This window comes from Arachis stenosperma, chromosome 5, assembly GCF_014773155.1.
Source record: "Arachis stenosperma cultivar V10309 chromosome 5, arast.V10309.gnm1.PFL2, whole genome shotgun sequence".
Lineage (NCBI taxonomy): Eukaryota > Viridiplantae > Streptophyta > Magnoliopsida > Fabales > Fabaceae > Arachis > Arachis stenosperma.
The window spans coordinates 27,015,302-27,086,908 of NC_080381.1; the positions used below are offsets into that span (position 1 = coordinate 27,015,302).

The following is a 71,607-nucleotide window of genomic DNA, read 5'->3' on the forward strand; positions in this document are numbered from 1 at the left end:
TAAGTCACGTGACTTCTAAAAAAAATCATATTCGCAAATCGGCGCGCACGCGCAAGGTACGCGTACGCGCCGTCGAGGCGTCTTGTAAAGTGCGCGGAGGCGTGATGTACGCGTGCGCGTCCATGAAAGTCCTGGCTTAGCCGCTACTCAAGCCGGCTCGTGGCTTGGCTCTCAGTCTCGGCTTCACGTTGCTCTGTCCGCGCGGACGCGCCAGGTGCGCGCACGCGCCCATGCAGAAATTCCCAAGGCTCAACTCTCATGCTTCTTTCCTTTGCACCCGTCTTCCTTCTCTCTTCCGGTCCATTCTTACTCTATATCCTGAAACCACTTAACACACAAGTCACGGCATCGAATGGCATCAAGAGAAGATTAGAGATGTATCTATTTTAGTGCAAAATAAGCATGTTTTCATTCATGAGGCAAAACTAGGAAAGGAATGCAAAATCTTGTATTTTCATATAGAAAGTGTGTGGAATCATTGATAAAACCCCTGAAATCAGCACAAGATAAACCCTCAAAATGGGGTTTGTCACTTGGCCAGTGGCAGGTTTAGCAAAGAGAGAAAAAGGTACGAGAGTCTCTATTTTTCTAACAATATGGACTATATCAAGAACAAGAAATAGCATTATTTTTCAAAATAAGATTTTAAACTTTGATGAGATGAAGAATGAGTTGTTATATTGGCGAGATACATGGGAAAAGGAAAGAGAAATCCGAGAAAATGGGGTGGAAGAGATAGGTGGAATCCTATAATATAGCTGATTTGTTATTGATTTTATTGTTACTTATGTTGTTGTTTTTGTTTGTTTTGAATTCGATAGTTTTATTTTAAAAAGTGGTTAGAGATTATACTATAATGCAGAACATAGAATTTGTATTCTGTTTGAGAACTTGATGATTTTAATTATATAAAAAAAATCATCTCAAAAAAAAAAAAAAAAACACACAGATACTAAGGGTTGAAATACATTAGAATTCATTAAATTTGTCTTGGAAGCTGGGAGATCCCATGAGAGAAGATGATTCTTGAAATATTAAGTCTCAAACTTTGAAGCCTTGATGTTGTAACAGATGAAGTTTTAAATTCTGTATTCATTGCATCATATATTAGATTGCTGTAGAGTAATATGATATAATCATATCGTCATTATGTTGTAAAATGAAAAAAGTATCATTCTTATGAGTTTGACCAATGCTTCACGTCTTATTTTAATTTTTCCTTACAAATTGCAATGAGAAATTTCCAATAATTTCATTGTAAACAATTAAACATTCATTCAAATCCGTTGACATTATCAAGTTAGTTTGTCCAAATGTTGAGTGCCTCAAATAAGAAAAATAGATAAAAAAATAAAATGAAAAAAAAAACAAATGTATGATACACTTTTCATCCATTTTAATACTCAATTTTACTTACAAGCTATTTTGAATCGAAACATAACTATCATAGTGCAAAAGAAAATTGTAGCTCATCCTGTAAAAAAATTAATCTGTTGTTATTTGATTTTGCGCAGTGTAAACACAAAAAGTGCATCCAGTATTGGTGTAATGAAAAAAGAGACATAATTTGTGAGATATAACATCAGGGATATTTCGGTGTTTTATTTGTGTGTGTAATTATATTCCTAATTTTATATTCAATCAATTTTATTGTTTTGTTTTCAAGTTACTATCTTACAAGAAAAATAAGTATGTTGAACAAAAATGTTTTGAAAGAATGGGGTTAACTTTATCTTGAATTTCTTAAAGTGAAGAGATCTGTTTGGTCCATAAGTGGAGAGGCTTTTAGGCAAATGGGTATTATTCTTTAATTCTTGGAACCATATGAAAAATTGATATCCTCACTTTTTGCTTTTAGCATGAAAATTCTTGAGTTTTTATCTTGAAAGATGTTTGCCATCCATTTAGGATAATGTAAGCTCTTTAGTTCTTCAACTTACATTTACACATTTATTTGCTGCAAAAATTAGAGAGAAAATTTTGTTAGATTATGGGACTGGCATGATTATTGGTAAATCTTCTGCTGTTATTTGAAAGACTTTCATTAATGTAAGTGAGTTTGTTTTACTTCTAATTATTTTAAGTGAATTTTAACTAGTTAAATGTTTCTCAGTTTGTTTTCAGATCAAATCATTGGGTATACTAATTAAAACAAATCTTTTCATGTGTATTATTTATGTTGTGTAACTATATTAATGTTATTTAATTTTTTTTCTTGAAAAAAATACAGGATTCTATTTGTAGTTCAAGAATTCATACTACATGTATAAAAGATGAGTTCAATGTGATCTATATAAAATTGTGTAATCAATAAAGATATTATATTAATTTATATTTAGAATCTTGCTTAGGTCCGTTGTATGGATGTTAGTTTCATTGTATTGAATATATATTTTTTTTCATGTTATGCAGGATGTTATTTATATGAATATCAAGTGTTCATATAGCTTAAGCCTGTTACACAATATATTAGCCCATTGACAATTAGACGGGAGCTACAGCCATAGTTGTCAGAATCAAACCAGTAATTGAACCGATCAAGTTACTGGATCACTGGATTATTGGTTCAACCGGTAGGTCACTGATTGAACCCGTTGACTCGGTACTATGCAAATAAAAAATAAAAATAGTCAAAAATTTAAAATTATAATTTAAAATACATATTTTTACTAATATTTTAAAAATATCAAGTTATTCTAAAATAATATGGACAAGAAACAATAAGTATTTTGTTATTTTTACTCTTTAATAAATATTTTATTTTATTTTTATATTAAAATAATTATTATTTTTTAATTTTAATAATTTATTAATTAGTTTATATCTATTATATTATTATATACTACAAGTATTTATTAAAAAATAATACTAATAGATATTATATAATTATAAAAAAATAAATGAATTTATAATTATTGTTAAATAAAAATATAATTAATTTAAAATAAATTAGATAGAAAAAAATTATTTGATAGAAGATATGTATATATATATATATTATAATTTGCATTAGTAATAACGAAAATTATTACAGCCTGGTGGATGTGACTAATGTTACGTTTCCAAGAGGGGAGGAGTTTGAATTCTAACTTTAACATTTTGTTAAAATTTAACCCCTAACCGGTTTGGTTGGACCGAGCATTACCAAGTTTGACCAGATTTGACCGGTTCGTACCGGTTTCTAATCTTACGCGGTCCAAATATCAGACTAGACCGGTAAAAAGTCCAATTCATCAATTTTTTAGTTGAACCGGTCGGTCCGGTTCGATTTTTACAACACTGGCTACAGCTTGCTTCATATGGATAAATGTAGTGTGGTTAATATCTAACTTTTATTAACGGTATCATGTTTAAAGTAAGGTTGCGAGAACTGGACCGGTCAATAAACCGGTGAGGTCACTGGTTCAATGGTTCACTGGTTCGACCGGTTTAATTAAATATTAAATAAAATTATTAAAAAACCTAAAAATAATTTTAAATATATAAATTCAATAATTTCTAACTTAATAAAATTTAAAATTTCACATAATAAATTATCCATAACTTAATATTAGAGGTTCACAAACAACTTCAAATATCAAAGTTTATAATTAAAAAAAAAAACGCACATAATGACAAACTCATAATATTCTACATTCAAAAGAAACAATTAGTACCCCACTCTCCTCACTAACACCCCTCATTCCTCATCACCTCTCTTCTTCGGTTCTTCCACTAACACTAACTTTAGATGCAAGCTCGCAATCGTTACCATAATTACATACATTCATAGGAGAAGATCTTTTATTCAAATTGTCATAAATAGAAATTTTACACAGACATAGATCACAGTTTGAACTATTTTAGAGGTAGCATGCCCTAAACGATTGTGCGCAGATTAGTTTGAAAAATTGTTAAAGAAAAGATACAAGAATTTTGACTAGAAGGGATTTTAGGAGAACCAACCACGTAGAATATGTAGATCCCACCATTACAAATTTCTTGCAAGAGAACCTTCTTAGTATGCTAGCATTTCACAAAACAAACATAAGCATAGAATTCAAAAATGACTTTGTTACCTTCGGTAAATATAGAAACAATAATTAGATTTTTTTACTATATCAGGAGTATGAATTAATTTCTGTAAGTTTTGAATCTTTGCCATAAAAAAAAGAGTTACCAATTTCTTTAATAGTCAAACCTATTCCATTTTCTACAAGTACTTGATCTGGACCTGAATATTTAGAACAAGAGATCAAACTTGTAGGATTTAGAGTAACATCATGCGATATTTCTGTGTCTGGGTATCAATTTGGGTATGCCAGAGATTAAAGAACTACTATGTAAGCTGAGGGATTATGAAAGATGGAGTTGGTAGAGGTGGAGTTGATGATGAACTAGATATTTGAGATGCAGTTGTTGAAAAAAGACCAGAAAATAACTTCAGAAAACCATGTAATCCAGATAAACATGAAGCAGCAACCAAAATCATGAAGCAGCAACCAAAATCATGTAATCCAGCATGAACAAATAATGTTAGAATTACTTTCAATAGAAGGGTATGTGCCAAATATTCGGCACAACATGGAGACAGAAGTAATGTTCTGAAAAAACGGTTTTGAAATTCTATTCGGTATTCAGTATTACAGCAATTCTGTAGCAAAATTAACAGAATAAAAAAATTAATTGAAAAACTAAAGAACTCTGCAGCAACTCCAGCAAGCCAGTGATTCATATAATTAATAGAATAAAAAATATTAATTGAAAATCTGAAGAACTCTGTAGCAACTCCAGCAAGCCAGCAATTCATATCATTATGAGTTTATCAAAAAAATAATTAAAACACTAAGAAACTCACAGGCAGAGAAAGCAGAGACAGCCTAAAGTGGCATAGAGATGCTCGGCAGGACAGAGGCGGCTGACGACAGAAGCTATGCCCCGACCTTCCGACGACGAGGGCGACAGAAGCTTCAAACGGACCACCCGACGACGACGATGGCGACAGAAGCTTCGAGTGGTGATGGTGACAACGACTGGTGGCCACTGCCGGTGCCGATAGTGGTAAGGACGGTGGAGTGGAGGCGTTCCTGCTGGCTTCAGCCTTCAGCACATTGAGGAAATTAGGGTTGGAAGGGGAGAGAGAGGCGTTAGGCGACGAGGAGGCAGGCTCGGCCGGTGGTGGTCGCAGCTGCTGTGGATGGCTGTGGGTGGCAATCGTGGCCTTCGTGGGTGAATGGAGGCTGGCGCCGAATGCAGTTGGAGAGGGGAATAAAGGGGAGAATGGGAAACTCAGATTAGGGTTAGTGCTGTGGCATAGTGGGTTAGGTTTTGGGACTTTCGCGTACGCCTTTCTTTTTTTTTGTTATAAGCCAAAACGACATCGTTTGGCTGTGAAGTTGTAAACCACTAAACCGCCAAAAAACTAGACGGTTCTTTCGGTTCGTCGGTTAACCGCCGGTTTGACCGGTTTTTCTACCGATTTTTTGCTAGACGGATTTCTACGTTACCCGGACCGACTAGGTAACCGGTTCCCGATTTTTTCGGTTGAATCAGCCGGTCCGGTCCGATTTTCAGAACCATGGTTTAAAGTATATGAAAGACAATTATTATAATTTAATTTAGTTAAAAACAACTTACAATTGTAATAGTTAAAGATAATATGTAAACAATTATGTATGTTTTTAGAAACAATCAAATTATTGTGTAAAGATATTAAAAAATTTATTCTCCCGTTTCAAAACTTCTATGTTTTTTTTCAATCTCTTTACATACTTTGAAATAGTAAAAAAGATTAAAATTATCTTAAAAAAAGTACAATAATTTAAATAATTTTAATTATATTGTTACTTTTATTACGTGAGAAATATTTTACTCAAATATAATAGTATATATGCAAAAGATGGATTCCTCCTCCCCTTAAATTTATAAAGGTTAATTATCTCCAATTTGATTTAACTAATTTTTACAAAAAAAAGGTGAATTGAAACAATGCTATTTGCACATTAATTAGATTTGTTACATACAAAGTATAAATGGATTACAATCATATTATAGTTATTCTTTAAATTGAAAAAAGAGATATGTTTTGAAGCCGTGCAAGTGCACGGGTTTACTACTAGTATTAATATATGAGGAAGTATGTAGTTGATTGACAAGTGTTAATTTTGTTTAGTTGTTTATTACTAGTATTAATATATGAGGAAGTATGTAGTTGATTGACAAGTGTTAATTTTGTTTAGTTGACAAATGGCACAAATAAAACAAGAATTTAAAAACCATCTCAGTCATAGTTGTAAAAATCAGACCGGACTGGCCGGTTCGATCGAAAAATTGGTGAACCGGATTCTATACCGGTCCGGTATTTGAACTGCACAAGAAATTGAACCGGTCAAATTCGGTGTGAACCGGTCAAAACCGGTGAGGTGGTCTGACCGAACCGCTTGGAAGAAAATATTTCCAAAATGCTTGAGGTAGGGTTCGAACCCTACCCTCAAGGAAACCAAAAGGCTCCACAACCACCAGACCACTATGTTTTCTATTAAAATTTATGCAAATTATAATACATATAGATATCTTCTATCAAATAGTTTACTCTTTTTTTTATGAACATCGGGGCAGAAACGCCCAAAAAACAAGAAAACTAAATACAGACTACTCTAGGGAGAGCAATACCTATAGAATTAGCATGAAAAGCTAAGGAAATACAAGAAGGCAAATTGAAAAAAATATGACAACCAGATGGAAGACTATGACCAAAGTGAGCCAACCTATCAGCACAAGTATTTGCTTTCTGAAATTGGTGATGAATATTCCAGCTAGTAAGCATGCTGCATCTGTTTCTGATAGCCAAGACTAAAGATCTAGTAGCATGTAAGTCAATTTCCTCCTGGAGACAAAGCTTCACTGCAACAAGGGAGTCTGCTTCAATAATCAGATGAGAGCAACCAATATTCAAGGCTAGCTCCAGGCCTAGTAAAATTCCCAAAAGCTCTGTTGTCGTCACTGTTCTACTGTCCAAATTCGCACTAAAGCAAGCTATAAATCTTCCATCAGATTCCCTTAGGATCCCACCACAAGCTGCTCTTCCTCCATCTAACACAGAGCCATCCGAGTTGAGCTTAATAAACGGGTGATCTGGTGGCTTCCATTTGATCTGTCTTTCAATGAAATTGCAAACCTTTTTCCTGCTCTGAGCAAGCTCGAGCTGTGCCAAAGAGTAGTCCTTCGCTAAGCGGAAGGCCAAAAAATGAATGATATTCTCTGCTACGGCCTCATCGCTATCAAAGATCAACTTATTTCGACGAAGACAGAGTGCATTCATTGTGCATACAAAAAGGAGGGGCCAGTGAACCCCTTTGAAGAGGGATTGAGATGATAAATTCTCCAACAACCAAGGGAGGAGGGGGTTGTTGAAAAAGTTACCAAATCTCAATCTGGCATCAATGCTCATCCATGTTTGTCTCGCGACTCTGCAGTCTCGGATCACATGGAGCATCGATTCGATTGCCTCACCACAACTAACACAAGATCCATCCTGGGTCATATTTCTTTTGACTCTAATCTCATTTGTTAATAGCACTTCATTTGCAACAAGCCAGCAAAAAGTACGCAGCCTTTGGGGAGCTTCAAGCTTCCAGATCTTCGAAAATAGCTTAGCTTTAGAATTATTTGAAGGGCTTAGGTAGAGAGAGCAAGCTGACTTGATAGAAAACTCACCGTCTGATGTCAATAGCCAGGCTAGAATATCTTCTCCCATCTCTGGTTCAGGTGTTTTCGTCGACCTGAAAACGGGAATCTAATCGTCGCCTAGGACTACTGCAATTCGATTGAGATCCCACCTCTGGTCTGATACATAGTCACACACCCATTCCTCCAACATATTAGGAAACACCTCGGGCTGAGCAAAATCAATCAGGTTGTGTACCCCTGGCATCCAATTATCATTCCAGAAGTTAATATTTTCACCGGACCTAAGTCTCCAAACAAGATTGTCAGCAAACTTTTTCCAAACATGAAAGATACATTTTCAAGCATTAGACGAAGATAGATGTTTTGTGATAAGTGGCAGGGAGTCATCTTCACATCCATACTTGCTGCGGACTATCTTTACCCATAGCGCATCCTTATTATGGATTAGCTTCCAGGCCAGCTTCATAAGATTTGCATTATTCAACACTCTAGCCGGTCTGAGGCCCAAACCGCCTTGGCTTTTGGGAAGGCAAACTTTCTCCCAACTCATGAGATGAGATTTCCTCCCTGAGCTAACACTTCCCCACAAAAAAATTATGCAGATTTTATCAATGCTATCACAAATGCTTAGAGGAAGTTTCATGGTCTGCATGACATAGGAAGGAATAGACGCCAGTGCTGATTGAGTGAGAGTAACTCTGCTCGCAAGAGAAAGATTTGTAGCCTTCCACGAACTAAGTCTATTAGCCATTCTATCTAATATGAATTAAAAGTCCTCCTTCTTGGAACGACCATGAAGGAGAGGGACTCCAAGGTACTTACCCATATTGTTTGTTAGCCTCATTCCCAAAGCATCACTCATTTCTTTTTTCCTAGCGAAGCACATATTATCAGAGAAGTAAACACAAGATTTAAAATAATTTATCTTTTGACCCGAACATTTACAAAACAAATCCAGAATGCCCCGTACAACTTCAACCTGCTCCATGGAAGCTTTCCCGAATAGAACAATATCGTTAGCAAAGCAAAGATGGGCGAGTTTCGGCCCACCTCTATTCAAAACCATTGCCTCCCAAAAATTCTGATTAACAGCAAAGGAGATAATCTGCGACAGTCTTTCTATACATAAAACAAAGACATATGGTGACATAGGATCACCCTGTCGAATACCTCTGGAAGGAGTGAAAGAATTGGACGGGATACCATTCCACAGGACTTTCATCTCCGCAGACGAATAGCAATGAGAGATCAGGTCAACTAGATTCTCTGGCAGTCTAGCTTCAATTAAAGTATCCCTGATAAACTCCCAGTTCAAAAGATCATAGGCTTTCACCAAATCTATCTTAATAACCATATAACCGCAAGCACCTTTCTTGATCCTCATGGAATGGATGGCCTCTTGGGCTATGATAATATTATCTGCACTCTGCCTGCCAGGGACAAAACTTGACTGGGAGGGGCCAATTAATTTGGGCATGACCTGCTTCAGCCGATGAGAGATAATCTTTGTAATGAGCTTATACGAAACATTACAAAGCCCAATAGGCCGAAAGTGGCTAAAAGTTTTTGGAGCGTCAATCTTCGAGATAAGCGAGATATAAGTGCTATTTGCCACTTTAATTTCTTTATGATTGTTGAAAATCCGAAAAACCCAATTTACCACCGAGGTTTTAACAGATTCCCAGTTGCTTTGATAAAACATCGGAGGCAAGCCGTCAGGCCCCGGTGCCTTCCAGGCTCCCATAGAGAATATAGCAGATTAGATTTCTTCAACAGTCACCATTCTTCCTAGCTGATTTTGCTCCTCATATAATAGAGTCGAAAACAAGTCTGGAGCATTTAGTTTCTCACAATTCCCATCATCAGTATACAGAGTTAGAAAGTGTTGTGCTCCAATATTTTGAATTTATTGCACATCATCGATCCACTGTCCTTCTGCATTTTTAATCATGGTTACTTTATTTCTTCTCCTCTTGGCAGATGCTGTGTTATGGAAATAAGCAGTATTCTTATCACCATAATTAATCCATTTGCACCTAGAACATTGTTTCCAGTAGACTTCTTCCTGAATAAGCAAAGTTTCCAATTCCTTCCACAATTGGATTTGAAGATTATCAAGAAAAGGATTCGGCGTGAAACTGAGATTAGCAGAAATACCATTTAATCTCGCCAATAGCCGATTTTTCCTTTTAATTAGATCACCAAACACCTCTCGATTCCAAATTTTAGCAGCCTCCATGAAAGTGGAGATATTTACCTCCAGCTGATTATCAACATCCCAACTACTCCTTAGCAAGTTATTAAAATCATTGTGAGTCATCCATGCCGCAATAAACCGAAATGGGCGAGTAGAGGAGCCAGGATATTCGGAAGATCTCAAATCAAGTAATAACGGGGCATGATCAGATTTCAGTTTTGGAAGGTGCTTTACTACTGCATGATTAAATCTTTGAACCCAAGAAGTGTTCGCAACGTACTTGTCTAATCTCCTTCGAATACTACCTCTCTGCCAAGTAAATGGTTGTCCTTGGAAGCCAGTGTCTTGGAGACCACATTCAAAGAGACAATTTGAGAAGCGAACATGATCCCTGGAGAGAGTTGAGGTACCCCCTGTATCTGCCAATGAGAGAACACAATTGAAATCACCCCCCACACACCAATCACTGTAAGACCCAAGACTTTTGAGAAGTCCTATTTTGAACTAATTTCAAATCATATATTTATTTATATTTTTAATTTCATAAATTATCTTATTGAAGGTAATTAAAGGTAGTTTTGATTAATTGGATTTGAAATAAATTAAGGTTTTTATCCAAACTCTATACTTATGGAGTATTTTTCTATTTACAACTTAAAGTTCTAGAAATCTAAAAATAATGAGTTTGGGCTATTTAAATTAAGATTTTATCTAATTTTATAATTATTGAGTTATTTTATATATTTAAATTGTAAAATTGGTAGTTGTGAAATAATAAGGATTTTTATATGATTTGGACTAAATAATTAATATTTTAAAATATTGATACTACTATTTTCGGAAAATAAAGGATTTAATTATATTATGTCTAATTATCTGATTTGGACTTTTTATTGAAAATAATTTGTGAAATTGATGAGTAAATAGTATTTTCTATATACAATTAGTATTGAATTTAATTTGGGTTTCGATTATTATATCATTCCCAATTTTATGTGAAATTACCAAATTACCCCTAACCTTAATTTTCAAAATAAAGAAACCCTAACCCAGTAACCCGTTACCCGACCCGGTTCTCTTTCAACCCCACTCAGCCCCCCCAAACCCAGCTGCAACACACAGCAGCAATAGCTGCCAAGAAAGAAAGAAACAAAGAAAGAAAGAGAGTTCTGAGAGGGAGTAGAGGAGAACAGAAGAAGGAAGGTAGGGGAAGCCTCGCCGCCGTCGATCCGCCGCCCTGGAGCTCGCCGTCGAGCTGTTTTGCGGCGCCATCCATGGAGCCACGAGCTCGCGCCTCGCCATTGACCCACACCTCGTCGCTGCCGCCGCCACTGTTGGCAAGGGATGGAGGAGATCCGAGAGGGAAGGAGAGCGCCGGTGAAGGGAGGAGCCCGCACCATCGAGAGCCGCGAGGAGAGGAAGGCGTCACCGTTCCGTGTGGCCGCGCCAACGTCGCCGTCAGGGTCTTCTTCGCCGCCGTCCTTGCTCGTCGTTCCCCTTGAAGTCGTTGCCGTTGATCCTTGCCCCTGTCGCCGCCGCGAGTTGCTAACAGGGATCGGAGCTGAGGGAGAGGGCCGTGTAAGGAGGGGGAGTTGTTGCTGCCGGAGACGCGAGCTGGAGGAGCTGCCTTCAGTCGCCGCCGTTGCGCCAGTCACCGCCGTGTGCCGTCATTGCTGCGTGTGCCACCGCCGCCACCTCTGGTCTGTCACCGTTGAGCAGATCCGCGAAGAGAGAAAGAGAACCTGGGAAGAGGCCGCTGTCGGAGGAGAAACCAATCTCGCCGCCGTGCCTGGCCGCCAAAAAACCTCGCCGCCGTCGCCGGAAAATTCTGCCGGTAAGGATTTAAGTTAATCTTCATTTCCTTTGGATTTCCGGAAGCTTCATTGTCGTTGTATGATTGGTTTCAGTTACCGTTGCCGGAGATCTGGTCGCCGCCGCCACTCGAGGTGGTTGCTGGGGCTGCCGGCAAACCGGCTCAGCTATCGCCGCTGTTTTGTTTTCTTAGTTTGGTAAGTAATTGTGTTTTGAAAACCCCCGCTTTAGTGTTTGGTTATGTTTGGTTAAAGACCTTGAGGTTTGGTAACGTAGGTTGGGTCCTGATGATTGCGTGTCGCATAAGTGTTGCTGTGACTGCTGTGCCGTTCCTTTTATTTCTGTAAGTGTCTCTATCTCGGAACCTTCGCCTTTAGCTTTCAGTTATGAGTTTTGATATTTTTCGCGGTATTGATGTGTTAGGAATTAGTATCCGAGCTTATATACGTGGCGTTGAGGCTGTTTCTGCTATTGAGAAAAATAAGCAGAGCTGGGATGTTGGTTGTTGGTTTCGGGCCGAGACGAAAGGCTTTCCTGTGACGCGTTTGGTTTATGTATTCGACGAGCCAAGGTAGGGGCTTTTTATACAAACTGATTCATTTTAAAGTGGAAGTTGTTATAAATAGATATGCTGTACAAAATGTATTTCTGGTGGTTATGTGAGTCTTATGAATTGTCTGGTTTTATCTTGAATGAATATGGGTGCTTGTTTGATTGTAACAATGTCTGATTTTGATAAATTGGAGATTTCTGGATTGGTTGATTTGAATGATTTTTGATAATTTGAAAGTTGAGTTTTGTTTTATTGGAAACTGATTTAGTCTTGGACCTGTCAGAAAGGATTGATGATTGGTTTTGTTGGGACCCGAAAAGGGTGGCAAAGTCCAAGTTTTAGGGGAGATGCTGCCGAAATTTCTAGAAAATCTGAGATTTTGATTGAAATTGTTATTTTGGAAAAGAATGAATTATGCTTTGACTTAAATGTTTGAGAAATAAATTATGTTTGAACTTGCCTTAGTAAGAAAATCTCTATATTTTGGATGTAATTATTAAGAAAGGAATTATGCCTTAAAAATCAATTTAAATATGAAATTTTTATGTTTTGCAATTTGATTTACGTAAACAGATTTTGGAGGGGATTTTAATGGGTTTAAAATAAACGTGGTTTTCAATTAATCTATTTCACTTTACGACATTTAGGAAGAGCTTGAAGTATTTTCTGGAACTTTGATTTATTAAAATTGAAACACTTTCCGAGCCCTTGGAAACAGATTTAAGAATGAAACTGAAATTGGTTTTCGGTTTAAAAATGATTTGGTTTTGGCTTAAGTTTGGTTGGTTTTGAAATTGGTTCAGAATAATTGGAAACACGATTTGGTTTTGGGTTTAAACCCTATTCTATTTATTCAACTCAAGAAGTTAAAGTTTCGGAGGTTTTCAAGGAATTTAAGAAATGAGTTAGGTTATTCTCCCCTGAAGTCTTGAGACTCCGCTGAGGAATCTTATGACCAAATCTTGATTTAGAAATGAATGATTTTGAGTCTTTCAAAGAGATTTTGAACTTGGCATGGTTTTGAGATCTTTGAAAGTGTTGGAAAGATGTGGAAAGTGGCTCCGTTTTGAAAAGTGATTCTTGACTAGCTGTGATTTGACTACATTTGTTACTTAAAAGTAAATGGGCCAAGAATGATTTTGAATTAAGATTTTGAGCTTGATTGATCGTAGATATCATCAAGATTGATGAGTTATTATTTGGTAGGCGTAAGGGCCGAGTTCGTCCCGCTTATGCTGAGAGATTTGATAATTGACGAGATTGTTGATAAGTCGTTTGCGCCTGGCAAGGACGGTGGTAAATCCCGCTTGTCGAGGTTGCGGCGCCCGCGTAAGGACGGTGGTTAATCCCGCTTACGTGTAGATGTGAGGTCGAAGGCAAAGTATCCGCTCACATCCTTTCGGATCATAGGAGTGTGCAGGCACTGACATCCTGGACCGTGTGGCGGGCACGTTATCCCAGAGGGTTCCCATTTATACGTGACCGAAAGGCAATATTCCCATGGGAATGTGTCGGGTTGGCAATTGAACCGACAATGTGATATCACAGCCAGTAGGACAGGCATTCATCATTTGCATCTATGTGATATTGTTTGGGTGTGCATATTGTTTTTGGTTTGCCTATGTGAATACTTATGTTAACTGCTAATTGTTATACTTGTTGTAATTGCTCTTGATTGTGCTTGAACCACATTAATTGTGATTGTGTTTGAATTGATTGGTTTGTGAAGAGTTGGTTGCTGATCTAGCTGTTTGGGCCGGGGGCCGTGTTGGATTGGATGGGCTTGAGGCCGTGATTGGTATATTGAGTCCTAGTTCTATATAAAGTATCTGATCGGTTCAGCATAGACTTAATGAACCTATGCTTGGAACGGGATGATCATTTATACCGCGTAGGTAACTGCTTTCATGGTTGTGGTCTAGGAAAAACTTTTCAGACATTTTCTTTAAGGAAAAAGGTTTTGTTTTAGAATATTTGAGAAATTTAGCAAGTCTTCAAAAAGGAATTTTCTGGATTTCGAATGTGAACCTATGGTTTTTGGAAAGACTCATAAGACGAGCAATGATCACTGAACTCTAAGAATGATCTTATCTTTACGTATCTTGTTATAGCAAATTCTGTAATCCTATAGTGAGAACAAGCGAGGACGACGTTCTCACTCCCCTACAGGTTATTCCTTTTCAGGATATAGAAGACGAAGCTTCAGGAGAGTTATGTTTATTTTTTTTTATTTATTCGGTCTTTTTGTATCACCGTAGCTATTATTTCTTTCCTCACCTTTATCTTTATGAAGTTTGTAAGAGAGATAGGAAATTATGATATGTATAATAGTAAACTAGTGTTATGTATATGTATGTATATATCTTAAGGTTGTATCTGAATTGTATGTACATGTATGTTTAGATTTTCACGAAAAAGAGTTATCGAAGTGTTATGCGGTTTTAAGTTTTAAACAGGCTCATATTTTAGTCTTAAATATTATAAGAGTCGTGGTAATACTCGAGCTATCAGAGTGGCGCAGCTGGAAGCATGACATTTTGATAGTTAGGGTGTTACATTTGTGGTATCAGAGCGGTCTTTCCTGTAGAGCCTGAGGAATGGACCGACTATGCTTCAATTGCATACTCTGAGCGTTTGTCATGTAATAGGTCTTGTTGAATGACGAGAATTAGAGCTTTATGCACATGAGTGTCTATTGATTAATGCCATTAGTCTTGCGTTGCATAATTCCTGATATTAAGTTTGGCCGGCTTAATACTAGTGAATTATGTATATGAAAGCACTGATGGGTTATCATAGATGATATACGAGTTTTGAGTAAAGTAAATCGCGGGTTTTGGAAATGTTAGAAACTATTTCTCGAGGTTACTCAGTTATGTGCTTTGGATTCTGTTGGATGTCATGTGACTTATTGTTTCTTAGCTTATTTTGATGTTCTTGTCAATTCTTTTGGGAAGCATTTTGATGTTTTCAATCCTATTTTTCTGTTCATATGCATTCTTCTTGATTCTAAATTGCATATGCCGGTTTGAATTTCTTGGTGTATCTGTCTTTCTCTGTTTGAGCTCTTTTCTTGATTTATGTAATTTTTTCGACATGATTTTGAACTTCTCTTGATGCAACGTGTTTATGTCCTTACTTCTAGTCTTAAAAAAAAATGGTGATTCAGTTTTTCTCTTAATTGACTATATTTATAACCAATTTTCAAACTTTTATAAAATCGCTTTTGATTTGATATACACCTATCTATATAAAACTTTGAAAATTCCTTATGCAATTTAAAAACTATTTATTTCTAATACCTCGCATGTTCTTTTACTGGTTTATGGAACTACACTTACTTTAAATACAATTTGACTTTTCAAAATAATTTTATTACGGTCCCTATACGTAACTCTATTTGATTACGTACTTAGGTATTTTTTAAATTCTTAAAGGAAAGGCTTTTCACTTTATTTCCAGTTAGTTTTCGTTTGACAAATTGACTTTAATTTAGCATGATACATTATTTACGTATTTGTTGTTCTTTTGAAAATATTAGGTTCATACCTTTCCTCTCAAGTATGGGCTAATTCTTTAAGCTTGTATTTCTATGGTCATGATACTTGATTTTGTTTTTAACTACTCTTTTTCTTTTATGAACACCACCAGTAGTCTCAGTTTTCCTTCTCTTGTGAATTTCATGCTCCTCTAAGTCAACTTAAATTGTTTCTATCTAGTGTGTTGTTTGTCCTCCCAATTGTCCTTCTTTAGTCAAATGTTCTTTCTTGAAAATTCACTGTTGATTGAGTTGTTTTTCCTGACGAGTGTTGCATCCTTTTGAATCAATGGAAAGCTTGTTTGGTGTCCCATGCTTCGTGGATCTTGTTTGAACTCCCTTGACTTGAGATCCTTTCTTGTTTGGTCTAATTCCCTTTTAAGTACATCTTAATACTCTTAAATATTCTTATGTGATGGCAATTTCAAGTGTATTCTTAGAGTTTTGATGTGAACTTTTGAAGCAAGTTTTGGATTCTCTTAAGAAACTTAAATCAATTCTTCTCGCTTAAAAATTGCATCCATAACTATCCTTTAAATTGAAAAAGTTATTTTGGAGTTGACATGCATTATTTTGAATAAAGTTTTGAAACCGACTGATAAGTAAATTTTTACTTTAGGGTTTCCTTTTCTAAATAGAGTTTAACTTGTTCCATATTTGCTATAAAATTTTATACACACTTGTTTGAATTTAGACTTTGAGAGTTATTGAACAAACGTTTGATTTTCTTACAACCCTGCCACAATATCAGTGTATACTTTTAGTTGATTGAGTACCTAAATGTCTTTCAGGATTTTCGAAAGATTGTTTTGGCCTTAACCTAATTGACTTTCAATTTTCAATCCTCACCTATTCTATCTTTTACTTGGAAACTATTTGGATAAAACACAATTTAGTTTTCTTTTAACCATATTGCAGTTTTGATATATGTTTATGTTACCCTTTTGTGAACTGCGAATTACATACTTTTCTTTTAACACAGGAGGTGATCTTCTTTCAGTCTTTCATTCTTTATATTAAAATGTATTATGTGAACTTGATCAAAAATTTTAAATCTTGAGAGTGTCATTACTAGCTTTAGTTGACCTTCTTCTATGATTTTATACTTGTTAACTCAGCTTGATTTAGTTCCAAATCACTGTCTTGCTTATCCTTTTGTGTTCCTATCAGTTGTCTCTGATTCAGGAGTCATCTTTGAGGTTGTTAAACTGAATTTCTTTCCAATACTCTTCATTGATTGTACATCCTTGTTTACTTGTAAATTCAACAATTCTTTCAGAACTCTTGCGTAGATTATCCTTGTTGTTTGTCCTTCTATTTTAAAGTCTTTTACCTTTCTGAGTAAACTCGAGAATTGTTGTGATGTCACGTGCGATCTTTAGGTATAGTAATGCGATGCGTAGTTCTTTAAGGCCTGTTCGTGGATACGAAAGGTGAAGTGGTAAGAGTGCAACGTTATGAGAAGTTGTGGGAGTTTTGTTTCTCGTGGAAGAGTCTGCGGATGTTAGGTTTGTGACCGGATATGGAGTTGTGAAGTGATAGATGGAGTTGGGAAGTGGAAGTTTCGAAGGGGTAAGAGATCTGTGAAGAAATGCTATATCCGTTGTTTTAATACTAACTTGTCTTGTAGCCTTTTGCCACATTAACTATAGCTCTGCTTTGTGAACGCCTATCTTGACTTGCACCTTATATTGTTTCTCCAAGCTTTTGTAAGATTTTGAAACCATATAACCTTTTGTATTGAGCCTATCTTGTATCCTTCACCTTACACTATACCTTACCTTTACATTTAAATCTTATGGATATCAGGTATTTGAACTTGTGTATATATATGTGTTAAGATCTCTTACTTTTCTAAAAGGTATTTAAGGCTATGTACTATATTATGTATTACTTTAATTTTCGAGGACGAAAATTTTTATAAGGTGGGTGGAATGTAAGACCCAAGACTTTTGAGAAGTCCTATTTTGAACTAATTTCAAATCATATATTTATTTATATTTTTAATTTCATAAATTATCTTATTAAAGGTAATTAAAGGTAGTTTTGATTAATTGGATTTGAAATAAATTAAGGTTTTTATCCAAACTCTATACTTATGGAGTATTTTTCTATTTACAACTTAAAGTTCTAGAAATCTAAAAATAATGAGTTTGGGCTATTTAAATTAAGATTTTATCTAATTTTATAATTATTGAGTTATTTTATATATTTAAATTGTAAAATTAGTAGTTTTGAAATAATAAGGATTTTTATATGATTTGGACTAAATAATTAATATTTTAAAATATTGATACTACTATTTTCGGAAAATAAAGGATTTAATTATATTATGTCTAATTATCTGATTTGGACTTTTTATTGAAAATAATTTGTGAAATTGATGAGTAAATAGTATTTTCTATATACAATTAGTGTTGAATTTAATTTGGGTTTCGATTATTATATTATTCCCAATTTTATGTGAAATTACCAAATTACCCCTAACCTTAATTTTCAAAATAAAGAAACCCTAACCCAGTAACCCGTTACCCGACCCGGTTCTCTTTCAACCCCACTCAGCCCCCCCAAACCCAGCTGCAACACATAGCAGCAATAGCTGCCAAGAAAGAAAGAGAGTTCTGAGAGGGAGTAGAGGAGAACAGAAGAAGGAAGGTAGGGGAGGCCTCGCCGCCGTCGATCTGCCGCCCTGGAGCTCGCCGTCGAGCTGCTTTGCGGCGCCATCCATGGAGCCACGAGCTCGCGCCTCGCCATTGACCCACACCTCGTCGCTGCCGCCGCCATTGTTGGCAAGGGATGGAGGAGATCCGAGAGGGAAGGAGAGCGCCGGTGAAGGGAGGAGCCCGCACCATCGAGAGCCGCGAGGAGAGGAAGGTGTCACCGTTCCGTGTGGCCGCGCCAACGTTGCCGTCAGGGTTTTCTTCGCCGCCGTCCTTGCTCGTCGTTCCCCTTGAAGTCGTTGCCGTTGATCCTTGCCCCTGTCGCCGCCGCGAGTTGCTAACAGGGATCGGAGCTGAGGGAGAGGGTCGTGTAAGGAGGGGGAGTTGTTGCTGCCGGAGACGCAAGCTGGAGGAGCTACCTTCAGCCGCCGCCGTTGCGCCAGTCGCCGCCGTGTGCCGTCATTGCTGGGTGTGCCACCGCCGCCACCTCTGGTCTGTCACCGTTGAACAGATCCGCGAAGAGAGAGAGAGAACCTGGGAAGAGGCCGCTGCCGGAGGAGAAACCAATCTCGCCGCCGTGCCTGGCCGCCAAAAAACCTCGTCGCCGCCGCCGGAAAATTCTGCCGGTAAGGATTTAAGTTGATCTTCATTTCCTTTGGATTTCCGGAAGCTTCATTGTCATTGTATGATTGGTTTCAGTTACCGTTGCCAGAGATCTGGTCGCCGCCGCCACTCGAGGTGGTTGCTGGGGCTGCCGGCAAACCGGCTCAGCTATCGCCGCTGTTTCGTTTTCTTAGTTTGGTAAGTAATTGTGTTTTGAAAACCCCCGCTTTAGTGTTTGGTTATGTTTGGTTAAAGACCTTGAGGTTTGGTAACGTAGGTTGGGTCCTGATGATTGCGTGTCGCATAAGTGTTGCTGTGACTGCTGTGCCGTTCCTTTTATTTCTGTAAGTGTCTCTATCTCGGAACCTTCGCCTTTAGCTTTCAGTTATGAGTTTTGATATTTTTCGCGGTATTGATGTGTTAGGAATTAGTATCCGAGCTTATATACGTGGCGTTGAGGCTGTTTCTGCTATTGAGAAAAATAAGCAGAGCTGGGATGTTGGTTGTTGGTTTCGGGCCGAGACGAAAGGCTTTCCTGTGACGCGTTTGGTTTATGTATTCGACGAGCCAAGGTAGGGGCTTTTTATACAAACTGATTCATTTTAAAGTGGAAGTTGTTATAAATAGATATGCTGTACAAATGTATTTCTGGTGGTTATGTGAGTCTTATGAATTGTCTGGTTTATCTTGAATGAATATGGGTGCTTGTTTGATTGTAACAATGTCTGATTTTGATAAATTGGAGATTTCTGGATTGGTTGATTTGAATGATTTTTGATAATTTGAAAGTTGAGTTTTGTTTTATTGGAAACTGATTTAGTCTTGAACCTGTCAGAAAGGATTGATGATTGGTTTTGTTGGGACCCGAAAAGGGTGGCAAAGTCCAAGTTTTAGGGGAGATGCTGCCGAAATTTCTAGAAAATCTGAGATTTTGATTGGAATTGTTATTTTGGAAAAGAATGAATTATGCTTTGACTTAAATGTTTGAGAAATAAATTATGTTTGAACTTGCCTTAGTAGGAAAATCTCTATATTTTGGATGTAATTATTAAGAAAGGAATTATGCCTTAAAAATCAATTTAAATATGAAATTTTTATGTTTTGCAATTTGATTTACGTAAACAGATTTTGGAGGGGATTTTAATGGGTTTAAAATAAACGTGGTTTTCAATTAATCTATTTCACTTTACGACATTTAGGAAGAGCTTGAAGTATTTTCTGGAACTTTGATTTATTAAAATTGAAACACTTCCCGAGCCCTTGGAAACAGATTTAAGAATGAAACTGAAATTGGTTTTCGGTTTAAAAATGATTTGGTTTTGGCTTAAGTTTGGTTGGTTTTGAAATTGGTTCGGAATAATTGGAAACACGATTTGGTTTTGGGTTTAAACCCTATTCTATTTATTCAACTCAAGAAGTTAAAGTTTCGGAGGTTTTCAAGGAATTTAAGAAATGAGTTAGGTTATTCTCCCCTGAAGTCTTGAGACTCCGCTGAGGAATCTTACGACCAAATCTTGATTTAGAAATGAATTATTTTGAGTCTTTCAAAGAGATTTTGAACTTGGCATGGTTTTGAGATCTTTGGAAGTGTTGGAAAGATGTGGAAAGTGGCTCCGTTTTGAAAAGTGATTCTTGACTAGCTGTGATTTGACTACATTTGTTACTTAAAAGTAAATGGGCCAAGAATGATTTTGAATTAAGATTTTGAGCTTGATTGATCGTAGATATCATCAAGATTGATGAGTTATTATTTGGTAGGCGTAAGGGCCGGGTTCGTCCCGCTTATGCTGAGAGATTTGATAATTGACGAGATTGTTGATAAGTCGTTTGCGCCTGGCAAGGACGGTGGTTAATCCCGCTTGTCGAGGTTGCGGCACCCGCGTAAGGACGGTGGTTAATCCCGCTTACGTGTAGATGTGAGGTCGAAGGCAAAGTATCCGCTCACATCCTTTCGGATCATAGGAGTGTGCAGGCACTGACATCCTGGACCGTGTGGCGGGCACGTTATCCCAGAGGGTTCCCATTTATACGTGACCGAAAGGCAACATTCCCATGGGAATGTGTCGGGTTGGCAATTGAACCGACAATGTGATATCACAGCCAGTAGGACAGGCATTCATCATTTGCATCTATGTGATATTGTTTGGGTGTGCATATTGTTTTTGGTTTGCCTATGTGAATACTTATGTTAACTGCTAATTGTTATACTTGTTGTAATTGCTCTTGATTGTGCTTGAACCACATTAATTGTGATTGTGTTTGAATTGATTGGTTTGTGAAGAGTTGGTTGCTGATCTAGCTGTTTGGGCCGGGGGCCGTGTTGGATTGGATGGGCTTGAGGCTGTGATTGGTATATTGAGTCCTAGTTCTCTATAAAGTATCTGATCGGTTCAGCATAGACTTAATGAACATATGCTTGGAACGGGATGATCATTTATACCGCGTAGGTAACTGCTTTCATGGTTGTGGTCTAGGAAAAACTTTTCAGACATTTTCTTTAAGGAAAAAGGTTTTGTTTTAGAATATTTGAGAAATTTAGCAAGTCTTCAAAAAGGAATTTTCTGGATTTCGAATGTGAACCTATGGTTTTTGGAAAGACTCATAAGACGAGCAATGATCACTGAACTCTAAGAATGATCTTATCTTTACGTATCTTGTTATAGCAAATTCTGTAATCCTATAGTGAGAACAAGCGAGGACGACGTTCTCACTCCCCTACAGGTTATTCCTTTTCAGGATATGGAAGACGAAGCTTCAGGAGAGTTATGTTTATTTTTTTTTGTTTATTCGGTCTTTTTGTATCACCGTAGCTATTATTTCTTTCCTCACCTTTATCTTTATGAAGTTTGTAAGAGGGATAGGAAATTATGATATGTATAATAGTAAACTAGTGTTATGTATATGTATGTATATATCTTAAGGTTGTATCTGAATTGTATGTACATGTATGTTTAGATTTTCACGAAAAAGAGTTATCAAAGTGTTATGCGGTTTTAAGTTTTAAACAGGCTCATATTTTAGTCTTAAATATTATAAGAGTCGTGGTAATACTCGAGCTATCAGAGTGGCGCAGCCGGAAGCGTGACATTTTGATAGTTAGGGTGTTACAATCACCATGCACCAGATCCCCTAATCTTTGCAGATTTTCCCATAATTCAGATCTTGGTCCAATATGAGGTGAACCATAGACTACCGTCAGATACCAGTATTGTTCATTACAAAAAGAAACTCTAAGATGAATAAATTGCCTATGTGACTCAATAACATGAACATCCCAGAGACTGCCATTCCACAGAAGCCAGATCCCGCCTGAGAAACCACATCCTTCCACTAGATGCCAATTCAAAAAACCAAATTTTTGAGCCACCTTCTCCGCTTTCGCCCCCGAGATATGTGTTTCAAGTAAACAAAGAAAACCAGAATGAAATCTATTGCACATATCCTTCACCAATCTGGAGAAACCTTTACCACCCACACCTCTACAGTTCCAATTTATTATATTCATGATAAGCAGCAATAAAAAGGAGACGAGGGGCCAAACGGCCAGAAATCACTGCGCATTTGGCGTAGCACCTGTGGCGATATCTGCCACCATGTTATCTGAAAGCACCCCAATATGGGATATAGCTGAAACTGACTTACCAGCATTTACGTTCTGATTTGCTCCTGGATCAGGGGGATTTGCTGCCGAATTCCTCACTCCAGGTTTAAGGCGAAGCTGCTCCACCATCGCAGAAGCTTCCATGGAGGGTAAGTGAATTTGAACCCCAGGAAACATCCCATTCTCCCAACTGTCACTACCTCCCATGCTTTGAGCTTGTTTAATTAAATTAATAGAATCCTAATAATTCTCCTTTCTCCGATTGTCGATCTCTGCAGAGCTAGAACCTTCTATCTCCTTCCCCTTCCAAGTAGACACACTCGTATTAACTACTATCCCCTTACTCTGATTAGTATGAGGCTTTTGAGATCGTTTCTTATTTTCTTTTCCTACTGTGGCAGGTTTTGCAAACATAGCAGCTTTATTGTGCTGAGGTTTTTTGACCCTGGACTCCAGATGAGCTTCATTCTGCCTACCCACCAAGTCCATTTGTGTCGACTCCTGGTTCTCTATTTGGTCTAGAACTTGGTACCTTGAGCCCAGTGCAACATTAACTCCCTTATTTAGATCAAGCCCAGAGACTTTTTTCTTCATATTTTTTCTTTGGGGCCTCTTAACTATCATCCAAGGCCCAAAAGAATTCAAGGTGTTCCCATTTTCCATATCTTCATTCAGATCTGACACCCCTATATTCCTTCCCACATTATTTGTAACTTGATTAACTGAATTCGAAAGTTCTGACACCAAATTAGTGGATTTCACAACCAAGTTCTTTGGAACATTTTCCGAGTGACCACCACCATCAGTGCTTAGTGGTTGAACATTCTCCTTCCTTGCCCCTCCTTCCGAACATAGCTCAACTCTATGACCATAACGGCCACAACCGAAGCAAATTAAATGTAGTCCTTCGTATTTCACTTTGAAATCGCGACCCAGTACTTTGATTACTAGAACCAGTTTGTGCCTCAGGTCAATTTCCACGCACAAACGTGCAAATTTTCCTCTAAAATGAATGGGAGTATTCTGGTCAATCTTTAACATTGTTCCTATCTTTTTTCCAGCTCTCCATAGAAATTATCAGTATACAACTTCACAGACAGTTCGGAAATATGCACCCAAACCGCAATTTTTTGGACAAAATCATTTGAAGGCTGGAACAGGGGCCTCCATCTCTGCACCAACAGATAGTGGTCTGCAACTTTCCAAGGACCTTCAAATAAGGCATGTCGATAGTCACCTTCATCCATGAATCTCACTAAAAAGAAATCACCTGTTAAGTCAATTACTTTGAGATCTCCATTCCGTGACCAAGCCCTCCGAATCCAAGCCTCCATCGCTCGAAATCCCAGACTCTTGCCAAGCAGCTTCACGATGAGAGAAAATTTTCATGGCTTACACCACTGATCATATTCCTCCAAGGAGACTTCCACTACCGATTTTGGATTGAAGGGAGCCTCCTCTTCCAGATTCACATCCTCCATCTCCTCCAAACCATAATCCTCAGCCACTAACTGCACAATTTCTGTTGGAGACAACACAATTTCCGTATCATCCGACATCAACCTGTCCTTGTATGTACTTACTTGTTCCGGATCTTTCATCTTCGGTCCACACCCATCAAGCGGGGTGCTCTTGTTCTCACTCGATTGAATCTCCTGGCTGGAATTGGGATTTTCTATGATCATACTTTCTCCGTCTCTAACAAATTCCACGTTGTCATCCGCATCCGGCAGTGATTCATCCCCATTCAGCTTTGCTTTCTTAACGCTGCGAAGCCTCAAGTCTTCTTCTTGGAGAGATTCCCCTTATGGCGGCTGTGCATTCTCCAATACCATTCGGTTTCGTGACCTAATCCCTTAGCTTCAGACTTTTTGTTCAAATAGTTTACTCTTATTTAATTTATTTTAATTTTAATTATAAACTCACTTATTCTTAAATTAATTATATTTTTATTTAACAATAATTATAAACTCACTTATTTTTTTATAATTATATAATATCTATTAATATTATTTTTTAATAAATACTTGTAGTATATAATAGTATAAAAGATATAAACTAATTAATAAATTATTAAAATTTAAAAATAATAGTTATTTTAATATAAAAACAAAATAAAAATATTTATGATAGAGTAAAAATAATAAAATATTTATTGTTCATGTTCCATATTGTTTTAAAATAACTTGATATTTTAAAATGTTAGTAAAAATATGTATTTTAAATTTTCATTTTAAATTTTTGACTATTTTTTATTTTTTATTTACATAAGACCGAGTTAACCGGTTCAACCAGTAACTTAGCGGTTGAATCAGTGACCCAATGACCCAATAACATGACCGATTCAATCACCGGTTCGGTTCTGACAACTATGATCTCAGTTATTCTTATTATTTTAATATTAATTCAAAATTAAGGCAACGGATTCCTTGCTCCATATTTTATGTCGGAGTATCATTAACCCACTTCAAAATAATTATAAATTGAACCCCGTTTTTTTTTTTTGAAAAAACTAAAAATTAGAAATTGACCTCTGTATTTATTAAGTTTTACACTCTTCCCTTTTTAATTTTGATCACAAATTCAACGTTGTAAACCATTTGCTCTGATAGGGTTTTGCCCTCTTTCAATAGTGATTGACATGGTCTCTTCCTCTTCCTCTGCCGTCTCTCTCATCCGCTCATCTTCGCCATGTAACCCGCTTCTGCAGCTGCCTCGCAACTTGCTTCCGCTTCTACTGCGCCGCGCAACCCACTTCCCCGCCGTCGCGCAACCCGCTTCCCCGCCGCCGCACAACCCGCTTCCCCAGCTTTCTATCAGGTAACATTTTCACCCTATCTCTTGTATATATATTTTTTACTTCTTTCCAAACTCAGATTCTATTTAGTTTATTTGTTTTATTGCTTTTTCTATGGTAAGTTTTTGGTAAATTTAAATGAAGTTTAATTTCAATTTGTGTTTGATATATGTTAAAGGAAACTTTGTTTCAATTGTTTATCAGTGATTCTATTTTTCTGGTTCATATGTGTTGTTTCTTCTTATTATTGGTAACAACCTTAATTTGATTGATTCTATATGTGCATATTAAATTTGATTTCTTACTAGCTAGCTAGCTTGCTATAGTGATATGACATTATTATTATGCACAGCTTCGTATTTAGGGCTTAAAGAGTTTTTACCACCATATTTGGATCCAAATCTCACAAATCAAGAACTCATCACAGGAGTCAACTTTGCCTCTGATGGTTCTGGTTATGACACACTTACACCAACTCTCAGTGTATCTATAACACTACTCTCTTTCTTTATCTACATCTTATTTATCACATGCCTGAAATGGTTATAATTTCTTTTTTTTTTCCTCAAATATATGTTTCATGCCTAGCTTTAATTTGTCAATTTGGTTAAAAATATTTTTGTACAAAATTACTTACCTAAATCCTTTTTATGTATAGATATAGATGGATAGAAGTATTAAGTATACATAGATTGGTTAATTTTTCTGAATTTGCATTGGTCTCTCTATTAATTGCAGAATGTAATTTCAATTCGAAAACAGTTGGAACATTTAAAAGAATACAAAAATAGGTTGGAGAGGATTCTTGGTAAACAGAAGATCATATGAAGAACGCTATATTTTTCAGAAGTGCAGGGACAAATGACTTTGTTATTAATTATTTTACATTGCCAATACGAAGAAAGAAAGAGGATAAGTTATTGTTTGGAACGGTGTAGAATTGAAGGAAGTAATTGGTATCCAGAGGAAGAGAAAGAAGAGGACAGAGGGTAAGTTATTGTTTTGCAGCATGAAGCAGCAGCTACCTGGCGTTGATGCTAAATTGCAGAAGATTGCAGATTCTACGAAGTTAGTTATTGTCATCAGATGATTGATGGTTATCTGATATGCAATGTAACAGTCATACGAGGTGAATTCAAGGGGCATTGAAATATTCTGTAAGAGTTGGCTTCCTGAGGCATCCAAGCCAAAAGCAACAGTGTTTTTCTGTGATGGATATGGAGACATCTGCACTTTTTTCTTTGAAGGCATGTTCCTGGTATTAGTAACATGTATCTGCAATTAACTAGAGCAGTAATGTTGTGAATTAGCAACTCAAACGTGTCATGGGATTATTTTCAGGCATAGCTAGGAAGATAGCATTAGCTGGATACGGGGTCTTTGCTATGGATTATCCTGGATTTGGCCTTTCACAAGGCCTCCATGGCTATATCCCTAGTTTTGATGGTCTTGTTGATGATGTCATTGAACATTACTCAAAAATCAAAGGTAATTAAATTCTCACCATCTGCTCTGTCTCGAATTTCAGTCTGTGTTAATTTTGCTGTCATAATAAATCTGTTGAGATGGCATTAGTTTCTTCTCAGAAAGTAGATCAAATATGATATCATTGTCTCCTGGTTGGTGGTTTTTGTACTTTAGATAGAGTAAAGTGATTAGAATGGCATAATGCTTACTTCTGTTCTATTATTATAAATTAGTCTGTATGAAGTAATGCTTAATAGTAGAAAGTTCAAAGATGATATCAAAAGGAATGAGTGTCAACTAATGGTTCATTTCATGCAGCTGTCTTAGGCAATTGCATAACTAGAATTAAAGCATCAAACGTATGATGTGCATTAGGAAACTATGATGTGCAGCAACCCCAAGGGTAACATTAACATTGCAGAGTTGAGAAAGGCCGCAGAAACTCACAAGGACAACTTATCAGCACTTATGATAAAATTTGCTTCCTATATATTGATACTTGTATATTCCAGTTATATAAGCAAATTGACATTATTGTCAAACTTTGAGCCTTTTTATACTAAGTTTGGTTATGATTTGATTGTAGGTAACGTATCCCTCAACCTATGAATGTACCTACGGGCTTAGATTATTCCTGCGAGGCTGCGACCACTTTGAGCCTTTTCTTACTTTTCATGAGATATACTTTTCTTTGAGTCTTTTCTATTATTCTTACTTTTCTTACTTTTCATGAGATATACTTCAGTTCTATGAATGTACCTACGGGCTAGATTATACTTCAGTTCTATTTTCTTTTAAAGGAAAATGGATGATTGTAGGCTCAATGTCAACAATGATGAATTCTGTCTTAAATATTACAACCAGAGTGCATATAAGCTGTTATCCAAAGACTTTGCGAATCCTTGCAGCATAGACCAATATGCTATGATATGTGCACGACAGTGATGCAATATTAGAATATTTCTAAAAAAGTCTTGCCTCTTCCTCCTCCCTCAAGTGAATAATAATTGTGTTACTTTATTTTATGATTGATGTTGTATTTTGTAGTTTTATATGATTATTTGTATGAAGTATATTGTATTATATAACTTAAGATAGATCAATTATTTGTATGATTATTTTTTATCTCTCTCATTGTGTATCACTTTTACATTATCCTATTAAAAACTTACTTATAATTCTGGATAAAACTAAAAATCATCAGTTTTATTTACCTTATTTTTTAAAATTTTTTTTATGATGAACTCGTCTTTTTTAAAGTAAAAAAATAAACTGTATAATATATATTTTACAACTATAAGTACAAAATTATTTGAAATTTAGATAATAATGATCTATTCACTAATTACACTATGTCCCGTAAATGGTTAAAGACCGAAGTAAAATTTTACTCTTAAAATTTTAAATTTATCTTCTTCATTTTTAAATAAAATTTTAAATTTTAATATTTTTAAAACTAATATATTTACATTTTTGCAATCGAGAAACAATCTTTCTTGATAGACACCGAATCAAAGAGAGAAACAAAAATTATTGAAAACCAAAAAAGAGAGATGAGCTCGTGTTTAGCTCTTATCACGCAGTAAAATGGCTCTTGCTATACATATTTGGATTAGAAAAAGTTAAAAGAAAAGAAGCAAAAGAAGGAATATAAAAAATGCTTCCATGTCACTTCCACGTCGGATCCTCCTCCCTCCATACAAAAATGGGATATTATAAAGGAAAAATAATTAAATGATAGACAGAAGAGTGCGATTCACGGGAGCATTATCAACCTTTATAAGAAACAAAAGTGTGATTCAAACTAACACTATAAAATAAAACCAATATTTTTTATAGTTTGCTCTTAAACAGAATCCTTGTGCGGTGTCCCTCAATAAAACCAGCACCTTCTGTCCTATGCGGTGCCCCTGCTTGGTTGGAAGACTTGACTGCACTACTATGAACATTGTACCTTTTGTATACCTTATCCCGGTTCCCTGACCATCAAGTCTCTGCTTGACGCAGTCCGAATCTTTCCTTGCTGAAAGTCAATTTAATTCACCACCACATCGATTACATATAGAATATGATGAATTAAAACAGCACTGATAATAATCAGGGAGATGCAAACACCACTCAATACTAGAAACTGATAAGCACTCCATGTCTAGGATCTGTATTATATTTATTTTAGTGTTCTAAAAGTAACAATAGTACTCACCTAAAAAATATTTTTTAGAAATTCCATACAAAAAAAGTTAGGAAAGAGACGTTGAAAATGTGAGTGTAGATGGTTTCAGAAGGAATGCCGGTTTCCTTTTTTAATGGTAAAAAGTTAAAACCAACTCCAAATGACATGAACATGAAAGATGAATGTTAGTAAGGGCAACTGGGAGAATTAAAAATGTTGGTAAGAGTAGTTTTCTTGACCAAATACTTCATATAGGACCAAAGATATTAGCCTAGTTTAAGATAAATCCAACAAGACACACCAAAGGATATAGCATTAAAAGCAATTGCCCTAAGATCATGGTTCAATCCATTCTGCGTTATTGCTGTTAGTAGACAGTCCTGCATTCCTTGATCTTAAAGCCATCTGAAAACTTAGAATCTGAAAACTCAGAATCCAATTTCACAACACAAACTCATCTTAGATTCATAAAAATTAACCAGAAAGAAAGATGAAAGTGAAAAGGCAGTGGCTTATACATATTTGGAATGTAGTGATATCCTGTTGTTGCAAGGCTATTGCTAATTTCAGATCAGAACTGTCACACAATTACAGGTAAGATCAAAATTAACCATATCATATTGAATAATTTTAATTGAAATTACAACAGGATTTAAAAAGGAAAGGGGGAAGGGAGAAAATGTTTACAATGAATTCTATGGGAATCAATTTTTGGAACCTAATGTATGGTCTAATGCTCAAGTTAAATCTCGCATTTCACATGGCCTTTGTAAATAAATCTACATGAAATATTCCTAACTAGCATCTTAAACCAGAAATAAAGGATTCCGCAACCTTAAACCAAAATACTATACCATATTACACCACTTCATTGCTACTGTACGAAGCATTCTCATCATATACCTACAATATAAGCAATATAATATCAATAGTACTAGCTAATAGGCAGCAATTAAGACTTTGTCTTAACTCATTGGTAAAAATACTTACTAGTGAGTCATCTTCAATGTTCATGTGATCATCCAAGTCATTATCAAATGACATTCATATCATATCATATGGTTATGGACTTGCAATAAAGGCAAGAAAAAAGGAATAGCAAAGTGCAAAAAGCCAAGAAGGGGGTTAAAATGGACATGAGGCCATAATTATACAAAGAAAAATTATTATTTTGTATGGAATCACATTCACACATCTGCACAAGAATTTAATTATAACTTTACTGGAAACAAATTTATATAGACATGAAATCATTATTGTTATAAAGGTAAAATCCTTTGATTCAGTCATCTACTTTGCTAGTTGAGGTTTTGACGTTGAAAAGGGAATGGTTCAACAAGGATTTGATCCCCTTATGCTCAAAGTTCAGATTTGATTGGCCTTTACACTCATTTTGTTTCATTTTCATGGCAATAACATTCCTCCTAACTACTGAGTAGCACAGCAATATCATCACTATTATCACCCAAAAAAGAAAAAAACATACGAAATGATGAATTGAAAAGGCATAATGATTAACTAACCTCCAAGCGTTGAGGCAGCGTCTTGCGCGGCGGCGGTGGAAGCAGGTTGCGGCGTCGTCTGAAGCGTGATGTGGCGGCGAGGATTGGCGAACAAGAGATACAGTAGAGGAAGAGGATGAGAGAATGGCGCTGAATGAAATTGAATGAAAAACCCTAGCAGAAATGCTTCTCTTTCTCTCTTCTCTTATCTTCTCTGTAATCTTCTGCAATTTAGCATCAACGCCAGGTAGCTGCTGCTTCATGCTGCAAAACAATAACTTATCCTCTGTCCTCTTCTTTCTCTTCCTCTGGATACCAATTACTTCCTTCAATTCTACACTGTTCCAAACAATAACTTATCCTCTGTCTTTCTTCGTATTGGCAATGTAAAATAATTAATAACAAAGTCATTTGTCCCTGCACTTCTGAAAAATATAGCATTCTTCGTATGATCTTCTGTTTACCAAGAATCCTCTCCAACCTATTTTTGTATTCTTTTAAATGTTCCAACTGTTTTCGAATTGAAATTACATTCTGCAATTAATAGAGAGACCAATGCAAATTCAGAAAAATTAACCAATCTATGTATACTTAATACTTCTATCCATCTATATCTATACATAAAGAGGATTTAGGTAAGTAATTTTGTACAAAAATATTTTTAACCAAATTGACAAATTAAAGCTAGGCATGAAACATATATTTGAGGGAAAAAAAAAGAAATTATAACCATTTCAGGCATGTGATAAATAAGATGTAGATAAAGAAAGAGAGTAGTGTTATAGATACACTGAGGAGTTGGTGTAAGTGTGTCATAACCAGAACCATCAGAGGCAAAGTTGACTCCTGTGATGAGTTCTTGATTTGTGAGATTTGGATCCAAATATGGTGGTAAAAACTCTTTAAGCCCTAAATACGAAGCTGTGCATAATAATAATGTCATATCACTATAGCAAGCTAGCTAGCTAGTAAGAAATCAAATTTAATATGCACATACAGAATCAATCAAATTAAGGTTGTTACCAATAAATAAGAAGAAACAACACATATGAACCAGAAAAATAGAATCACTGATAAACAATTGAAACAAAGTTTCCTTTAACATATATCAAACACAAATTGAAATTAAACTTCATTTAAATTTACCAAAAACTTACCATAGAAAAAGCAATAAAACAAAATAAACTAAATAGAATCTGAGTTTGGAAAGAAGTAAGAAAATATATATATACAAGAGATAGGGTGAAAATGTTACCTGATAGAAAGCTGGGGAAGCGGGTTGTGCGGCGGCGGGGAAGCGGGTTGCGCGACGGCGGGGAAGTGGGTTGCGCGGCGCAGTAGAAGCGGAAGCAAGTTGCGAGGCAGCTGCAGAAGCGGGTTACATGGCGAAGATGAGCGGATGAGAGAGACGGCAGAGGAAGAGGAAGAGACCATGTCAATCACTATTGAAAGAGGGCAAAACCCTATCAGAGCAAATGGTTTACAACGTTGAATTTGTGATCAAAATTAAAAAGGGAAGAGTGTAAAACTTAATAAATACAGAGGTCAATTTCTAATTTTTAGTTTTTTCAAAAAAAAAATGGGGTTCAATTTATAATTATTTTGAAGTGGGTTAATGATACTCCCACATAAAATATGGAGCAAGGAATCCGTTGCCTGCTGTAAAGGGTTATTTGTTGGATTGTTTTCAATACGTTGTGTAAAAAGAATCATCAAGTTGAACGCAATCTTTCTGTTTTTGATATCAAAATTTGAAAATAAATTTTAAGCGCTATCTTTCTTTTTTGAGTGCACAGATTCCATTCAGGTTTAAAAATCAATTCTTTTTTAGATTCTCTCTGTCTCTTTCTCTTCTTCTATTCTTGCGTTCTCTTTCTCTTTGATTCAGTACACAAATGAAATGCTGGTTCAAAATATATGGAGATATCACAAGCGAGGAGGAAGAAGCAAAGCAGCGATATATGGAGATATCACAAGCGACGAAGAAGAAGCAAAGAGCTCGCTGCTGATGGAAGCAGTAACGGTAACTGCTGATAATACAAAAAGGAGAGAGAGACAGAGAAATGCATAACAAAGCAGAGAAGATGAAACCAACAGAGTGACAAAAGGAAGCACGACCGAAGAAGGAGAAGAAGGTGACAACGACGGTGATGGATTGAGAAAGAAGGAGGCTACGTCGAGAGAGAAAGGAAGAGGATTGAGGTGACGACGGTGGTGGAGGCCACGACGCAGCGTCACAGCCGCTTCTTTACCGATGGCGGCGGCGGGTGCTGCAAATGCGTCGAAGCAGTTCGTTACGACGTCGTTGTACATTGGGGATCTGGACCCTGAGGTCGATGAGAACCTCTACTATTTGTTCGACCAGGTCGGACAAGTGGTTTCGGTTTGTTTGCCCCCACCCTTTTCTCTAAATTATTTTTGTTTTGCTTTGTTTGTTTGAGTTTATTTTTTCTTTTTCTATGATTGTTTGTATGAACAAATGGGATGTCATTTAGTTAGGGTTTTTGGTGCCATTGTGGAATCATTTCAAACCTTCAATCTTTGTAAGCTGCAGATACAGTTTGTTTAGGAAGTTCTCCGGCTATTGTTGCAGAACAAAAGCGACCCCTTGGATTTTTATGCTGAAAGAAGAGAAGAGAAAATGCTTAGTCCACAGATGGAGGCATTTGGTTTAGGCAGTGACTTGAACATTCGCTGATTTGTGTGTGAACTTCTTTGGTAAGAATAATGCCTTGAGATGAAGACTAATTCTTTGTGTTTTAATGTTTTTGAAATAAGAAAAAACAGGTTGAAAGCAATCTTTTCTGATTGGGATTGTCCATGATTCCTTCAAAGGAAGATGTTAGTTTAGTACTTTTATCTAATATCAACAACCTAGAAGAATTCATTTTCGACAATTGGAATATGCAAAATAGATCTTTAGTTGTGGTTTCTAATTGTGGAACTTAGGTCAACTTAAATAGTAAAACTCAATTCAAAATTGATTCGGTGAGTAAACATGTAAACTTTAGAAATTGATACCCTTTACGTATCCACTGCATCATTGTAGCTACAAGTTGTGGCTATTTGTATACGTTTCTTAACCATAACTAATGAATGATCCGATTTGTATTGCTATGTTCAGTCCAATACTGATAATTATGTGCTAAAAAATCAGGGTGGTCAATTTGGTGTTAGTCTCAATCTTATAATGTTTGGTGTTTCCTTACTTCTTTTCTTATTGTATTTAGGCTTTTAGTAAATTTTAAAATTTACTTATTCCAATAGTATTTAACTGTTTATGTATGTGATGGCAAAGCATTGATTTATTATATATATATACTCTTAACAATAAGTACTCAAGGTGCTAAGGAGATAGATTCTTTCATATGCACTTATGCAGTATGCTTTCGTTTGTGTGAAGAAGAATCATTATGAGTTCATAATAATGGTATTGCTTCAAAAGGAAATCATCCCTTCTAAACTAAAGATTTTCATTTGGCTTTTTTACTACAAATAGAGGACTGATTCTAGAAAATGCAGCTTTTAGGATTCTAATTGCTTTTGCTTTCCCCAGTAAACATGAAAATAAAACATGGTGTTTTAACAATATAAGACAACATCTTTGTTTTAGAAGTTGGAAATTTTTCATTTCAAATTTTACTGTCTTTTTGTGAAATTTAACTATACCATATATCCTTATCCTTTTTAATGCTAGAATTGTTGTCGTGACAACATAACCATTTTAGTTGTTTTATTTTATTTGTTTTAAAAGTAAGCTAAAAATGATAACTAAGCATATCTTCTTGAGTAGGCGTTCCTACACTCTATTCGATTCATGATTTCTGTTTAAACAATATTGTTGGGATAAATAAATAAATAAATATGCATTGCAGCTATTCTGTTTGTGTTTAGTAGAATTATCTATATGCTAGCTGATTTTTCTTTCAAGCATTTTATATTTAAGGCTTCAATTCAATTTCTATGCTGTTTTACTAATAGTTAAAATATAGATAAAATGCTTAGGATAACAGATAAAATGTTTAATGGTTTTCTTAAATTTGATACACAAAATTATCTAACAGCACTATTTTTTATCCCTCATTTTATTGAAGTGTCTTAGATAAATATTTGTTTTTTCTTATCTTGCTTCATCATGGAAGTGTTTATTTATTGTACTTGACAAACTTTTATGCTCTTTGGAAGTGTTTTGAGTTTTATTGCTAGATTGTGCTAAGTAGTATTACTACTATTCTAAAGTTGAATCATTCCAAATTAAACTGAATTTAGTCTTGGAGACATGAACTACCAAATGATAACTTGAAAGTTTAGGTGTTTAGATATACTAATATGTACATTGTGCTTGTGGTTGTTTGATATTATGCATTTGCAGGTTGTCGCACCAAAGATAAAGGTTACTGCCAGGAATTATTAACCAAGAAGCGTTCATTTAATAGCAAGTCAGGTTCATTTTTTCCAGGTAGAAATATTGATATCCTTAATTGGCAAGGGAGCAATAAGGACAGCTAGATATCTAACGTCTTTAATGGATATCACAGGTTAGTACATTGAAATCTGCTCTTTTTCTGTGGTACTCAATTATTTGTTACAGGCGCGTACAACTTTGGGTCTGAGGATTTTTCCTCCAAATAATACTTTGATCTATTTGTAGATGCATTCAGGAGATAATACATTGATACAATCTATTAAAACCGAGTTTAAAGATAGTGGTTTTGCCTTTTTTGTGTGAGTAGTGCAGTGTATTCAAATGCATTGCTAATTGAGTAGGCCATTTTTTTACCTGGTATTTTGACCCGTTTCTCTACTACAGCCCGTATGAATGTCTGTCTTTTATATACTTTGCAATGGAAACTATATTTTCCTTTAGGAAGTAATTGAAGCCCAATAATTCTAATCTCAAACTTTATTTGTGGTGAAGAAGTATTTTACTTCTCTAACTGAGAAGTAAATCTTTAATGCCATCTTCAATTTCAAGCTACTCCCTACACTGTGTTCCCTTCTTTTCTCTGTTTCTCATATCACAATTGAAAGTTGTTTATTTTTTTAACATTGTTTTAATCCAGATTTGGAATATCTTAATAAGATTCCATATTTTTCATTATTGCATGTTTGAGTGATGAGAATTTAGAACTGAGGTGAGCCTTTTTGTGCAGTGGAATAAAATCTCGATTATCTTGGAGAGTAGAAAAATCCTTCATCGTCAGCTTTGTGTCCAGCAATTAATAACTGCATATCAACATATAAGAATATCACTCATGCCATTCATTATGCTTCTCCTTGGTAAAGTTGCTTTCTTTTTGCTTATGTTAATTTAACTATCGGTTTTCAAGTGCTCTTTCGCATTCTCAGTTATCTTGTTTATTGTGCATGTATGTACCATCATATAGTATATATATCTAGCAGTAATTTTTTATATAGGGTGTATAAATTTTCAAATTGAACCCACTAGAACTTGATTTCATAAAAACACTTCATCATATATATTCTCTAACTAATTGAAATGGCACAAGGTAACAATAGTTTCTTTTATATAGTTTTTTTTGGTATTATTTAATTTGAAATTTCAGCACATTGCAAATCTTGCAACAAAATTTTGGTATTACCTGTAGCTGCATTTAACTTATTATATTTTGTTGTAGATTGCTCGTAATATTGACTAGCAGAACAAGGCATATAGCAAGATGTGTCGATAAGCATTTTCGTTAAGCTAAGTAAGTTAACACTTTCAAAAAACTTTTGCAGATAAGAATTACCTTAAACCTTAAGAATAATTTAATATAACGATATGCAATTTGCATACGTACTCTTCAAAAGTAATTCATGTGAACCAATGAGATCTACTTGGTTCCTCCCCTTTTTTTTCTTTTTCAATACTTTAGGGTAGAATTGGTATTTGGTTTCATTTTCTATCTTCCATTATTGATTTTATATTTTGTTCTTATTCAGTAATTTATTTTCTAAAGAATAGTATATGAAAAAGTGAAAGCATGATATAACAATAGAAAATACTAAATTTACCGTTGACCTTACCTTAAAAATAGAGAATTGGTTTATGTGAAGGGAAGATTGAAATATATTCTTATTTTTGTTTTTTATTTTCACTATTTATCTAACAAAATTGAGAACAAAATGCTTGAATTTTTCAATTTTGAGTAATTAAGTTCAATTCAGTTTGCGCTAATAAATCATTTGGTTCAAATTAGTTCTCAAATAGCCTTTTGTGACTAATATTTGTGTTTTTCTTTCAGGCTCATCTTCATGAGTGGAAATCTGTATGGAATGCAAAGATAATATCTTGATGCCATCGTTATTAGAAGTACCAAAATGAAATTGAGGACTAGCAAGTAGATTATGGATTGTTACTATTCTGTGATGAAATTTTTTGCTAACAATTTCGTCTTAGTGATTCTATTTTTTGAAAAGCTTTTAAGCTAATGGGTCATCAAAATTTTTCTGTTTGTGTCCGTACACTTTTAATTTTAAGAGGATTACTAAGTTACTTAAAGATCATATTAGGAATTTGGTCCCTCAAAAATACATTGACCCGAGCTTAAAATGATTTGTGGTATTTTCACCCTTAATTGACAATTTTAAAGTCTTCTTTAGATTAATATTTTGGATTTTCTTCTTACTTATATTGAGTATGAGACTTTACCTACATTAATATTTTAGATTACTAAGTTTGTCGATTTATTTATTTATTTAAATTTTATAATTTTAAATTCTTTGATGTAACTAATATACATATGCTCTGCTTTTAGGTTTGATCTTCTTGACATTATAAATTCACGGTGATCCACACACGTTCATTCCAAGTCTCAATGTATATTGTTATTATTGTTTAGTTCCAATAAGATTGGTGTTATTGTGAGTATATTAGAATTGGACATAAAAGATTAAGTCTTTCTATTATCCTTAACTTGGTGTTGGTGTGTAACTGTGTGATGGATTTAGTGGAGAGCTAAATCAAATTATAATACATTTCAAATTTTACTGTCTTTTGTGGGTTTATTGTTTATAGTTAATATTTATTTTATGTATAATTAGAATATAAACTATTTTTATGAAAGTTTTAATTTGTTTGAATTTATAACAGTAACAGAGTAATAATATTTATTTAAACACATACATAATAACTTTTCTATTTAAGTAGAATTCATCAATATAAACTCAAAAAATAATTAGATTATTTTAGTCTTTATAAATAAATAATACAATAATATTATATTTTATACAATAAATTTTTATTTCAAAAATCTTTTTAAATTAAAAATAATAACTATTAATATTAATAAATAAGTAACAATAAATTTTTATATTGAAATAATATTTGGTCTGGACGTAGTCCGGGTTTTACACCAGCTGAAAACAAAAATTGAAAAGAATTATGGTGCCTACTAATAGACTTTATCCGGTAAGTCCACGTGACTTTGTTCGTGGCAGGTAAGTGATGTCTCTCTCTTTCTTATTGCGGCGGTTTTGACAGTACTCACTGCTCTGATCGATGAGTTTATTTTGTTTCACACTTTAACTTTCCCTTGTCTGGGAAGGAATCAAGAATAGTGGTTGATCGTCTTTCAGGTACTCTCGAAATCAAACAGGTAAACCAATATCTACTATTCTCGCCACCAATTTATGTAAAGAAAATAAGGATCTTCATCTTCTTATCATGTGTGCTTGGCAACATAATTTTAGCATGCACTTACCTTTTCTAGCATGCCATCTATCTCTTTGATGAAAGAACAAATTCTTTGTGTGTTTATAGAATTGATTTCTGAAGTAATAATAGAATTGATTGTTAAACTATTGATCTCTCAGATGCTCAAAGATTCCTCTGAAGATCAGGAATTAAGTAATATGAAGGTAAAGCTGTAAATCTCCCTTTTTGATTTAAAGAACTTGAAGGAATTTGCACTTCTTTCCTTTGGTTTTGAAGCAATTTCAGGGGTAATATCTGTGGCAGGTTAGAAATTATGATACAGCAGAAAGTGTAGCTCAGAGGTAATAATGTTGATATTCTATTTCTCTGTCTCACTAAAAATAGTAGTTCTAAGTTCATACTTCCTAGAATGATCTGCATGAATTTTCGGTGTTTCTGGAATCAGATATTGCAATTTTTTTGACATACAATATTAGTTTCTTCTGTATGGATGGGATGCAGCTTAAGGAATAGTCATGAGGAATCAGCCAAGGTTTCTTCATTTCCATTGGATTTGGGTAGCGGTTTGTGCCCCGTGGATTCTCTTGAACCAACTTCTATTAAGGAAGCTGGAAACTTTTTCTTGGTTCATAAAGTAACCCAGTCCTCACCTTCCCCTGCAATGTGTTTTGTGGCAAAGGTTCCTCAAGATGAACAAGAATCTCATATTGTAGCTTTTAGTTCAGAAGATGGATCCCGGAAGTTGGATGACAAGTCAACTTCATCTAGGACCATAGGTGTACGGGATGTACATATTGTAAGAACTATTTAACTGCATTATAAGCTTTCACTGCACATCAAATTGTCAATTTTTTATTTCTACTGCATTGAAGGTCTTCTTGTGCACAAATAGGAATAGCATCATAAATCTCATCGCCAGGCACAAAATTTATGGTTAATACCTGGCAAATATTTGTTCTCGTATTTTCCAGTCTATGCGGTTAATGGAGGACTTCCTCCATCTTGCTAAAGAAAATACAGAAAAGGATCTGGAAACATGTGGCATACTTGGTGCTGTACACGTAAGAATAATTCAAATCCATAGCTATATTATGCCTTTGGCTGTCTTATCTCAAATTTTCTTGTGCTCTTAAAAGACTTTAGTATGACTGAGCTATTATAAATTTTAAAATTAAAATATTTCCATAGGTATGTTCTATTTATCTTGTATTGAATATTAGAGATTTCTGGTTAATCTTTTCTGAAAAAAGAATGAAGAACCTCTCATCTGATAAAATGCTTTGCACTGATATGATTATTTCCTACAATTCTCCAGGAGAATGGAACCCTCTATATGACTACTCTGATCATACCTAAGCAAGAATCAGCTTCCAATTCTGTTAGTCTACATATTGCTCTTTTACATTCTTTTAAGTTTGGTTTTGAAATCTGAGTTTGATTTCTATGCAGGAGCACTAAAAAACTGTGTTACATTTACATACAATTAGGTGCATATATAAAAGTGGTTTTGTTTAGATAGTAAGTGTGAAAGTTAATTGGTTTTTTTTGTGTAGCAGATTCTATTTGGATGTCAGTATAAAAAACACTTTGACACTAATTGTGCATAGAATTTAAAGTCTTGTGCATAGAAATTAAAATCTTCAATATTTTTAGCACATATTTTTTTGAGGGCATAATATTTTATTGCTGCATTTTGCTAACTTGCTGCACTAAATCACAGTGTCAAGCTACAAATGAGGAGGAAGTTTTCAAAATTCTAAATGAAAGATCTCTTTATCCTGTGGGATGGATCCATGTATGTCTTCCTACCTTCATCACTTTGTTAATTGAGTGAGTCTGTTGGTGTGTTCCCTGGTAGCTTCGGTTTCTGGCCTTTACAGTGAATTTGCGAATTGGGATTTTAGAGGGGATGAGAGGAAAGGTAAAAACTTGGTGAGTAAAGTGGAATCCATTTTGAAGCCCTTCCCTTTCTTCTTTTCCCTCTAAGATCCCAACTCAAACACACATCGGAACTTTACAAACAAAGCCTTATGGCTGGATTGGATTGGATATGGCAATCTATTAAATAGGGTAGTACTTTTCTGAAAATTCTGTATTTAGCATGGTAATCACTGAAGCACACTCACAGTTCATATATGAATTAAACTTGTGAAATGTTTCTCCATTGTTATTTCTGAAATTGTGTCTTGTGTAAGATATTAGAACACAAATTATAAACTCTTATGGAAGACTATATCCTTCTTTTTATCCATGTTACCATACTGAGATCAGCAACAGCCATTCTTCTTGAATTGGCTTCTCTAACCGTCATCATATTTCGAAAAATTTTTAGACACATCCTTCTCAAAGTTGTTTCATGTCATCAGTGGATCTGCACACTCAATATTCCTACCAGGTGATTGACCGAAGTATCATTTACTATTCCTTGCCCTTTTTCTTTCATGTAAAAGGATTTCTTTGTTCAATAACTTCACATCCGGATATGAATGTCATACATGTTCATAACATTTTATCATGTGAATCAAATTGAAATTTGATTAACACCATGACTGAATATTCCTTTTACAATGTGTGTAAAAGTGCTACACTATGACTGAATATTCCTTCTAACAATGACTCAATGGAGTGCAGGTGATAATAGTAATCAAAGTAACTCTTAAACTGACTTGAAATATATTCAAACTTTTCCCTTTATACACTGCTGTTTAACTCACTGTTTGGCTTTAATGTGTCAGATGATGATTCCTGAGGCATTTGCCATTGTCCTAGCTCCTACTGATACCTCAAGGTCTAGTTGTCTTGAATTTTATGACATCAACAAATGCTGACCAAATATCTACTCTATTTTACTAGAAATCCATGTGTTGTTTATCTTGAAAAGTTCTTACTCTTATAATTGCATCCAATTTGCATATATGGTTTAAAAAAGGGTTGGGTGAGTGAAAAATGTTTTTGAACAAGTCTATCTTATTTGTTAGCTTTAATCTGATATGTAATATGAAGAGACTCTTTATCTATAGCATTAAGGACAAATTATGCTCACATTGTATGATATTTGGTGAAATTGAACCCGGCTTTTAGAATATTATGCATTAACCTCCCTTGAAATTTAGGTGATATAGACGTGTTGCCCTTGAATAATTACTAAACATTCCCATGAACAATATAACTTCCCTTAAAGAAAATTCAATACCATTTGAAAAAATAAGAGAGCCATGATAAATTTCATCAAACATCAGGGAGGATCATTGTAAATTTTCCAAATATTAGTTTCTCTTGAACCATATAATGTAAGCCATTTTTCCAAGTAGCATTAGTGCTATTTTTAGGGAAATTAGATAAAATTATATATGCAGCAAAGAATTATGATGTTGAGAAATCTTGTAACATATATGCTGATGAAAATATCCCCTCACAGGAGCTGTGGACTATTTCGCCTAACTGACCCTGATGGAATGAATATACTAAAGAATTGCATGGACAAAGGATTCCATCCACACAAAGACCCTGATAATGGCAACCCCTTGTATGAACATTGCTCCAATGTCTACAAGAACTCCAATCTAAGGTTTGAAATATTCGATTTACGCTAACTCTGATTTTGATGTCAGCACACACTGTTCTTTAACATAGATGGAGTACCATTAGTTAATTACCATAAGAATATCCTAGTATCTCTTTTTTTTTTAATTAAAAAATGTTATTTAATACAAGTTGAACCTATAATTTCAAACAAATTACTCAAGTCCTCAACATTAACCGAAATCTGAATGCCTGAGGCTTGTCTTAGTTACACTCGACATTTTGATGCTGATGTAATAATGTTGTAATAATGTTAGCTTTTTAACAAGGTTCTGAAAACCGAACCGGTCATCGAACCGTTTTAGTCACTGGTTCATTAGTTTACAGACTCAGCCGGTTTGACCGTGATTGAACCGAAAAAATCGTTTATAATAAAATAATAAATAAAAGATAAATAAACACACCAAAACTATATGATCTTATCAATTTATAAACTCAGAAGTCTTTTTAAAACACTCTTAAAATATATGTTTTCAATCACTTTTGTCATCATCATCTTCAACTTTACATTCATCACTCAATTAAAAAATCCACAACCCTAATCCTCTATGATTTTTTTTTTTGGAAAAATAAAATCTCATTCAATAAGGAAACCGTAGTTGTAAGTAATTGAGAATATTTGTGAGACTCAGCACCAAGACATGGAACCAATATACATATAAAGCAGTACCAAACAATCTAATTCTCAATTCCATGAATTATAAACAAAAAGGTGTCTAAATTTTCACAGAATCAATCAATTTCAGCATTAAAAAAATCAAAAATTAAATTTTGCAGTTAAAGAATGAAGTAAAAAATATTAGAAAAGAGAGTGGCTTGAACCACCGTCTTCTGCATCAGAGAAATACAATACCATCATCATCATCACTCCCAAGACCTCCAAGAACAGTATCATCTTCATGATTTCCTTGCTTTAAATCAATAACATGGGACATCTGTTGTTTGTTAATTTTTTGAAAGCATCAATTTGGTTTAAAATTAAAACACAGCGACAAATAATCACCCTAAAGGCTTAAACTCTGAAATCAATCAATATATCAACAAAAATTCAAAAAGCCGCATACTCAAATTAAAAAAACAGTAACAAATTCATTTTTAGCAATAATTTCGACAACACAAAATCAATTTCTTTGATTGATTTCACATTCAAAAAATCACTAATTAGATTCGGAACAGACTCAACAGAGTAAAAATAATACAATCCAATTACAATATCATAGTAATCCACTACCCAATATCTCAACAAATAACATCTAAACGATTAATCATGCTTCAACAATTAATCATGCTTCAAGCAAATAGTTTTTCAACAATTAATCATGCTTCAGCCTTCAAGCAATAGCTTCAACAATTAATCATGCTTAAAGCAATCAGCTTCAACAATTAATCATTTAATAATACTTCAAATGGGTGTATGCGAATGGTGTAGCTGAATAAAATGATGAATGTAGAACAAACAATTAATCATACTTCAAGTAATAACAGCAAGGTTTATAAGTTAGAACCAATAATTAATTATACTTCAACAATTATTATTACAACAAATTAGATTTATACCTAGGGTTAGTGGAAAATAGGGAAAAATGCAGATCTGACGGCGACAGGAACAGTGGCTGGGGTGGAAGGGTCGAACAGAGCTGGTGCCGGTGGGAAGACACTCGCGACGGCAACTGGCACTAGCGGTGGTTGCGATTTTGACGGCTGAAAGGAAAGGTAGCTAAGCGAACGGAAAGCTGGTTGAAAGGAACTTGCGACGGTGAGTGACTTATACGGACTTTGCGATGGCCGCGGTGGCTGGTCGGAGTTGCGCCGGAAGCTCGAGGTGGAGAGTGGAGATTAGAGACGCCGGAACTGAGAGCGAGAGGTGACTGGTGAGCATGGAGGGTTGATGCTCGAGAGTGTGCTGTGGGTGTCTTGGTGAAAGCCAAAGATTAGGGTTCCTTTTAGCTGCAAACACAACGTTTTTCACAGTTTTGGCAAAATTTCAAAAATTGGCCGGATCACGGTTCGATTTGACTGATCGATTCCTGATCGGTTTGGCAGTCCAAATCTGATTTTTGAATTTGAAGGTTTTTCTTTTTGTCTGAATCGTTCTTGTGAACGGTTCTCAGTTCGACTGGACGGTTCGAACCGATTTTTCCGAACATTGCTTTTTAATACTACTCTCTTGTAGTTTAATGTTTTGTTTGGACTTTAAAAGAAATAAATTTGATTTTTTTTTCCTTTCTAGTCTTGCTTCCCACTTAATTTACTTATGTAAGTACACTTATAATTCACAAAGTTGGACATTGATGCAACACACAATCCAAACTATTCACAAGAGTAATGTTTTACCTACATGTTTAAATCAACACGAGTATATAGCAATGTTCCGAAAATTAGTTCGAATCGTCCGGTCGAACCAGGAGCCGTTAGCAAGAACGATTCGGATAAAAAGAAAAATCGTCAAATTTAAAAACCGAATTTAGACTGCCGAACTGGTCGAGAACCGGTTTGTCGAACTGAACTGTGACTCAGCCGGTTTTTAAAATTTTGCCAAAACCGTGAAAAATGCTGTTTTTTGACTTGACAGCTAAAAGGGAACCCTAGTCTTTGGCTTTCACCTAGACACCCACAGCACACTCTCCGCCCTCCACGCTCACCAGTCACCTCTCGCTCTCAGTTCCGGCGTCTCCAGTCTCCACTCTCTACCTCGAGCTTTCGGCGCAACCTTCGTCCAGCCACTCGCAAGGTCCGTAGAAGTCACTCACCGTCGCAAGTTCCTTTCAGCTAGCTTTTCGTTCGCTCAGCTACCTTTCCTTTCGGCCGTCAAAATCGCAGCCACCGCCAGTGCCTGTTGCCGTCGCGAGTGTCTTCCCACCGACCGACGCCAGCTCTGTTCGACCCTTCAACCCCAGAAACTGTCCCTGTCGCCGTCAGATCTGCATTCTTCCCTATCTTTCACTAACCCTAGGTATAAATCTAATTTTTTGTAATAATAATTGTTGAAATATGATTAATTGTTGGTTCTAACTTATAAATCTTGCTGTTATTACTTGAAGTATGATTAATTGTTGGTTCTAATCATTTTATTCAGCAACACCATTCGCATATAGACTGGGTCAACACCCATTTGAAGCATTATTAAATGATTAATTGTTAAAGCTGATTGCTTTAAGCATGATTAATTGTTGAAAACTGTTTGAACCATGATAAATTGATTAATTGTTTGGATGTTATTTGTTGAGATATTGGGTAGTGGGTTGCTGTGATATTGTTATTGCTCTGTGGAGTCTGTTCTGAATCTAATTAGTGATTTTTTGAATGTGAAATCAATTAAAGAAATTGATTTTGTGTTGTAGAAATTATTCATAAAAATGGATTTGTTACTTTAATGCTGTTGTTTTTTTAATTTATGAGTATGTTGTTTTTGAATTTTTGTTGATATATTGATTTCAGAGTTTAAGCCTTTAGGGTGATTATTTGTCGTTGTGTTTTAATTTTAAACCAAATTGATGCTTTCAAAAAATTAACAAACCGCAGTTGTCCCATGTTATTGATTTAGAGCAAGGAAATCATGAAGATATGCCGTTCTTGGAGGTCTTGGGAGTGATGATGATGATGGTATTGTATTTCTCTGATGCAGAAGACGGTTGTTCAAGCCACTCTATTTTCTAATATTTTTTACTTCATTCTTTAACTGCAAAATTTGGTTTTTGATTTTTTTAATGCTGAATTTGATTGATTCTGTGGAAATTTAGGCACCTTTTTGTTTATGATTCATGGAATTGAGAATTGGATTGTTTGGTACTGCTTTATATGTATACTTGTTCCATGTCTTGGTGCTAAATTTCACAAATATTCTCAATTACTTACAGTTATGGTTTCTTATTGAATGAGATTTTATTTTTTCAAAAAAAATCAGAGGATTAGGGTTGTGGATTTTTTAATTGAGTGATGAGTGTAAAGTTGAAGATGATGATGACAAAAGTGATTGAAAACATATATTTTAAGTGTTTTAAAAAGACTTTTGAGTTTGTAAATTGATAAGATCATATAGTTTTGGTGTGCTTATTTATCTTTTATTTATTATTTTATTATAAACGGGTTTTTCGTTTCAACCACAGTCGAACCAGTTAAATCTTTAAACTAATGAACCAACAGCTAAAGCAGTTCGATGACCGGTTCGATTTTAAGAACCTTGGTATATAGTTCAATATCTCTTAATTTTTCGAATTGATTTTCATCATCAATGTTATATGTCCATTTACATCCCATTGACCATTAGATAATACGTGGATTATTTTGCTTGAAAGAGGTTCATTTAGTGGATTAACACACTATTTCACATACACAAAACAACTATAGTAAATGGCAATTTTATTTGTTGAAAGTAAAACAAATGCTGTCGTTGTCGACCGAACAAAAACTAACCTAACATTAGGTGAATCAAGTTATAATTGATATTTGCGGTTATTACTTCCCTAGATGTTAAACATATTTGCGTACACGTTTAGAAGCTAAAGCTGTTCATAACCAATCATGCTACATATATATGATCCGAGACAATAGAGATGCAACTAATGAAAATCCAAAGAATATCCTTACATTATATCTTTTCAACCTATACATTGTATCTTTCAACCTAATTAATAACGAGGGCCGGGGCAAGAAAGAGCTAAAAAAAAAGCCAGAGTTTCATAAGGAAATAAAATAACAATTTAAAGCAAACACACGTTCTAGATCCAAGGCAAAACCAAGTCTTTTTTAACTCTTTAAAGTCAGAAAGTGAGACTTTTTTACTCTTACATAAAGTGTTATATTCTCAGTTCTCACGCTCACCACATTAATTATCTTTATATGAATAGTAACTTATTATTCTTTTATATTCTAGAAAAAAGTTTAGCATTAGAGAAATCAAATGCAATTAAATGATCTTCAACAATGTCTTGACACATATATTTGGACCTATCTTAAATAGAATTGGTTATCAATGTTGTTGAATGAGTTAATATTTAATTAGTATGTGAAGTTTTAATTTATTCAATTTAGTCTTAAAATTTTATATTCGTGACTCAAGTTAATCTTTTAACCATTTCTTGTTAATAATGTGTTAACATGACATGCTAACATAAATTATTAATGTCATATATTAATATATTATTTGTCCACATATAATAAGATGATTGACGTGTTAGTTAGTGACATGTATTATGTTAATATGTACAGACTATGTAGCAGTTTGTTCATGTATTGCTTTGGGTCACATGTTATAACATTATTTGTTTACGTGTCATCAGCATATTATCATTACAAACGACTCAATTTGATCCCAAACAACTCAATTTGATCCCTAAATTTTATAAAGTGTCACAAATTAATCTTTGAAATTAAAAGCCATGCATCAAAGCAGCTCATGCACCGATTTTTTTTTTTATTTTTTTTCATAAATTCAAAATTTTTACTATTTTTAAATATATTAATTTTCTTTTATTATTAACATATTGCTAAATTTTTTTAAATAATTTTTATTTTTAATTTTAATCATACAATTTTTTATAATAATTTAATGTTAATAAATTTGATAATATGTAATTATGTTTTATTAATAAAGAATTATATGATTGACTAAAATACATATTTTATTTTTGGTCCAAAATACACATATTTTTATAGAAAATAAAATCTTTATAACAACTTATTTAATTTTTATTTAATTTATTAAGGATCATTATCACTAATTAATTAATAAAAATAACTACATATGTAAAAATTATTAAAAATGATTAGTTTGAAAAATAGGTAAAGAGAGAGATTAAATTTATCTTTAATATAAAAATTAATACTTGTTACTGTTTTCCCGATCTTTTAAATTTGTCATCAAAATCAAACATTCACACATTTTATATAGCCATATATCTCATTGGAATTTGAAAATGATTATTGACCTAATCCATTAAGAAATAAATAAACGTAATAAAGAAAAAAAATGTAAACTTTTTTGAGAAATACAAGCCATTCAAGTAATTTTTGAACCAATTTTATAATCAAGTTTGTGTACTTCTTTTTGTTGATATTGTTGTTTACTATAAAAAAAGTTGAATATTGTTAAAAGTATTGGCGGATTTATCAAATAAATAAATCTGTTAGTAGTTTATCGTCATATTGAATTTGATGATATAAATGATATCGAAAATTTTTTATCGGCAAATTATTTCATCCGATGTTAATTATTATCGGATTTTTCTGACAATAAATTTGGTGCCATATTATATTTATGGTGTCTAATTATTGTCGAATTATTCCGCTAGTAAATATCACGGTAGTTGTTTTTTTTTGTACAATTAGTACATAATTAATAGTCAAATTCAAATTTTTGTTTACAAAATTAAGGCACAAATTCAAAATTACCATAATCAATGGATGATTTTATTAAATATCAATGATTTGAATATAATAAAAAGTTAAAGAAATAGAATACAATGAAATAGGCATAAAATAAATTAAATCCATAAACCCCACGGATCCCGGTAATCGTCGTCGTCATCGTCTTCCCCTTGCTGAGGCGGCAGAGTAAGTGTTGATGTTGGGGCCCTATCTGCTGGTACTAGCAGCATCGCTGCCTCCAGTGCGCATTTGCTCGTTGTACACATCCATCTGCTCTTGCAAATGTTCTAGCCACTCTAGCTTCTCCGTCAACTCCGAGCTAAAGGCAACGATGTCTCCCACGCGTGCAAGAAGCTCATTGTACCTCTTTTCAGGTTACTGAGCTTGTTGGTGAAGCTCTTGTGTGAGCTTCTGAAACTCCTTTTTCAAGTAGACAACTTTCTCGGGATCGGTAGGACTGGTGGCAGAGGCATATGAAGCCACCAATGCGGAGGTGCAAATGCCACTGGCGAAGAATGACCCTAACCCGAAGAAGCGATTCTTGTAGGGCTCAGAGGCAGTCTCACGCCAAACACTATCAGGATCTACCACTGAGGCATCGGAGCCGAGGTCATCTCCACTAGGCGGCTGAGATTACTGGATCGCGGCCTCCAATCTCTGCGTGTAGTCTTCCTATGTAACACAAGTTATGATTATGATGACAGTTAATTGACTTTAAAACCGAATAAATTTCAAAGTTAGAATTAATTGAAACTCACATAGTAAGCCGCAGACCGCTCATCAGCAAATCTCTCGATGTTAGCCTTCAATATATGGGTATACTTGAAGGTCTCCGCCAATATCGCCGCATGATCCAATGACTTAGACTACACATATTGAAACCAACTAATAAAATAAATCAAGTAACAATTAATTCAAGTAATAATTAACAAAGATTAGCAAATAAACTACATACCAGCCTGCTCTTTGTCTTCATGAAAGTCGCCGACCCACTGATATACTTCGACGACCTCGGCGAAGCCTTGTTAGTTCTGTTTGTCATACGACGATACTTGAACCCCTCATCAGTACTTATGCTGTTTTTACAAAGCACAAACTATCAGCAAGTTCACCGAGTCGTCTCAAGTAATACTACGGGAGTAGATTATTGTTCTCACGAGGATCAACGGATTAAGCAAGTAATAGTCAAGTGATTATTCTAGTCAGACAAGCACAAACTTAGGGTTTCACTAGTAAATAGCATGAAAACAGAGAATTAAACCAGAGTAAACTAAAATTGGTTGAGAAAGTAATGTGATTAAGATAGTTAAGGCTTTAGAGATGTTGAGATTTCTGAAAAAATGCTTTTCACTCTCTACCTTGACTATGCAAAGATGTATCTGTGGCAAATCATAAATAATCAAACTCCAATTTCTTGGTAATTCAATTTCTCTAATCATAATCAATTATCAATTTCTTGATTAATCATTGTGACAAGAGGTTATGAAGGTTGTAGAAGGCTTAGAGAAGGGGGGTTGAATCTATGACCTTATTTTGTGTTACTGAAATAACCCTTTAAAATAAACTTTCAATTCTGATTCTGTTTGAACTCAGCAGCGAAAAATTTATGATGCAATTTATTTTTGTCTCATAAATATCAGAAAACAGAACAGAGCAGGGAAGAGAGAAGCTGATACCATCATGTATCCTGGTTTAGTTGCTTTGTACAATGCAACCTACATCCAGTCTCTACCACAACAGTAGTGGAATTTCCACTATGGTTAAAGTATTACATACACCAATTCCACAGGATTGACACAATCCTTTCACTCTCAAGTTCTAACCTAACTTGACTTGGTTATACTAATACCTAACTATTCACTCTTAGTGCTCACCCAACTAAGAAAGGGGTACCTCAAATGTACAAGATACAAGACACATACTTAACCTAAAAAAATCTGAAAATTAACTCTAGGCTTTTCACTCATGCGTATCTCTCTGCCTTTTTTTCCTCTTAGGCTCTTTCAATGACTCACTCATTCAGCCTTTTACCTCAAGAAATTACAGAAAGATAAACATTGAAAAGAAAAATACAATCTGTAAAACAAAAAGGAGATTGACTCTTCAACAGCCTCTTTGCTATGTGATAAACCAGATTAGCTAGCCTCTGATTTAGTTCTTCATTTTGGTGGAATGCTCCTTTGACTAGGAAACATTGTCCAAGTAGATGAACTTCTTCAGAGAGCTCTTCTCAGAACATAAGCTTCAACATTCTGGTTTTCTCTCCTTAGCTTCTTAATGGTGAACCAACTTCTTTTGTATCTCCTTGCATGTTGCTAAGTTGCTTTCTCCTAGGTCAACTCTCGAGTTTTGTGCTTCACCAACCCACCTTCTCACTTTTTCCCATTAATCCTCAAAATAGGAACTTTGGTTCTGACCTTCTCTTGTTGACCGAAAGCCACAGAACAACAGAAACATATATCTTCAATGGTAAACCCAGATCTTGGCCATTGAAATCAATTTGGTCTCCAAGACACACTTGTGTCTGTAGATGCACAGCAGTGGGAGTAGAGATCATCTTTCCCATGTATCTCAGAATGGATAGGCAGAACGTTGAAGATAAAAAGAAGAAGATATGATGCATGTATAAGGAAATGAAATCACCTTTTAGCTTCTGATTTCTTGATGCAGTTTGATGTGGGTGATTAGACTTTAGCCTTTCTGCTTAATATTCTCTTTCTTGCTTCTTTGGTGAATAACTTAAGGACTAAGCATTCTCTCTCTCTCTCTCTCTCTCTCTGATTTCTGACCAAGATGAAAAAGTGAACGTTGCTTTTGGTGTGAGAGCAAATTGGAGGGATCAGCTTGGAGTGATGGATACGGGCTTGGATTGGTTTTGATTTATGCAACCCGTTTGATTTCCTTGGCCCATCTGACTTCATTTCTTTGATTCCTTTTGGCTATTGTTGTTTTTTGTACCTTACCGGCCTTGTTTATATTTTCCATTCAATTAGGCTACTGCTTTGTATTGATTTTTGGCCTGCATCACTCAATCAAAATAATCAACACTAATTGGACAATTAGCCCAATAATTTAATATTTTTCATCATCAATTATATTAGTTAATTTCTTAACTCAACAATCTCCCCCTTGATGAAAAACATAATTAATCATTAACCAAAAGGAATTGAATTTGAATTGAGTTGAGAAACTTGCCTTTGATTTTTGTTACTTGCTTTTGTGTTGCTCCCCCTTTCCTTTTCAAGAGTAGCTCCCCCTTGATTTACGCACTTTTCTTCCTTCCTGTTTATTATTCTTATAGAGAATATAAAAGGAGCTACACATAATTCTATTTGATTAAGGGAGTTTATACAACCCACAACATATGAAAGCAAGTTCTAATTCTCATGTCAATACATTCACTACAGCAGCACAGTTTGCAAATCAAATTTTTATGCCCAAAACTAATAGCAGCAGTAATAAACCAAAATTCACAATTAAAATCACAAAAAAATTCAATAGCAGCAATTAAATTCAGCACAGCTATTACTCCCCCTTTCGTCATCAAGGGTGGAGCATAGTCAACATCAAGTAAAGTCTGCACCTTGAAACCTCCAGGAAAGTGTTAATGCATAGTCTAAAAACACTTAATTAAGTCAAAGTAAATGCAGCAGTTGTTAAGGTATTACAGTCATTCGAAATAACAAAAGTAGTTCAAAAGTAACAAAAGAAACAGGATTCATGAGACAAAAGTGAGCAGACAGCAGCAGCTTCATGAGACAAATCTAGGCATCTGAACCAGTTCTCTCCGAATCATCTTCTTCTTCAACATCAGTGGCAGGATCTTTATCTTGTTGAAGATTATCAATGAACTTTATAAATACAGCTACTCTATCCCTTGATTTCCAAAGAAAATTCTCATGCTTGATTGCTAGCTTCCCTTTTCCTTACTCATGGCAATCATGTGATTAGATTGGGAGACAAACTCCTGGACTACATCTTTGACAACATTAAGCAGAGCAGATTTTTGTCCAATAGAGATGGAAGTGCCCTCGGTGGAAGGAGAAGGAGATTCCTCAAGAACGAACTCATCATCTTCATCATCTAGAACCACTCTCTCAAATCGAGTAGGTCCTTTTTGCTGTTTCACTGCACCACCTCCCTTTAGATATAAATGTCTATTTTCATAATCCTTATTGGACAAGTCAACACCAAAATGCTCAAATATACAAGTTAGAAACATGCCATAAGGAATGGCTTTGTCTTTCTCACTTCTAACAGAGTCAAACATGTATCTAACCATCAAATAAGCAAAAAAAATTTTTGTTTTGGTGAGCAGGGCATATAAGACAAGAGAGTCAGTATAAGAAACCCTTTGATATGAACCACTTTGAGGAAGAATGTTGTGGTTGACAATTCAGTGCAACCGAGCACATTCATATCCTAGGGCTTTGTGAGTGGGTGTAATGCCATCAATCAAGGAAACATGTTCACAAATATGAGCCAAAGCATCATTGCAAGAAATACCAACTCCTTCATCCCACTTAACAGAGGTATAAGCACAAATCTCAACATCAATATATTTCAAAGAATCACTGATGGTTTCATTATTTAAAACAATATCTCGGCCTTTGACATAAGAATGTACACTGCCCTCATGATATGTCATGTTAGCATAAAACTCTTTGACCAAAAGAGGATACATAGGTTTTTTGATGTTAAAATAGTGATTCCAGTCTAAAAATTTCAAATTTTCAACATATTGAAAATCTTTCTTTTTAGGTTTGGAAAATCAGCAAGAAAAGAGGGACACAGGATACAGTACTTAATAACTCCTTCATAAAAGTCATTGTTCATGGTAGACCTAAATCTATAAGGATTATAGTTGGAGTGAGATGTCATGAAGTGGGATTTATGAGTAAAAGGATCAATTTCTGGTTCTCTTATAGATTTGAGAGGAAGACGAGGTTTACCTCTTTGAGAACGCACGGGAACAGACCTTGTCTTAGGTTGTGTAGGCTCAGAGGTAGGTTCAGGTGCTGCTGGTCGTTTCCCTTTCGATGAACTCGGCTTCGACGACCCAGGTTTGGATGGAGGTTCCTTCAGAGGTGGCGTTGGCTTGGCTGAGGGAGTGAACCTTGATGGGTTCTTGGTACGAGGAAAAGGAGAAGGAGTGAAGGTTCGGTCCTGAGGACGAGTTGAGGGTTTTGGTCTTGCTGAAAGTTTGTAAATCTTTTCACGTGGTGGCTGTTATGAAATAACTTTCTTCCTCATTTGGTTGGTTTCTGAATATTGAAGGAAGATAAGCAGTAAAGGTAGTGGGAAGAAACCAAAAGGTTGGAGGAGTTATGGAGGGAGAAGAAGAAGTGTTGGTAATCGTACCCAAACGAAAGTTTCTCAAACCATGCAACTGCATCACCAATGATTTGACTTGAAGGGACTTAACATCATAAAGAGAAAGATTTTATTTTATTTAAAAAATAAAACAGAAAATTAATTTTAAAATTTAAAAATCTTTTTGACTTAAAAAAATATTAAACCAAAATGAAATATTTTTGGACTTTAATGACAAAAAAATAAACTGGAGCACACAAGCCAACAAAAAATAAGCAAGAAAAAGTATGTAGCATTCATATTGGGCCCAGAGGGGGTTTGGATTAATAAAACATATTGGACCACCCATGATCTGATTTTTGAGGTTGGCCCAAATAACTCTGCACTAGTAACAAGACCTGAGAACGCTGATTGATGAGAAAGTTCTTCATTTACCCAGAATTGTCTCATACCTGTTTATGAGACAAAAACTCCAACAAACACATCTGCAACTTTCAAATAAAGAATCATAGCTTAAAATTCCTAGACTAGTCCTAAGCATACAGAATCTGTCCTCAGCTAGTGATTTTGTGAAAATATCTGCTAATTGCTCCTCTGATTTAACAAATTGAATGCTAATATCCCCTTTTTAAACATGTTCTCTTATTGAATAAAATTTCACTTCAATATGCTTAATCCTAGAGTGCAAAACTGGAGTTTTAGAAATATTAATGGCACTCATATTATCACACAACAAGAGAATATTTTTAGCATTTAATTTGTAATCAGCAAGATCTGTTTTTAACCACATGAGCTGAGAACAACAAGAAGAAGCAGCTATATACTCAGCCTCAGCAGTAGATAAAGCTACTGTTGGCTGCTTTTTACTTGACTAAACATTCAAGGACTTTCTAAGGAAGTAACATAAGTCTGATGTGCTCCTTCTATCAAATCTATCATCGGCAAAATCTGCATCACAATAACCAACTGTAAAAAAATTATCAATCTTAGGATACCAAAGACCAAAATTGGATGTGCCATGAATATATCTAATGATCGTCTTAACTGTAGAAAGATGAGACTCTTTTGGTTTAGATTGAAATCTTGAACACATTCCAACACTTTGCACAATATCAGGTCTAGAGGAAGTTAAGTACATAAGAGAGCTAATCATTCCTCTGTACCTAGTCTCATCCACATCTTTCTAAGTTTCTCCCTTGTCTAATTTTGAGTTAGGGTGCATGGGAGTTCCCATGGGTTTGGCATTTTTCATACCAAATTTCTTAAGTAGTTCCTTGGCATACTTCTCTTGATGAATGAAATTACCATTTTCAGTTTGTTTAATTTGTAGCCCAAGGAAAAAGTTAAGTTCACCTATTATACTCATGTCAAATTCACTTATCATGAGTTTTCCAAATTCAGTACAAAGGGATTCATTTCCTGATCCAAAAATAATGTCATCAACATATATTTGGACTAGAATGAAGGAATCATTAGAATTCTTGATAAATAGAGTAGTATCTATGGTGCCTCTTTGAAAACTATTTTTCAAAAGAAAAGTGCTAAATTTCTCATACCAAGTTCTAGAAGCTTGTCTCAAACCATAAAGAGCTTTTAATAGTTTGAAAGCATGGTTGGAAAATTCTTTATTTTCAAAACCTGGTGGCTGCTCCACATACATTTTCCTATCTATCACACCATTTAAAAATGCACATTTAACATCCATTTGATATAATTTAAAACGACAAAAGACAGCATAAGCTAAGAGAAGTCTTATGGCTTTCATTCAGGCAACAAGGGCAAAGGATTCATCAGTCTATTCCTTCTTCTTGGTCATATCCTTGTGCCACTAGCCTTGCTTTGTTTCTTGCAATGCTACCATCTTCTCATAGCTTGTTTCGAAAAATCCACTTGGTGCCGGTCACTTTTTTTTCATTAGGCCTTGAAACCAATGTCCAAACTTGGTTCTTCTCAAACTCAAGAAGCTCATCTTCCATTGCCTTCACCCAAGAAGGGTCATCAAGGGCTTCCTTGATATTTTGAGGCTCCATTTGAGATAGAAGGGAAATGTTTGTTCCTTCATTTGCCTTTCTAGTTGAAGACCGAGTTTTAACCCATGAGAGACATCCCCAATGACAAATTCCTCAGGATAATTCTTCAAGAATCTCCTTTCACGAGGTCTGGTGGACTTGGAGGCAGATTCAGTTACCAAGGAATTTTGGGGACTGCTGGTTTCAGGATCTCCTTCAGATTCATGAGACAAAATGGAATTGTCTCTCAAATTTTTAGCCATTGCAGTTTCTGGTTCAACTTGTCCAGAATTTCCACTTTCATGATTTTGTGCCATTCCATCATCCTTTTGAGTTTGATTCCCTGCATCACAGTCTTCCAAAATACTTTGCACCAAGTTAGTATCACAAAATGTAACATGTATGGACTCCTCAATAATCCTAGCATCTTGATGGTAAACTCTATACACTTTACTAGTTGTGGAATATCCTACAAATAGGCACTTATACGCCTTTGGATCAAATTTTCCCAAATTATCTTTGTTATTAAGAACAAAACATTTATATCCAAAGATGTGCAAGTAGTCCAAGTTTGGTGGGTAACCTTTCCAAAGTTCATAAGGGATTTTCTTCAAAAATTTTCTTATGATAGTTCTATTCAAAATGTGGCAAGCTGTGTTAACTGCTTCAGCCCAAAGGAATTTTGGAACATTGTTCTCACAAAGCATGGCTCTTGTCATTTCTTGAATACTTCTATTTCTTCTTTTCACAACACCATTTTGTTGGGGTGTCCTTGGACAAGAGAAGTTGTGAGATATTATAAATTCTTCACAAAAGGATTCAAATAAAATGTTTTCAAATTCAGTTCCATGATCACTTCTTATAGAAAAGATCTTTAAATCCTTTTCATTTTGAATTTTCTTTACAAAAGATTTCAAAGGCCGAAAAGGATTCTTTTTTTTATGCCTGAAATAAAACCCAACCAAACCTAGAATAGTCATCCACAATCACTAAACGATAATGTTTACCACCTAGCTTTGAGTTCTTGTTGGACCAAACAAATCAATATGTAGCAATTCAAGTGGTCTTTTAGTAGAGATGTCTTCCTTTGGTTTAAATGAACTTTTTGTTTATTTTCCCATTTGGCAAGCATCACAAGTGATGTCTTTGTCAAACCTTATCAAAGGAAGACCTCTTACTAACCCTTTCTTTACAAGTTTGTTTATTTGAAACATACTTGCATGGCCCAATCTCTTGTGCCATAGCCACTTTTCAGATTCTTTAGAATGAAGTAAGCTACATGTTGATCCTTTAGTTCATCAAGGGTAAGTCCATACACATTATTACATTGCTTGGCAACAAAAAGCACTTCATTGGTCTTTTCATTTACAACACAGCATTCAAGTCTTTTGAAAGTAACTAAATATCCTATGGAAATGATTATGTGGCTAAAATTTTCTGGTTTTTGGAAGAGGTGCATTTCTTTTGACAAGCTGATTTTTGTTCTAATTGTTCTTCTTTGCAAAGGCATTCGCATAAGAATTTTTGAAAACTTTTGGACTTTTTGAATATGAGATTTTGTTGTAAAATGGTGGTTTTTTGAAAGCAAACTCATTATTCGAAATGTATCCTAAACCTGACCTATATGAAGTAGGCTCGGTTCTTGGTGAAGGCTCAGTTTCACTGGTGTAGACTTCATCAAATTTCTCCTCAAGTGTGGGAATATATCCAATACCATATTTGTTGGATGTGGATTTAGTATTTGATAAAGAAGCCACAAATTTCATAGAGGAATCATTAAAAAACTACACTTTTCTTGGTTACATAACCTAAACCAGATTTTTTAAATAATGGTCTTTGACTTGCAAGCAATTTATCCAAGTTACTAGAACTTTGAGCAAATTTTGCTAAGTCTCAATTCAGCCTTTTAATCATTTCATTTAATCTTTTATTTTCAGCAATAAGCTCTTGAGAAGGATCCATAATGTGCTTTCCTTTAAGTTTTTCAAGTTCAGATTTTAGAAATCTATTTTCTTCGATAATATCAAAAGCACATTCAGTTTCCTTCACCTTTTCTCTCAAAAAATTATTTTCAGCTTTTAATACATCTTTTTCAGATTTGCATTTATTGTACTTATCCAATAGTTTTGAGGTGTTCAGTGTAAGATCATCAATTATAGCATGTAAATCATTTATAGACAAGTCATAGTAATTTACCTCATCAAGATGATTATTTCCAGCCATGAAGCAGATTTTATCTTCACCTTCAGAATCTTCTTCCTCATTTGAGTCGTTCTCAAGATCTTCCCAAGCTGCCATGAGCACTCTCTTCTTTTCTTTCTTCCCCTTGCCCTCCTTCTTGAGCTTTGGACAGTTTAGTTTGAAATGTCCAGCCTCTTTGTAATAATGACAAGTTTTCTTGCTCAAGTCCATATTGTGTTCCTTTGATCTTGAACCCTTGTACTTGCCCTTGTTCTTCATCATCCTTCTAAATCTCCTAACAAAAAACATAAGCTCATCATCTGAAATACCATCACTAGACTTACTCTTTTTTTATTCTATTTTTGACTTGAGGGCTATTTCCTTTTTCTTTGAGTCCGGGTTTGTGTGTGTGGTTTCATAGACAAGGAGTTTTCCTCTCAGCTCATAATAGGTTATAGGGCTTAGGTTATTACTCTCGACTAGGGTTTGTTCTGAGTAGTTTGTACCTATATCATCAAGGTTGTTGATTATGATTAAGAATCTCTCAAACACTTCATCAATGCTTTCTCCATCCTTCATATTAAATATCTCGTACTCTTTTCGTAGCATATCAATTCTCGTTTCTTTGACCTGTTTAGTGCCTTCGTGTGTAGCCTGGAGTTTTTTCCAGATTTCTTTGGCTGTCTTGCATCTAGACACCTTTCGGTACTCTTCAAAGCTGATAGCACAGTGAAGAAGGTTGATGGCTTTAGCATTCAGCTCCATCTTTTTCTTGTCGTCTTCATTCCATTCAGCTTCTTCTTTTGGAGCCACCACTCCATCAGCACTTGTTTTTGTTGGAATCTTGGGACCGCTCACAAAAATCTTCCATATGTTGTAGTCAATGGATTGGATGAAGATTCTCATCCTCTCTTTTCAGTAGGCATAGTTCTTCCCATTGAAGAAGGGTAGCCTATTGTTTGACTCGCCTTCAGTTAGAGTGTAGGCAAGTGTGGTTGTGGCCAAGTTGTTCGCCATTGGACCTTTGCTCCAAGCAGTGAAACTTGATTCTTGAGACCTTAGCTCTTGATACCAATTGAAGGTTGTAGAAGGCTTAAAGAAAGGAGGGGTTGAATCTATGACCTTTTTCTGTGTTATTGAAATAATCATTTAAAATAAACTTTCAATTATGATTCTATTTGAACTCAGCAGTGAAAAATTTATGAGACAATTTATTTTTGTCTCATGAATATCAAAAAACAGAACAGAGCAGGGAAGAGAGAAGCTGACACCATCATGTATCCTGGTTCAATTGCTTTGTGCAATGCAACCTACATCCAGTTCCACCACAACAGTGGTGGAATTTCCACTATAGTTAAAGTATTACATACACTAATTTCACAGGATTGACACAATTCTTTCACTCTCAAGTTCTAACCTAACTTGACTTGGTTATGCTAATACCTAACTATTCACTCTTAATGCTCACCCAACTAAGAAAGGGGTACCTCACATGTACAAGATACAAGACACAGACTTAACCTAAAAAAATATGAAATTAACTCTAGGCTTTTTACTCATGTGTATCTCTCTGTCTTTTTTTTTCTCTTAGGCTCTTTCAATGACTCACTCATTCAGCTTTTTACCTCAAGAAATTACAGAAAGATAAACATTGAAAAGAAAAATATAATCTGTAAAACATGAAGGAGATTGACTCTTCAACAGCCTCTTTGCTATGTGATAAACCAGATTAGCTAGCCTCTGATTCAGTTATTCATTCTGGCGGAATGCTCCTTTGACTAGGAAACACTGTCCAAGTAGATGAACTTCTTAAGAGAGTTCTTCTCAAAACATAAGCTTCAACACTCTGGTTTTCTCTCCTTGGCTTCTTAATGGTGAACCAACTTCTTTTTATCTCCTTGCATGTTGCTGAGTTACTTTCTTCTAAGTCAACTCTTGAGCTTTGTGCTTCACCAACCCACCTTCTCACTTTCTCCCATTAATCCTCAAAATAGGAACTTTGGTTCTGACCTTCTCTTGTTGACCAAAAGCCACAGAACAACAAAAATATATATCTTCAATGGTAAATTCAGATCTTAGCTATTGAAAACAACTTGGTCCCCAAGACACACTTGTGACGTAGATGCACAGTAGTGGGAAAAGAGATAATCTTTCCCATGTATCTCAGAATGGATAGGCAGAACATTGAAGATGAAGAGAAGAAGATATGATGCATGTATAAGGAAATGAAATCACCTTTTAGCTTCTGACTTCTTGAGGCAGTTTGATGTGGGTGATTAGACTTTAGCCTTTCTGCTTAACCTTCTCTTTCTTGCTTCCTTGGTGAGCAACTTAGGGACTAAGCATTCTCTCTCTCTCTCTCTGATTTCTGACCAAGATGAAAAAGTAAATGTTGCTTTTGGTGTGAGAGCAAATTGGAGGGATCAGCTTGGAGTGATGGAAACGGGCTTGGATTGGTTTTGATTCATGCAACCCGTTTGATTTCCTTGGCCCATCTGACTTCATTTCTTTGATTCCTTTGGGTTGTTGTTGTTTTTGGAGGCTTACCGGCCTTGTTTATATTTTCCATTCAATTGGGCTGCTGCTTTGTATTGATTTTTGGCCTTCATCACTTAATCAAAATAGTCAACACTAATTGGGTAATTAGTCTAGTAATTTAATGTTTGTCATCATCAATTATATTAGTTAATTTCTTAACTCAACAGGTTAAGAACGTTCACTGATTTAAAAATCACACAATTCTCAGGAACCAAACTTGGTTGATTCAATGTCAATTTTCAAATCCGAAGAATCATGAGAAGAAGTTTTCAAACTTAATTCAATTAATTAATTTTTCCAAAGATATTAAGAGAATTCAAGTCAGAAGAGAATCGTTTTTCAACACATTCAAATTCTTTAGATGAAGAACGAAAACTCTTCTTGAAAAAAACATCAATGCATTACTCAAAGTAGAAAAGCTATAACATTAGTCCGAATTAACAAAGCTCCTAACCTTAACCGAGAAGATTAGTTACTCATGCTAAACTTCAAAATCAAAAACAAAGTATGAAAATGGTAAAAAGGTCTCCCCCCGGAAGAAAGTTTTTAGGATACCTTATATATTAAACCTAAAACAAAATCTATACATTAAATGTAGACTTAATTAAAATGAAACCAAATAAAATCTTCTGCAATTATCTTCAATTCTCTCAGTGATTCAGGTCTGTGATGTGATGATTCAATCTTTGACTTGGTGCTTCAATATGGGCTTCAGGATAGCTCTTTCTCAACATATTAACTTGGGCCTTTGGGCATGTGGCATGCCAACTTATTGGCGTGTTGCACGCCTTTCAATCTTGGCACCGCTGGGAGCAGCCCTTGGCATGTGGCACGCCCCTTCCATGGCGTGTTATACGCCAAAATGTTTTAGTCCCCTAGAAGCTCCCTTCTTGTGCGTGCGGTAGGCCCAACCTTGGCATGTTGCACGCCAACTTTTGTCATTGTGGAAGCCTCGAAGTCGTGTTACAATGTTACACCCTTGTATATGAGCATGTGGCACGCCCATGGTGCCTGGGAGGTGCAATTCACGTTGCATGGCTAGTATCTTGAAATGGGATTATGCATACCTATTTCCATGCGTACACATGATTTGACAAATTCCGCACTTGTGCGTACAAATAGGAATGCATACGCATAACCTAGCAAATTTTTAAGACTTGTGTGTAAGCACGATTGCTCCTTCGAAGGCGTGCCAAAATGACACGCTGATGAGCGGATAATTTGTATACTTTTTGGCATTGTTTTTAGTGTATTTTTAGTATGATCTAGTTAGTTTTTAGTATATTTTTATTAGTTTTTAATTAAATTTCACTTTTCTGGACTTTACTATGAGTTTGTGTGTTTTTCTGTAATTTCAGGTATTTTCTGACTGAAATTGAGGGACCTGAGCAAAAATCTGATCCAGAGACTCAAAAGGACTGCAGATGCTGTTGGATTCTGACCTCCCTGCACTCGAAGTGGATTTTCTGGAGCTACAGAAGCCCAATTGGCGCGCTCTCAACGGCGTTGGAAAGTAGACATCCTGGGCTTTCCAGCAATATATAATAGTCCATACTTTGCCCAAGATTTGATGGCCCAAACCGGCGTTCAAAGTCACCTCAAGAAATTCCAGCGTTAAACGCCGGAACTGGCACCTGATTGGGAGTTAAACGCCCAAACTGGCACTAAAGCTGGCGTTTAACTCCAAGGAGAGTCTCTACACGAAAAAGCTTCATTGCTCAGCCCAAGCACACACCAAGTGGGCCCGGAAGTGGATTTTTATGTCATTTACTCATCTATGTACTAGTTTTCTATAAGTAGGACCTTTTACTATTGTAATTAAGGGGACGAGAGACTTTGGTAGCTATCTTTGTTTTATGCTATCTTAGACCTTTGGGAGGCTGGCCATTCGGCCATGCCTAGACCTTGTTCTTATGTATTTTCAACGGTGGAGTTTCTACACACCATAGATTAAGGTGTGGAGCTCTGCTGTACCTCGAGTATTAATGCAATTACTATTGTTCTTCCATTCAATTCCGCTTGTTCTTTATCCAAGATATCACTTGTTCTTCAACATGATGAAGGTGATGATTGACGCCCATCACCATTCTCACTCATGAACAAGGTGACTGACAACCACTCTTGTTCTACAAGCATCTGAGGCTTAGTGAATATCTCTTGGATTCCTGATTGCACGATGCATGGTTGATCGCCTGCAACCGAGTGCTCGCCTGACAAACGAGCCAACCATTCCGTGAGATCAGAGTCTTCGTGGTATAGGCAAGAACTGATGGCAGCATTCAAGAGAATCCGGAAGGTCTAACCTTGTCTGTGGTATTCTGAGTAGGATTCAATGACTGAATGACTGTGACGTGCTTCAAACTCCTAGCAGGCTAGGGCGTTAGTGACAGACGCAAAAGTATCAATGGATATTATTCCGGCCTGACCGAGAACCGACAGCTGAATTCCGCTATGCCGTGACAGGACATATGCAATCGCTTTCACTGAGAGGATGGGAGGTAGCTGCTGACAACAGTGAAACCCTACACAAGCTTGCCATGGAAAGGAGTAAGAAGGATTGAATGAAGGCAGTAGGAAAGCAGAGAGACGGAAGGGAAGGCATTTTCATACACTTGTCTGAAGCTCTTACACCAATGATATACATAAGTATCACTATCTTTATCTTTTATATTATTTCGTTCATCATCATATATTTGAGTTTGCCTGACTAAGATTTACAAGATGACCATAGCTTGCTTCAATGCTAACAATCTCCGTGGGATCGACCCTTACTCACGTAAGGTATTACTTGGACGACCCAGTGCACTTGCTGGTTAGTTGTGCGAAGTTGTGTAATGCCATGGTATTGAGCTACCACGTTTTTGGAGCCATTACCGGGGATTATGAGAGTTGTGAAAAGTATTGTTCACAATTTCGCGCACCAAGTTTTTGGCGCCGTTGCCGGGGATTGTTCAAGTTTTGAGCAAGCTTTTGGTAACAATGCCTGGGATTGTTCTAGTTTGGACAACTGACGGTTCATCTTGTTGCTTAGATTAGGTATTTATTTTTTTCGAAATTCTTGAAGATGAATTCTAGAGTTTCATGATGATTTGTTGAAATCTGGCTGGCTGAGAAGCCATGTCTAATCTGATTGGACCGAGGTTTCAACTTATCACCACAAGAGCTTGTTGATTCTCATCAATTTTGCTCTTGGAGCAGTGATCTGCTAAGGCTTGGCTGGCCTTTGGCCATGTCTAGTGTTTTGGACCGAAGCTTTCCTTGAAGGCTTGGCTGGCTGTGAAGCCATGTCTAATTCCTGGACCGGAGTCTTAGACTAGCATTGCACTGATTCCTGGAATTCTCATCAAGAATTTTGATACCTTTTTCCACTTAATTTTCGAAAAACACAAAAAAAAAATTTACAAAATCATAAAAACCAAAAATATTTGATATTTCCTGCTTAAGTCTAGTGTCTCATCTTAAGTTTGGTGTCAATTGCATGCATTCATTCATGTGTCTTAAGGATCCTCAAGTAATTCTTGATGATTTTTGTGTTCTAATCTTTGAATTCTATTGACTTGAAGCATTTTGTGTGTCTCATATGCATCCTCATATTGTTAATGTCAGTAGTATACAAACTGCTAAGTTTGGTGTCTTGCATGCATTGTTAATTGATTCCTTTTGCATTTTGATTATTAAAAATCCAAAAATATTTTTAATTTGTGTCTTTTCAAGTCAATGATACAAAGAATTGAAGATTCAGAACATACTGCAGAGGAATTATACAGAAAAAGCTGAGCATTTAAAAATGCCCAGTGAAGAAGGCAGACTGGCGTTTAAACGCCAGCCAGGGCACCTGGTTGGGCGTTTAACGCCCAAAGAGGTAGCATTTTGGGCGTTAAACGCCAGAATGTATACCATTCTGGGCGTTTAACGCCAGGATGGTGCTAGGGGGAAGATTCTGTTTTCAAAATCAATTTTTCTTCAAGTTTTCAAAGTTTTTCAAAATCAAATCTTTTTCAAATCATATCTTTTCAATCAAATGTTTTCAAAATCAATTTCTTTCCTTTTTCAAAGATACTTACTAACAATTAATGATTTGATTGAACATTTTTTGCCTTTTCTATTAAGAACGGTTTTATGTTTCAATCATATCTTTTCTTGTTAGGCAAGTCATTAATTTTTAAAATCATATCTTTTCAAATTGATTTCAAATCATATCTTTTAAAATTGTTTTCAAATCATATCTTCTCAATCACATCTTTTTAAAACCATAACTTTTCAATCAAATCTTTTTAATCACATTTTTTTTAAAATAGTTTTCAATCAAATCTTTTTAATTTCTAATTTCAAAATCTTTTTCAAAAATCACTTGATTTCTTTTTCACTTTTAATTTTCGAAAATTATCAATCAAATTTTCAAAATGTTTTCAAAATCTTTTAATTGAATTTTCGAAAATTCTCTTCCCTCCTTCCCACATCCTTCTATTTATGGAGTACCACTCCTTCTAAATGCACAATTCGAACCTTATCTAATTAAAGTTCGAATTCTTCTTCTCCTTCTTCTTTCTATTTCTCTTTTCCTCTGACATCTCAAGGAATCTCTACACTGTGACATAGAGGATTCCACATTTTCTTTTTCCCTCCTCTTTCATATGAGCAGGAGCAGAGACAAAGGCATTCTTGTTGAAGCTGATCCTGAACCTGAAAGGACCTTGAAGAGAAAGCTAAGAGAAGCTAAAGCACAACTCTCTCTAGAGGACCTGACCGAATTCTTCAAGGAAGAAGAACACATGGCAGCCGAAAACAACAACAATGCCAACAATGCAAGGAAGGTGCTGGGTGACTTCACTGCACCTACTCCTGATTTTTATGGGAGAAGCATCTCTATCCCTGCCATTGGAGCAAACAACTTTGAGCTTAAGCCTCAATTAGTTTCTCTAATGCAACAGAATTGCAAGTTCCATGGACTTCCAATGGAAGATCCTCATCAGTTCTTAGCTGAATTCTTGCAAATCTGTGACACAGTCAAGACTAATGGGGTTAACCCTGAGGTCTACAGACTGATGCTATTCCCTTTTGCTGTAAGAGACAGAGCTAGAATATGGTTGGACTCTCAACCTAAAGAAAGCCTGGACTCTTGGAAAAAGCTAGTCAATGCCTTCTTGGCAAAGTTCTTTCCACCACAAAGATGGAGTAAGCTTAGAGTGGAAGTCCAAACCTTCAGACAGAAGGATGGAGAATCCCTCTATGAAGCTTGGGAAAGATACAAACAATTAATCAGAAGATGTCCCTCAGACATGCTTTCTGAATGGAGCATCATAGGTATTTTCTATGATGGTCTCTCTGAACTATCCAAGATGTCTTTGGATAGCTCTGCTGGAGGATCTCTTCATCTGAAGAAGACGCCTACAGAGGCTCAAGAGCTAATTGAGATGGTTGCAAATAACCAATTCATGTACACTTCTGAAAGAAATACTGTGAACAATGGGACTAGTCAGAAGAAAGGAGTTCTTGAGATTGACACTCTGAATGCCATATTGGCTCAGAACAAGATATTGACTCAACAAGTCAATTTGATTTCTCAAAGTCTGTCTGGAATGCAAAATGCACCAAACAGTACTAAGGATGCTTCATCTGAGGAAGAAGCTTATGATCCGGAGAACCCTTCCATGGAAGAGGTGAATTACCTAGGAGAACCCTATGGAAACACCTATAATTCTTCATGGAGAAATCACCCAAATCTCTCATGGAAGAATCAAGAGAGACCTCAACAAGGTTTCAATAACAATAATGGTGGAAGAAACAGGTTTAGCAATGGCAAGCCTTTTCCATCATCTTCTCAGCAACAGACAGAGAGTTCTAAGCAGAATACTTCTGACTTAGCAACAATGGTCTCTGATCTAATAAAGACCATTCAAAGTTTCATGAATGAAACAAGGTCCTCCATCAGAAATTTGGAAGGACAAGTGGGTCAGCTGAGCAAGAAAGTTACTGAACTCCCTCCTAGCACTCTCCCAAGTAATACAGAAGAAAATCCAAAAGGAGAGTGCAAAGCCATAGCCATGGCCGAATGTGGAGAGGAAAGAGAGGAGGAGGACGCCACTGAGGAAGACCTCAGTGGGCGTGTGCCAATCTCCTCTGAGTCCCTCAATGAGGAACAATGGGAATCTAAGGCTCAAAATGAGACCATAGAGATTCCATTGGACTTACTTCTGCCATTCATGAGCTCTGATGAGTATTCTTCCTCTGAAGAGGATGAGTATGTCACTGAAGAGCAAGTTGCTAAATACCTTGGAGCAATCATGAAGCTAAATGACAAGTTATTTGGAAATGAGACTTGGGAGGATGAACCTCCCTTGCTCACCAAAGAACTGGATGACTTGTCTAGGCAGAAACTGTCTCAAAAGAGGCAAGATCCTGGGAAGTTTTCTATACCTTGTACCATAGGCACCATGACCTTCAAGAAGGCCTTGTGTGACTTAGGGTCAAGTGTAAACCTCATGCCCCTCTCTGTAATGGAGAAATTAGGGATCTTTGAGGTGCAAGCTGCAAGAATCTCATTAGAGATGGCAGACAATTCAAGAAAACAAGCTCATGGACTTTTATAGAATGTTTTGGTGAAGATTGAAGACCATTACATCCCTACTGACTTCATAGTCCTAGAGACTGGGAAGTGCATGGATGAATCCATCATCCTTGGCAGACCCTTCCTAGCCACAGCAAAGGCTGTGATTGATGTTGATAGAGGAGAGTTGATCATTCAAGTGAATGAAGAATCCTTGGTGTTTAAGGCCCAAGGACATCCCTCTATCATCATGGAGAGGAAGCATGAAGAGCTTCTCTCAAAACAGAGCCAAGCAGAGCCCCCACAGTCAAACTCTAAGTTTGGTGTTGGGAGGCCACAACCAAACTCTAAGTTTGGTGTTGAACCCCCACATTCAAACTCTAAGTTTGGTGTTGGGAGGTTCCAACACGGTTCTGAGCATTTCTGAGGCTCCATGAGAGTCCTCTGTCAAGCTAATGACATTAAAGAAGCGCTTGTTGGGAGGCAACCCAATGTTTTATAGTTAACTATTTTCTTTTGTTATTTTATCTTTTTTGTAGGTTGATGATCATAAGAAGTCACAAAAACAATGAAAAAAGCAAAAATAGAATGAAAACAGGAAGAAAAACAGCACACCCTGGAGGAGAAGAAGCTGGCGTTCAAACGCCAGTAATACTAGCTGTTGGGCGTTTAACGCCCAGTCTGGCACCATTCTGGGCGTTTAACGCCAGAGAGGGGCACCAGACTGGCGTTAAACGCCAGTAAAGGGCAACAACCTGGCGTTAAACGCCAGGAATGGGCACCAGCCCGGCGTTTAACGCCAGAAATAGCTCAAAACGTGATTTTGAGCAACATTTGGTGCAGAGATGACTTTTCCTTGACACCACAGGATCTGTGGACCCCACAGGACCCCACCATCACTCTCTCTCTTCTTTCCCCATTCACCAATCACCTCAATACCTCTTCCCCAAAAACCCTTCACCTATCAAATCCCATCTTTCTCTTCACCACTCACATCCATCCTTCATAAATCCCCACCAACCTCACCCTTCAAATTCAAACCACTTTCCCTCCCAAACCCACCCTCCATGGCCGAACCATTACCCCCCTCTCTCCTATAAATACCCTTCTTCACTCCTTCATTTTCACACAACCAAAACACCACTTCTCCCCCTTCTTTGGCCGAATACACCACCATCTCCCTCCTCCTCATTTCTTCTTCTTCTACTCTCTTCTTTCTTCTTTTGCTCGAGGACGAGCAAACATTTTAAGTTTGGTGTGGTAAAAGCGTTGCTTTTTCATAACCATTTATGGCATCCAAGGCCGGAGAAACCTCTAAAAAGAGGAAAGGGAAGGCAAAAGCTTCCACCTCCGAGTCATGGGAGATGGATAGATTCCTCTCAAGGGTGCATCAAGTCCACTTCTATGAAGTTATGGCCTTGAAGAAGGTGATCCCTGAGGTCCCCTTTTCACTCAAAAAGGGTGAATATCCGGAGATCCATCATGAGATCCGAAGAAGAGGTTGGGAAGTACTTACCAACCCCATTCAACAAGTCGGAATCTTGATGGTTCAAGAGTTCTATGCCAATGCATGGATCACCAAGAACCATGACCAAAGTGTGAACCCGAATCCAAAGAATTATCTCACTATGGTTCGGGGGAAATACTTGGATTTTAGTCCGGAGAGTGTGAGGGTGGCGTTCAACTTGCCTATGATGCAAGGAGATGAGCATCCTTACACTAGAAGGGTCAACTTTGATCAAAGGTTGGACCAAGTCCTCACAATCATATGTGAAGAGGGCGCACAATGGAAGCAAGATTCAAGAGGAAAGCCGGTTCAATTGAGAAGGCATGACCTCAAGCCCGTGGCTAGAGGATGGTTAGAGTTCATACAACGCTCAATCATTCCCACTAGCAACCGGTCCGAAGTTACGATAGACCGGGCCATCATGATCCATAGCATCATGATTGGAGAAGAAATAGAAGTTCATGAGGTTATAGCCCAAGAACTCTATAAGGTGGCGGACAAGACCTCCACCTTGGCAAGGTTAGCCTTTCCTCACCTCATTTGTCACCTCTGTTATTCAGTTGGAGTTGACATAGAAGGAGACATCACCATTGATGAGGATAAGCCCATTACCAAGAAAAGGATGGAGCACACAAGAGACCCCTCTCATCATGAGATCCCTGAGATGCCTCAAGGGATGCACTTTCCTCCACAAAACTATTGGGAGCAAGTAAACACCTCCCTAGGAGAATTGAGTTCCAACATGGGACAACTAAGGGTGGAGCATCAAGAACACTCCATTCTCCTCCATGAAATTAGAGAAGACCAAAGAATCATGAGGGAGGAGCAACAAAGACAAGGAAGAGACATTGAGGAGCTCAAGCACTCCATAGGATCTTCAAGAGCAAGAAAGAGCCGCCATCACTAAGGTGGACCCGTTCCTTGATTTCCTTGTTCTTTATTCTTCTGTTTTTCGATTTTTTTATGCTTTATGTTATCCATGTTTGTGTCTTGTGATCATTAGTGTCTTAGTGTCTATGCCTTAAAGTTATGAATGTCCTATGAATCCATCACCTTTCTTGAATAAAAACGTGCTTAATTGAAAAGGAAAGAATTGCATGAATTCTGAATTTTATAATAGTTTAATTATTTTGATGTGGTGGCAACACTTTTGTTCTCTGAATGTATGCTTGAACAGTGCATATGTCTTTTGAATTTGTGGTTCATGAATGTTGGCTCTTGAAAGAATGATGAAAAAGGAGACATGTTACTGAGGATCTGAAAAATCATTAAAAATGATTCTTGAAGCAAGAAAAAGCAAAAAAAAAAAAAAAAGCGAAAAAGAAAAAAAGAGAAAAAGAAAGAAATAAAGTTGTGATCCAAGGCAAATAAGAGTGTGCTTAAGAACCCTGGACACCTCTAATTGGGGACTTTAGCAAAGCTGAGTCACGATCTGAAAGGGTTCACCCAATTATGTGTCTGTGGCATGTATGTATCCGGTGGTAATACTGGAAGACAGAGTGCTTTGGGCCACAGCCAAGACTCAATAAATAGCTATGTTCAAGAATCATCATACTTTACTAGGAGAATCATTAACACTATCTGGATTCTAAGTTCCTAAGGAAGCCAATCATTCTGAATTACAAGGGATAGAGTGAGATGCCAAAACTATTCAGAAGCAAAAAGATAAAAGCCCCGCTCATCTAATTAATACTGATCTTCATAGATGTTTTTGGAGTTCATTGCATATTCTCTTCTATTTATCTTATTTGATCTTCAGTTGCTTGGGGACAAGCAACAATTTAAGTTTGGTGTTGTGATGAGCGGATAATTTGTATACTTTTTGGCATTGTTTTTAGTGTATTTTTAGTATGATCTAGTTAGTTTTTAGTATATTTTTATTAGTTTTTAATTAAATTTCACTTTTCTGGACTTTACTATGAGTTTGTGTGTTTTTCTGTGATTTCAGGTATTTTCTGACTGAAATTGAGGGACCTGAGCAAAAATCTGATCCAGAGACTCAAAAGGACTGCAGATGCTGTTGGATTCTGACCTCCCTGCACTCGAAGTGGATTTTCTGGAGCTACAGAAGCCCAATTGGCTCGCTCTCAACGGCGTTGGAAAGTAGACATCCTGGGCTTTCCAGCAATATATAATAGTCCATACTTTGCCCAAGATTTGATGGCCCAAACCGGCGTTCAAAGTCACCTCAAGAAATTCCAGCGTTAAACGCCGGAACTGGCACCTGATTGGGAGTTAAACGCCCAAACTGGCACTAAAGCTGGCGTTTAACTCCAAGGAGAGTCTCTACACGAAAAAGCTTCATTGCTCAGCCCAAGCACACACCAAGTGGGCCCGGAAGTGGATTTTTATGTCATTTACTCATCTATGTACTAGTTTTCTATAAGTAGGACCTTTTACTATTGTAATTAAGGGGACGAGAGACTTTGGTAGCTATCTTTGTTTTATGCTATCTTAGACCTTTGGGAGGCTGGCCATTCGGCCATGCCTAGACCTTGTTCTTATGTATTTTCAACGGTGGAGTTTCTACACACCATAGATTAAGGTGTGGAGCTCTGCTGTACCTCGAGTATTAATGCAATTACTATTGTTCTTCCATTCAATTCCGCTTGTTCTTTATCCAAGATATCACTTGTTCTTCAACATGATGAAGGTGATGATTGACGCCCATCACCATTCTCACTCATGAACAAGGTGACTGACAACCACTCTTGTTCTACAAGCATCTGAGGCTTAGTGAATATCTCTTGGATTCCTGATTGCACGATGCATGGTTGATCGCCTGACAACCGAGTGCTCGCCTGACAAACGAGCCAACCATTCCGTGAGATCAGAGTCTTCGTGGTATAGGCAAGAACTGATGGCAGCATTCAAGAGAATCCGGAAGGTCTAACCTTGTCTGTGGTATTCTGAGTAGGATTCAATGACTGAATGACTGTGACGTGCTTCAAACTCCTAGCAGGCTAGGGCGTTAGTGACAGACGCAAAAGTATCAATGGATATTATTCCGGCCTGACCGAGAACCGACAGCTGAATTCCGCTATGCCGTGACAGGACATATGCAATCGCTTTCACTGAGAGGATGGGAGGTAGCTGCTGACAACAGTGAAACCCTACACAAGCTTGCCATGGAAAGGAGTAAGAAGGATTGAATGAAGGCAGTAGGAAAGCAGAGAGACGGAAGGGAAGGCATTTTCATACACTTGTCTGAAGCTCTTACACCAATGATATACATAAGTATCACTATCTTTATCTTTTATATTATTTTCGTTCATCATCATATATATTTGAGTTTGCCTGACTAAGATTTACAAGATGACCATAGCTTGCTTC

General features: G+C 36.0%; 4 protein-coding genes, 2 long non-coding RNA genes and 1 other non-coding gene across 14 annotated transcripts; 4 read left to right on the forward strand and 3 right to left on the reverse strand.

Annotated features, from left to right (window-relative positions):
• Positions 1-9,574: 9,574 nt before the first annotated feature.
• On the reverse strand, positions 9,575-11,167 carry LOC130980618 (uncharacterized). Its single transcript, XM_057904278.1, has 3 exons — positions 11,057-11,167; positions 10,923-10,974; positions 9,575-10,284 (listed from the first exon to the last, which is right to left on the reverse strand). The coding sequence occupies exons 1-3, from the start codon at positions 11,165-11,167 to the stop codon at positions 9,575-9,577; spliced, it is 873 nt and encodes a 290-aa protein (XP_057760261.1).
• Positions 11,168-11,952: 785 nt separating this feature from the next.
• On the forward strand, positions 11,953-14,018 carry LOC130983153 (uncharacterized). Its single transcript, XR_009087266.1, has 3 exons — positions 11,953-12,020; positions 12,101-12,248; positions 13,960-14,018. It is a non-coding gene; the product is annotated as an uncharacterized LOC130983153 (long non-coding RNA).
• A 4,180-nt stretch (positions 14,019-18,198) lies between these two features.
• Positions 18,199-21,958, forward strand: LOC130979077 (uncharacterized). 2 transcript variants are annotated; one of them, XM_057902435.1, is made up of 5 exons: positions 18,199-19,054; positions 19,128-19,229; positions 19,309-19,375; positions 19,456-19,603; positions 21,313-21,958. In XM_057902435.1, exons 1-2 carry the CDS (start codon positions 18,565-18,567, stop codon positions 19,223-19,225), a joined length of 588 nt encoding a protein of 195 aa, XP_057758418.1. In that variant the 5' UTR covers positions 18,199-18,564; the 3' UTR covers positions 19,226-19,229; positions 19,309-19,375; positions 19,456-19,603; positions 21,313-21,958. The 2 variants fall into 2 exon arrangements, with proteins under 2 accessions (XP_057758418.1, XP_057758419.1); XM_057902436.1 differs by having other exon boundaries at positions 21,753-21,958.
• Positions 21,959-22,872: 914 nt separating this feature from the next.
• Positions 22,873-23,673, reverse strand: LOC130980619 (uncharacterized). Its single transcript, XM_057904279.1, has one exon. The coding sequence runs from the start codon at positions 23,671-23,673 to the stop codon at positions 22,873-22,875; it is 801 nt and encodes a 266-aa protein (XP_057760262.1).
• Positions 23,674-25,200: 1,527 nt separating this feature from the next.
• LOC130978975 (uncharacterized) lies at positions 25,201-27,993 on the forward strand. Of its 2 annotated transcripts, XR_009086500.1 has the most exons (5): positions 25,201-25,452; positions 26,168-26,687; positions 26,771-26,917; positions 27,215-27,397; positions 27,483-27,993. It is a non-coding gene; the product is annotated as an uncharacterized LOC130978975 (long non-coding RNA). The 2 variants fall into 2 exon arrangements; XR_009086501.1 differs by lacking the exon at positions 27,215-27,397.
• Positions 27,994-32,304: 4,311 nt separating this feature from the next.
• LOC130982036 (AMSH-like ubiquitin thioesterase 2) lies at positions 32,305-46,096 on the forward strand. Of its 6 annotated transcripts, none has more exons than XM_057905867.1 (15): positions 32,305-33,289; positions 34,944-35,109; positions 35,725-35,851; positions 36,211-36,282; positions 36,820-38,172; positions 38,390-38,434; positions 38,535-38,572; positions 38,733-39,027; positions 39,203-39,292; positions 39,547-39,609; positions 39,952-40,026; positions 40,564-40,626; positions 40,967-41,019; positions 41,650-41,799; positions 45,336-46,096. In XM_057905867.1, exons 6-15 carry the CDS (start codon positions 38,390-38,392, stop codon positions 45,355-45,357), a joined length of 894 nt encoding a protein of 297 aa, XP_057761850.1. In that variant the 5' UTR covers positions 32,305-33,289; positions 34,944-35,109; positions 35,725-35,851; positions 36,211-36,282; positions 36,820-38,172; the 3' UTR covers positions 45,358-46,096. The 6 variants fall into 6 exon arrangements, with proteins under 6 accessions (XP_057761850.1, XP_057761851.1, XP_057761847.1 ...); XM_057905868.1 differs by having other exon boundaries at positions 45,358-46,096; XM_057905864.1 differs by lacking the exon at positions 45,336-46,096 and having other exon boundaries at positions 32,307-32,954; positions 33,126-33,289; positions 41,650-43,409.
• A 19,301-nt stretch (positions 46,097-65,397) lies between these two features.
• LOC130984215 (small nucleolar RNA R71) lies at positions 65,398-65,505 on the reverse strand. The gene has a single exon (XR_009088163.1). It is a non-coding gene; the product is annotated as a small nucleolar RNA R71 (small nucleolar RNA).
• Between the last annotated feature and the right edge of the window lie 6,102 nt (positions 65,506-71,607).

Coding starts and splice junctions, on each gene's coding strand:
- LOC130982036 (XM_057905866.1), top strand. CDS start 38,390: ATGCTCAAAGATTCCTCTGAAGATCAGGAATTAAGTAATATGAAG. Junction 39,610..39,951: donor AAGAATCAGCTTCCAATTCT/GTTAGTCTACAT, acceptor ACTAAATCACAG/TGTCAAGCTACAAATGAGGA. Junction 40,627..40,966: donor ACACTCAATATTCCTACCAG/GTGATTGACCGA, acceptor TTAATGTGTCAG/ATGATGATTCCTGAGGCATT.
- LOC130980618 (XM_057904278.1), bottom strand. CDS start 11,167: ATGGCGAGGCGCGAGCTCGTGGCTCCATGGATGGCGCCGCAAAACAGC. Junction 10,975..11,056: donor TCCCCTACCTTCCTTCTTCT/GTTCTCCTCTAC, acceptor TGTGTGTTGCAG/CTGGGTTTGGGGGGGCTGAG. Junction 10,285..10,922: donor AGAACCGGGTCGGGTAACGG/GTTACTGGGTTA, acceptor TCTCATTGGCAG/ATACAGGGGGTACCTCAACT.
- LOC130980619 (XM_057904279.1), bottom strand. CDS start 23,673: ATGTTAAAGATTGACCAGAATACTCCCATTCATTTTAGAGGAAAATTT.
- LOC130979077 (XM_057902435.1), top strand. CDS start 18,565: ATGGAGGAGATCCGAGAGGGAAGGAGAGCGCCGGTGAAGGGAGGAGCC. Junction 19,055..19,127: donor GCCGCCGGAAAATTCTGCCG/GTAAGGATTTAA, acceptor GATTGGTTTCAG/TTACCGTTGCCAGAGATCTG.